This window comes from Rosa rugosa, chromosome 7 (assembly GCF_958449725.1).
Source record: "Rosa rugosa chromosome 7, drRosRugo1.1, whole genome shotgun sequence".
NCBI lineage: Eukaryota > Viridiplantae > Streptophyta > Magnoliopsida > Rosales > Rosaceae > Rosa > Rosa rugosa.
The window spans coordinates 582,586-636,853 of record NC_084826.1 but is presented as its reverse complement, the minus strand read 5'-3'; the positions used below and the strand labels follow the sequence as shown (position 1 = coordinate 636,853).

Here is a 54,268-nt window from a genome sequence, read left to right as displayed (position 1 = left end):
TTTTTCTGGTGCTTGTCATGTTCAGTCTCGGCGGAGGTAAGTTTGATCTGGGCTTGGATTTGGCTCGAGCTAGTAGTGGTATACTTCCTATGTGGGCGGTATCTGTGGGTGAGAGCGGTGGCTTTGCCTTTCTCGTGGGTGAGAAATTGATGGGGCTGAGAAGTCAGGCTGATCTGCTGGTCAGGGGCGGCGGGTGTCGTCAGAGTTGTGTGGGCATAAGGCGGGGCTTTCCTTATGAATTTCTTTAAAACCACGGAGGAGGGCACTGGTTCTCGAATTGGGTACGACTGGTGGTGTAAATGGCAGCGGTTTGACTGCCGAAGTTGGAGACCACTACGCTGATCATGGTGGAGGTAGCGTCGGCATTAGTGATGGTTGTGGTGGTGGAGTTTGGCGAGGCGGCCCTGGTGCTTGGCTTGCTGGTTTGGGATTGGGTCCTAGGAGTGGTTGGGACTCGAACTGGATGAGTTGGCTACTTCATGGGATTTTGCTTTGGTCCACCCCTCTGGGGTGGGGCTGGTTGGGCGGCGTGACTTGCGGCTTTTGGTTGGACAGGTACCGATGGTCTCAATGGGCTAGGGTTTTGGCCTACCTTATTGCTTGGGCCTGTGTTGGCAGTGGCTGGGCCTCTTAGGTATTAATGGAAGGCGTTTTGTCGCATTCTCCTGATAGTTTAATTTAATTTTTGTTTGGGTGGCAAAAATCAGAGCCTTAGTTGTTTCCCTTTTATGTCTGCTTCAAGGTTTATTGGTTTTTGTTAGAATAAAGGCGCGTGGATTTTCTAAAAGGTGGGTGTACTCGGGGCTTGTTGGGTTCATATTATTCTAGAATAGGGATTTCAGGGGTTCTAAGGAATGATTGCTTTCTGTCGACCCCATAGGGGTGTTTCGTTCTTTTACTGCTTGCTGATCAACTTAATGAAAGGGCTGACCTATTTCCATAAAAAATAGAGTTGAAAGCACTTTTGCGTTGAATTTTAGTAAAATCTAACAAAATTAGCAAAAACATCTTTACGAATCTTTTAAAATCTAATTCATCACTCAGGGTGTCTAAAATCCGAGAGCTAAACCACTAAACGCATGCTCCAACAATTACTCATCTAAATTAAGAACCATCTAATAGGTGTACATCTATAATTAAAAAGTTGCATAAGATTAACAGATAAAAATGTTATATTAATGCTAACTTTGAAAAATTATAGTATGCACTCGGGACAACAGCCACGTGGTAGTTCCAATGACTGTTTTTGATCCAGTTAGCTCCATTTATAGTCAACATTGTACGCTTTGTCGCTGTGTAACACAATAATCTTTTTATGCCTTTTCTGTCCATAAATATTGATTCAATATAGAATCAAATTTGTTATATGGTAAGTTGAAATCCTAGCATTGATTGAAAAGAACCCGGACTTGGAAAAACTTTCTATTTCGGGCCAACGTCAAAATCTTAACGACTCCGTAGAGACAGACCTTATCTCCAAAGCTTTAGGAGAAATTTGATTGGTCCGCACAATAGACTGAGACTATCTTCGAATACAGATTGTCAAAAGAGAAGCGTTCTCCGATCATATGATATTTAAGTAGATCAATATAAATTTTAATTACAAACCAGTGCAAAATCCACAATTACATAATTACACAATTTTGTCGAGAGAGATAGAGAAGAAACTGACTCCCTTGTACACCAGCCTAGTCTCTATGTCAAAATAGAATTAAGGTAATCTTTCCGCTGGCTGCAAACAAAACTCAGTGGAACCTATGCTCGGCGGGGTTCCTTCTCTGTCCTCCCCGTGCATCGTTATCAGCTCATTCAATTTGTACGGTTCCATCGTCTTGAACTTATGCACAACATCGGAAAGGTCAAATGTACAGCTAAGATTTACAGCTCCCACTCACAAATCAAGGCTGTACATCTTTAACAGCATCTGGCAACGAAGGCGTGGATCCACCAGTCATTCTGCTAGGCACCGGGGTGTTCCGCCGGGATTGGCGTTTTGTGGCCACAGTCGTCACGCTTTCATTTTCGTACTTTTCAAACGAGTAATGGTCATCATCATCATCATCTTCATCGCACTCTTTAAAAACTGGATGGACATATCACATATGCGCTTTGGAGGTAGCCTATCAAGTTCAAGTTTGGTTCTCTTACTTGTTCCAGATTATCTTTCATCCTTGCTTCCTGATCCCAGCAAAGAAAAGATCAAAAGAAAAATAAAGTATAATCTTAGAGAGATAGGGAGAGAGAGAGAGAGAGAGATCTTGCACAAAGTACTAAAAAAAATGAACTAAAAGAGGTAATAAGTTGCTGCCCTTGCTCGAAGAAGAAACGAGTGGAAAACTGACATACCTGTAATGGATATCTAACAAATGCAGGTTCAAAACGACCTTGGCAATACTTAGAACGCTATGGTCAATACTGGAAGTGCAAGAAGAAATGGTGTAGACAGAGCAGCTTTTTTGGTACTCAACAATCCCAATAGAACCAGCTGAGAGATAAGCAATGCAGACAGAATGCGACCATGGACATCAGGCCAGTATGCTGCAGCACTTTCATATTGCTGGTTGTAAACATTTATGATCTGCATTCGGAGAAAATAATCTATACATATTAAAAGGAAGTGATGTATCCAACAAAAAAGATACAATTGATATCTAAGTTAAACACTTGGTGCAAATGGCATTAGCGACACCTAGTATGTTCATATGGATGGATACACAGATATACATGATCCTAATCAAGATACCAAATTTTTACCTGATGACGGAACACAACATAAGCCAGGCCAAAGAAAACAATTATGAATGGAAGTAAAACTGGCGTTACTGTAGCATATACAAGGCCCAGTAAGATCTAAAGGCGCTGTATACGAGGCTCCCCAGTGTTGCAACCAATGCTTACTGGATCCATTGCCTCCTCCCTGTCCTTATCAGTCTTCACCTGGAAGGTATTCTTCAAGTGATATATAATAAGTGGCTTCAAGTTGCTTTTAATGGGACTGCAACGCGAAGTGTCACTGGAATGATGCCGAAAAGAAAGAAAGAAAGAAAGAAAGGGGGGAAAAAAAAAACTTAATTCAAAATTTAAATAGTACTAAAAGAAAGATTATATGCTTGCAGAAAAGAACTGACAATACACAAGTTTGATAACTATGTATTCACATAGTTAGTCACATCATGAAAATGAAAGGTCTGACAATTAATTTCATGTAAGTTTGGGTCTGAATGAAAATGTCAAGCATCTTTCATGATACATGTAAGATTTCACTTCAGTACACAAATTACTCGAAAGAGAGCAAACTTTGTCGTGAAGGGATGAGAAAGTTCAGGCAGAGCTTTGCCGGATGAACTCACCAACAAATACCATAACCCGTCGTCATTACTCTATTAAAAGAGAGGTTTAGCCGCCATTACCAAGACACGTGGTTCAGAAAATGTTTAGGGAAAAAGAAAGGAGTGTGCTTGCCACAATCCTATTAATTACTCCATATTCTTCTGTTTTGTCTTGTAGCCTTTTCTTACGTCATTGCTCCACAAGTCACTCAAGATTGGGCAAATCGCAAATTGTTAATCAATGTTAGTAGACACGTGTGATAAACAGTCGCCACTTTTCCTAATGGGCTAATAGTTAATTACTTAATTACCCCTTTTCTCATATGAAAAATGTTTGATTGTTACCTTGCCATTAATGCTAGTAGAGACATGTGATAAACATATACCTCTTTTCCTGATAGGCTAATAGTTAATTACTTAATTACCCCTTTTCTCATTTGAAAAATGTTGGCTTACCTGTTTGTAAAAATTTTGATAACAGGAAGAAAAAAAATAATGTATATATTTTGACACATGACAATAGAAACGTCTCGACTTGATAAAAATCGTCTGTAATCGTATTAGCTGCAAAGATTTTTATTGGAACAGAGTGAGCGATAGTTGAATCAATAGTAGGTTATTACAAGTCTAGTTGAGATAAAGAGATTTGAGAGGTTTAGATTTAGATATCCTACAATAGCGTTGTATATTGGTGCATTTTATCGAACTTGACGTTTGTGTAGTAGTTTTGAAAAAAAAAAAAAAAAAAAAAACTCTAGAGGGGCATCTCATGTTGTCTTGTATATGGTCAAGTTATAGTGGCTTAAGCTCTCTGTTAACTAGTATCGTGAGTTCGTACAAGATCATTGAAAAGCAAAACTTCTTTGCTTGTCAGCTCACAATTAAGAGTTTGGTTTAAGTCTGAATTTTGAATTGGAAAATTAGTGTGAAAAAAATATGAGTTAATCTACTTTCTCACTCCATATTTTTATTTGCCTTTAATACTAGATGCTACTGGAAAATGACTGCATTATCTATTTCTAAACTTCAAACTCGTGAAACAAAGCGTCGGATTTGACCGATTTAGGTGTCTACTTGATTAATGGTGTGTTTAATTGTAAAAACTTTGGTTTTTTGGTGATTTGGTGAACTTAATTGCAAAACTGTTTTTTTTTTTTTTTTAATCATTCTTATTTTTATGGAATGAAGAAATTTATTTTGTAATTATACGCACGTGGCAAATGATTTTTCCCGCCAAATTGCAGTCATCCCATTGGTCCAAAGTTCAAACAAAATGCAACTACCTGCTTTTTTGGTAAGAGATTCCACTACCTATCCTGACACGTGTGAGAAAGGAGATAATCCTCTACGGTACTTCCCACTTGAAATCCATAGGGTCTTTTGCACCCACGGTGAGATCGGAAAGATTTGTTTTGACAACATCTAGATCCAAGGGTGAACTCTGCAGCTAGTGTTTCTATACAAAATGCGGTTTAGCCTTGTTTTAGATAATTACTAAAACTAATTACTAATTTGAATAGGGAAGGAACTAACAAGTTTTCTAAAACACAGAATACCAAAGTTCCAGTTTCATTCTCCTAATTAACAAAATCAATATCCGTTCCTTTGAGGATGCATATGTTTTAGCGCACACAATGACACAATAGAACTCTCGACCTTTGTCTCCAGTATCAAGTAGAGCCCCCAGCCTGCGTTCCAACCTCTGCCTCTCCTCCTCAGGTAGTAACTCACCCCCAACTTCATAGAACCTGACCAACAGAGTACGGCTTTCCACAATTTCAAGCTTCAGTTTCTCAAAACGGTCTCTTCTCCAGTCCATCAGTCTTCTTGTGTGCGTCATCTTAATTAGTTTGTACAAACATTAGAGAGTGAAGTTGGACTTTTTACTACTGTCGTCCACCTCTCTGCCACCACCAACTCACAATCAGCTTTTTTAAGCCAAATCTCTTCAAACCGGAACTTCTTCTTCCTAGCCCGGCTTCTTCTTCGAGTGCCCCGTATCTCAAGATATAAGAATGGGTAAATGGCACGGTCTAACCGTAACACAAACTTCATTCACAACTCTTTTTGAAAACTACTTTCGCGTTCGTTTATATGGATTTTGGAATGAAAGGAATTGCACATTTAAGTTTTGAAATGCAGATGGTCACCTAAACTAACTAAAGTGGCTGATTCCTCCAACAGTACACTTTTTCTCCTTCAACTATAAACGTGCTCGTCTGGCTTGCTCAATGCTTAGTTTGAGCTGCCACAACCTTGTGCCTTGCGTACTTGCGTAGGGTGAAAAAAAAAAACACTAGTGTTTCTTCTCCAGCTAAATTATTCAGGAAAATTCTAATTCACAAATTCTTCTCCAGCAATCCTAAAGTAACATCTGAAACACATTTCCTAACAAAACCAATTGTGCGCAAGGGACATGAATAGCCTTGGTCCTAAGTTCTGCTAAAGAATAACACCCTAAAGAATCGCTCCCCATTTTTGCATCACAAACTCCAACTTAATCAAAGGCTCGATCAGAAAACAAAACTCAATTGTATCTTGAATTCTTGATTACAAGTTCAAATTTGATAGAGGGCTCCATCAACTTCTAACAGCCACTTGGACTCCGAAACTCATTTCGAAATGGGAATTTGGGGAACCTAGTTGAATCTACAAATTGTGTCAAATTATAACACATCCAACCAAAACATGCACATACCATTTTTAAGCTGGGAATCAAAAGCTCATCAATTCACTGAGGGGTTTCTTCATGCACTCGGTCTGCTGAGAAGAGCTCCTCTCCACCACAGACCCACCATAACAGGAAACACACTTTTTTGAGCAAAAGCATCAAACTTTGGATCAAACCATTAATGGGGTACCAGAAAGGTTGAAACTTGGCATCAAAGTGAAGACGAAAACTGGTTTTGGGGTAGAAAGAGAAACAGAGATTTTGGTTGATAGATGAGTTAGGGAAGTTTTGTTTGTGTGTTTTTTGTGTGTGGGAAGTGAATGTGGATCGAATGGCTTGTGGGAGTGACATTCTTCACAAGGCCCTGTGTTCTCGGTTGTCTTCCCTCTCGTTTCGCTCCAATTAGTGGCTACTAACCAAGTCGTCTCTGTCTTTTCTTAACGGTATGTCTGTGATGTCTTGGTGTTATGGTTCTAGAGGGATGTCCTGATCTTGTGTGGATGAGTCTATTGTAAAAGTGTGCAACTCGTTGTTTTCACCGTAGGATTGTTGTGATCATGGTCCACATATTATTTTTCTTCTGCTAGAGAAACTTTTTTTTTTTTGGCAAAGCCAGACTAATCCACTGCACCGCAGACGCACGAACCCAAAGAGTCCCTCAAATCTGCTGGCCACGGGATGGAGCTGGGATTCGAACGCTAGACTTGGGGGTTCCAGACTAGGCCATTCGACCAACACACCACACCACGTGGTTTCTGCTAGAGAAACTTGGTCATTTTGATGTTTCGATACATTTTTGGTTTATTTTCGATTTGTTAGAGGCCAGGGTAAAGGTTTGTAACGATGAAGCGTTAATAAATTTCGGGGTTCTAGAAGGAGTGCAGGATGATTATTTGGGAATGCGAATAACAACTGCCTTATTTTTTGGTGGTGCAGTTTCTGAGTTGAAAAACAGAGGAGGCTAACTGAAGAAACAAGAACTAGGTACAACATTGGCGTAAAGATTAACAAGCATTTTATACGTCCATGGTTAAAATGATGGCAAGAGACCAAATATAAGTGTGCAGTTTACTGAATATCTGTTGAAAGACTGAAACCCCAGTGACCTAGAAAATACGACAAAACTTTACGGACAGATCAGAGCTGAAAGAGAATTCCATCTCAGCATACTAGCAACATTCATGTTCTCATGACACAAAACTCAACGAAACGTAGATCACATGGCATCACATGACTAGAGAAGTTTACAAATTCTCCACAGATTCATGGTTTCATGAAACAAGCTAAACTAAAGCCAGGTCACAGTTAGGGATCACATGAGTTAGCTAAGATGTTTACATATTCACCAGGAAGGCCAAGCAGGTGCCGCAGTTTCATGGCCTGAAGAAGGCCAAGAAGAAGTTGCCGCCTTTTCATGGCATAAAGAAGATCGTGGCCAAGAAGCTAGGTCGAAAGTAAGGCACCACTTTGCTGAAATCCCATTGGATAAGAGAGCTAGGACCGTGATATCGAATCACCTTCAACAGTTGGCTTTCAATGTGCAAGAGAAGTATGTTTTGTCCAGATCTTATGAAGACATATTCAGAATTATGAGGAAGGAATGACAATATTTGCGCTTCTTTAGTCTGCCTGCAAAAGCTTGGATTTTTCTTCCACATTGATTTGAAACTTAGTCTGTATCTAAAATTCCACTTGCGATTTGATTGCGCATTGCTTGTGGTAATAGATGAGATACTATCTTGTTCCTTCTCAAGAACCCATATCTCCATGCCTGACTTGCTGCTCTGACCATACTGCAATAGCCCATCTGAGGACTCCCCAAGAACAAACTCATCATAATCCTGTGAAATCTTCCCATCAGGTAATTTAAGCAAAACTATACGCATGTTTCCAACACGTGGGTCATAAATGGCTAAACTTTCCTTAATGGCTATCTTTCCCTGTGTCGCATACCAGTATACTACACCATTGATCACAGTAGCCACTGTCCAGGGGCGCAAGGAAAAATTTGAAGAGCAAGTGAGCGTGAAATGCTTCCATGTACCAGTCACTGAAGAGAAAGTCTCGATGGAGACAGTGTTAACCTCACGTTTGCATTCACAATTCCCACGAATAACCTTGTAGTGAAGAATGTCATTGAAATAGTCCTCAGTGATGAATGCCATACACAAGCGTTTGTAGAAACGCTGAGGTTGAGGAAGTTGGAATAGCACTTTGCTGACTGGGTTCCAGACAGCATAAGTCAATGGGTGGCGGCCACAAAGAAGAAGCCCATTGGCAGAATCGATGAAATAACCAAGCTGTTTGCAGTTCCCAGAAGACATCAAATCATTGCATACATCATCACCTTCCTCACAAGCTGTCAATAACTGAAGTGCAGGCTCAGATTTGGGTCGGCGCATCCCATCTTTAGGTCTGCAAAGGTACAGCTGCTTGCAGACAAAGAAACCCAGTAGATGAAAGTTCACTCTACATCTAGCATGATAATCAGATGGAAAAGAAGAACTACATATCACACGAAGCCACCTCTTTGACACAAGTATCAATCTGAATACAAATTTCTCTGGCAGCCGAAGAAGTATCTCATTTAGGATGTCATCGCAGGTCAATGCAGCATGAACATCACTTTCCAACACCTTTTCCTTCTTTTTCTCTTGTCGACTCATATCACCCTGCTGAGGGCATACTCCACTGTATAAGTACAGTTCTACTTATGATATGTAGAAAATCAACTAGTTTAGTAAATCTCCTCAATTGACATAAAAGACACAAATCCACCAGTTGTCCATGGTTCAAAAAGGTTCAAAATAACTCATGTCCACTTCATACTGGTAAGCAAAGTGTTTAAATATCACTATACCAGCATAAATTATACACGCTGCAATTGTCTTGCTCAAGCAATCTTTTTTCATAGTCTGGTAAGTAATGTATGACAAAAAGCATTCTCAACTCTATATTTAGAAGTACATTTTGTATTTTTGAAGTTTGCACTCTATGGAAATAAAAATTGCAGTCTCAAAATACAATAAGGATTCTCAAGAAATCAACACCATGAATCAATTTGATAAATTGCCAAAATACCCTTCACAATCTCTAAAGAAACAAATCCAAGTTCCAAACTTTTTCTAAACTGAACAGCTTATTAACATGAAACCCATTAATTGTTCATAATCTGGCCAACCATTGACATTGTACAAAGTCCTTAATAAGAAAAGACCAAAACTTTCCTCAGCAAAACCCAACCTAGAAACCTTTGACACCTTAAATTTTGCATCCTTAACAAGTTGCCCTGATCCCAGCACAACAGATAACATAAGACCCACAATGTAATTTTATTGTCTGATTCAACACATGCAAAGGAAAAACTGTAATTGCAAATCCATCTGCCATCTTTCACCATTTCATCAGATTAAGCCAAAGAAAACGAGGGTACAGTACAGAAGACTAAAGCATTTACAGATACAAAGAAGAGAGCATAAGAGAGAGAACCTGTCAGCCTGAGCGAATGTGGAGGCTAGAAGAAAGTGAACCAGTGTTGACTGATGAGCTTGGGCATAGTGAGGTTTTGCAGTAGGAGCCTTTTAAGGTTTGGGAAAGTGGAGGAGTTCACATCGTTGATGTCGAACCATGTGCCTCCATCGCTATTATAAGCGTGTCGAGTGATGTTGTTTTGGGCCTTTTTTTTTATTTTTTTATTATTTTTTATTCTTTTCAATATTCACACTAATCTCATAAAATGTGTTGGATGAAAATGAAATTAATGAAAATAAGTTGATTTATCAAGCCCCATGCAGAATAGTTAATTTAATATCACAAAAAACCCTAAGCGGCGCCCCTACCTTCGTTGCCGCCACCAAACTGCCGGCGTGGTTTTTACACTGGCCCTAAGCATGTTGCATGACAACATTCTCTTATGGAATTGTCGAGGTATTGTTAACTTCGAATCGCAGCGGGCTCTCATTGATATTGCACAGGCTCGCAAACCTAGTCTCATCTTCCTATCCGAGACCTTAGCCCAAAAAGAGCATATCAACGCCCTCACACGCAGGCTACGGTTTGTGGATAACATTTGCTTCCCACATGAGAGGGATTCACAGGGGGTTGCACTGTTGTGGAATACTGATACTCATGCAGCCTTTCGATCTTGTTCCCCAAACCATATTGATGTGATCATAGGTAAACTAGAAGAAGCCCATAAGTGGCGTTTTACCTTTATCTATGCATGGCATCGCAGCAAGAGAAGGTCGACATCGGACCTGGACTCTCATCAGGCAACTGGCAGCGGAGAATTGCCCTCTACCGTGGCTAATGGCCGGTGATTTCAATGAGATCATGTCCAACAATGACAAGTCTGGAGGTCCTAGACGTGCGGCTGCACTTATGGCTGTTTTCCGGCGAACTATGGCAGATTGTGATCTTATAGATATGGGGTTTGTTGGCAGTCGGTTTACGTGGAGCAACAAGTTCACAAAGGAGAGACTGGATAGGGGTTTTCAAACACCATCATGGAGAGCTAGATTTCCGTATAGTAGGGTTCTTACTCTAAACCCTAGTGAATCTGATCATTGCCCATTGCTAATTGTGGTTAGTTCAGAAAGGTTAAGAAACAGGAAGTTTACAAAGCACTTTCGCTTTGAGGAATGCTGGCATGGCCATGCTAATTGTGAGAAAATTATAAAACATTAATCGTGGACTACACCCTCCACGGGTAATGCTCTCCTCCAGTTAGCATCGAAGATTGATGTTACGGGGCATAATCTCTTGCAGTGGAACTCAAAAGAATTTAACAGTCAAAAGCAGGAGCTGCGTATTATCCAGGAAAAATTTATTGATATTATGAAACTTCCCTTCTCTCTGGAACAGTATGAAGAACAAAGACTCTTGCATGTGAGGCATAGTCAGATTCTTGCTCAACAAGAGAAATATTGGAAGCAGAGGTCTAGGGCAATTTGGCTCAAAGATGGAGATAGAAACTCAGCATTCTTCCACCGGAAAGCCAGTAATAGAAGAAGCAAAAATATGATAAAAGGCCTCAATGATGAGAGAGGCCAATGGCAAAGTGACCCAGCAGAGATTCAAAGGCTTCTATTAACCTATTTCGAGAGTGTTTTCTCGACTGGAGGCACTGACCATGAGGCGCTTGCCACAATCCTTGCAGCAACACCGACCAAAGTTACTCCTACAATGAATGAGGACTTATTGCGGCCATACTCTGATGATGAGATTAAAAAGGCACTCTTCCAAATGCACCCTTCCAAAAGTCCGGGTCCGGATGGTATGTCACCCTTCTTCTTTCAAAAGTATTGGAATATTGTCAATTTTGATCTTTGCATGGCAGTTAGGAGTTTCTTACAAACTGGAGAAATGGAGGCGTGTATCAATTACACTTATTTATGTCTTGTACCAAAGATCAAGGATCCTAAAGAAGCTGCACATTTCAGACCAATTGCCTTGAGCAATGTGATATGTAGAATTTGTTCCAAAGTTGTCTCAAATCGACTTAAGCAATGGCTACCAGATATTGTTTCACCACTACAGAGTGCGTATGTGCCTGGGAGAATTATTTCTGACAATACTTTAGTGGCCAATGAAGTGGCACACTTTATGCACAAGCTACGGCATCAAGATACTGGTTTCTTCTCTTTAAAGTTGGACATTAGTAAGGCATATGATCGTCTTGAGTGGCATTATCTCCAGGCAATTCTCACCAAGCTAGGGTTTCACCCTACTTGGACTTCTATGGTCATGAATATGGTCACTACTGTAAGCTACTCAATTTTCCTTCAAGGTGAGCCTACTCCTCGTATTTCGCCTACTAGAGGAATCCGTCAAGGAGACCCATTGTCCCCAGATCTTTTTATCTTATGTGCTGAGGGTTTGTCAGCACTCATCACTCACGCAGTACAAAACAATTTCATCTCTGGCCTCCAAATGTGTCCTCAAGCGCCAGTACTTCATCATCTCTTCTTTGAAGATGATAGTTTGCTATTTGGAACTGCTACACCTGAGGAGTGTACTGCCTACAAACAAATCCTGGATTTGTATGAAAAGGCCTCGGGGCAGAAAGTAAATTTTCAGAAAAGCAGTGTTGTTTTTAGCAGGAATGTGGACTTGGATCTTCAAAATAGTTTGGCTTCCATTCTAGCAGTACAATGTGTGGATGAACATGATAAGTATCTTGGTTTACCAATGAGAATTGGTAAATCCAAAACTGCCAAGTTTGCTTATATTAAAGAAAAGTTATCCAAGAAGTTGATTAGCTGGAAGTCAAAAATTCTCAGTTGCGCTGGAAAAGAAATACTCATAAAGGCAGTAGCTCAGACCAAACCCTTGTATGCTATGAACTGTTACTTGCTTCCTAAGAGTTTGTGTGACGATATTCATCAACTATGTGCTTCTTTTTTTTGGGGTGACACAGATGAAAAAAAGAAGATCCATTGGCGAAGTTGGGAGAAATTGTGTCTCACAAAGCATGAAGGAGGTATGGGGTTTAAAAACATCTATGCTTATAATATTGCCATGCTTGCTAAACAAGGGTGGAGAATTATCTCCAACCTTCATTCTCTTATTGCAAGGCTATACAAGGCAAAATACTTTCCTCAATGTTCCTTCTGGGAGGCCAATCTTGGGGACTCTCCCTCCTTCTCATGGCGAAACATTCTACAAGGTAGGCAGGTTCTTAAGGCAGGTGTCCAGTGGAAAATTGGTGATGGCCAACAAGTGGATCTGTGGCATGATCGATGGCTTCCTGTTCCAGTCCATGTACCACTTATGCAGCCTCCTAACACCTTCTACTCCAAGGTCGCAGACCTAATTGACATAACTACCCGACAGTGGATCCCAGAAGCAGTCTGTAGTCTCTTTCCCACTCCTATCGTAAAGAAGATTCTATGTATACCACTCAGTAGAGTAGCTGCTCCGGACAAGTTGATATGGGCTCCAGAAAAAAAGGGCCACTACTCTGTAAAATCTGCATACTGGATTGCTCGAATGGATGTTATGCAACATGTGTTGGTATCTACCTCTAGGGGAGATCCTTATAAGGAACTATGGAAACACGTTTGGAAAGCCAAAGTCCCAGGCAAAGTTAGTATTTGTGCATGGCGGGCTTGTAACAATCTTCTTCCAACAAGAGATCGACTTCTAACAAAGGGGTATGATGGCCCTCGACATTGCCTTTTGTGCAATTACCACATTGAGGATGCAAGTCACCTTTTCTGTAAGTGTCCCATAGCATCTACAATTCTACATGCTGCACCATTCAACTTGCAGAATACTATACTTCCCTCTTTGAACTTCAAGGAATGGATGTTGGAACGAGCTCTTACTTTATCACCTGACATTTTTGCGAAATTGTTAATGATCATCTGGGCCAGATGGAAAAATCGTAACAATTTTTTATGGAATGGCACTGAGCAATCTGCTCAGGATATTCTATTAAGCAGCTTCACATGGTTGGATGAATTCCAGAAAGCCAGAAACATCAGTCAGCCATCTCCTGTTAAGCAACAAAGACAGCGATGGAAACCGACTGAAAATGGAGCCTTCAAGCTAAATGTAGATGCTGCATTCCTATCCGACCAAACCAGGGGTGGCCTTGGAGGAGTTTTAAGCAATGCTTCTGGACAATTTGTCGCAGCTTTTGCTACTCCTATTGCTCACACAGCGTCCCCAAAACAATGTGAGTTATATGCTATCCGTGCTGGACTTGATTTACTTGCCTCACTTCATATTCAAAATGCTGTTGTTGAATCCGATTGCACTGAGGCAATAGCGGAAGCCTTGTGCCCAGATCATTCCTTGCTTGCCAACGGAGGTCTTGTTGATGACATTAAGAGAGCTGTAAGAAATATACCTTCAGTCCAAATCCAGTATGCACCACGTTCTTGTAATATGGTGGCCCATAGGCTTGCAGGTATAGGTTTTGAGGCACAATTTAGCACAGTTTGGCTTGAGCACATGCCTAGCTGCATCATAGATGTTCTAAATGCATATTGTAATCACCTCAATTGAGGGCATTCTTAATGAAAGTTTCACTTATTCAAAAAAATCAAGCCCCATGACGCCTAGATATTTCAAAATCACAGAGGTAAATGTAGCCATGATCCTAAATTACAAGGATTATTTATAATCTTACCCTTTTTCTTTAACTACAGTTGAAAGGGGAATTTTATTGTATACCTAAATTGTTATTCACTTATTAGATTAAATTCACCCCTAAAATTTATATTTTTGTTAAAAATTACTGAAGACAAGCCCCAAATTTGTCGCCCAGGGACATCGGCCAGAACATAACCATACACTTGATTAAAGCAATCGAAATCAATACCTAGACAGGAGGCTATGTGATCTCTACATTCAATATTGCTCTGTAATATCTACATTTAAAAGCATCATCAATATCGCTGAAATTATGCGATTTTATTGTATTTGATTTCAAATTCAAATTGGGATATAACTGGATCACTCAATAAGAGGTTGGTGGGTTGCCTTTGTTCGGCTGCACATCCCTTTAATTAGAGAAGTACAGTTGATGAGTGTTTTGTTTCCTTCATGTTCAGTAGGTATGTATCGTTTGGTTAATTCCTTCTCAAGAGATATTTGTGTTTAGATTCTTGTTCAATAGGTATGTGTAGTATGCGTTCGGTTAATTCCTCCTCAAGAGGTATTTGTGTTATGGTTCCTGTTCAATAGGTATGTATAGTGTGCGTTTGGTTAACTCTTCCTCAAGAAGTATAATTGTGTTTCGTTTTTAGGATAACATAAGATATGTGTCGTTTGGTCAATTTCTCCTCAAGAGGTATTTGTGTTTTGCTTTTTTAAGATTTATGCTAAATTCAAAAACAAAATCAAATTCAAATATCTGACTAAAAATTCAAAATAAAAAATGCTACATTTAAAAAAAGAAGAAGAAAAAAAAAGGGAAGATTTTCTTCAATTAACATTCTAGGACGTCCTTTGGAACTAATAATTCAATAACTGACTACATTCTTTGGAACCCTAGAGTAACTTGGAAGCAAAAAAAGTTGTCAACCATAACAAGAAATCAAGGCTGGAAGTCCCTTATATATAGCTATGCTATTGACGTCTCAAAACCATCTCTCAACCTTGAATCAAATTCATAAATCCTCTCCTTTTTCTCTCTAAAAGTTTCACCCTCTATCTTTGATATCTTCAAGTCAAGAAGCAATAATCATCATCTCCACCACATTCTCACCATAGCTCTCCACCTTGGGAACATCACCTTGAAACTCCTCTTGCGTCCTTGAGATATTCAAAAGTGTACCATGTCCATCTACTCTTTGTTTTCGGTTTTATATGTTTGTAAAACAATTCATATTCTTGCTTTGTTTAAATAGAAATTTTGATATCTTATGAGAATAAAGTTTATGTATTCATGTTTAGTTTTCAATTACCATAAAGCATCAAAACATTTTAAGTTTCTTTTAATCTAAATTACTATTTTAATATATGATGAATTTTGATTATTGATTTTGTGCTTCAGTCCCACATTTTATGTGTATATGTTTTTTGGTTGCAAACTTAGAATATTAAGCACGTAATTGTTTATAAATTAAGATATGCTAGCGTTCTAGGTCTTAATTGCTAAGTAAAAAACCTATAGTTCCTTAAGCCAGATATTGTGAATACTCCTGTAAATCACGTCAAATATTAGGATCACAAAAAAATGTCAAAATTTATGTATGAACATATTACTTGCAAAAATAATTAGATAAGCGGATTTAAAGATTTTGTACTATATTTCAACCTAATGATCAATCCAACCAAGAATCAAGATAGAGATAGATGAATGGAAGTAGTAGAGATATAATTAACTATCACTAACACGTTAAGCAGATTATCAATAACAAATCACGAATCAAAATATGTCATAAAAAAAATATTAAAAAAAACCAATTAAGAACAGAGATGAACGCATACAAAGTCCTTATTATTTCCTGGAAGTTATTTAACCTATTAAGCGCACATAAGGTAAAATCATTCTAATGCATGCGATACCAAAACATTTAGTGAACGCACATAAGCAAGTTTATTCAATGGATGCACACTTTGGTTCCATCACAACATCCCCCTTTGAAGTCATGACAATCTGAAGTTTGTATTTAAGACTCCTGATAACCTCTTGCCAAGCTGTATGATTTGCTGCTTTATTTCCCCCAACTCAATAGCGTTGCCATCCTATTTGAGAACCTTGAATAAGCTATACATTTTTCCAAAGCGAATACCCTTCAGTAGATGTGCTAGTTCGTTCAACTCTGAGTCATCATAAAACTGGTATACTTTCTCTTCTAATGTCAGTATGCAACCAGACTTGTTTCTTTCAACCAAAGCCTTTTTGTAAGACTTCGAATAGGTTTGCTTCGCAATGCACACCTTGGCAAAACCTATTGCTACAGGTACATTATCCGTAACCATCTCAGGTATACTTTTAGCCTGAACATTTTGAGACCTAGAGTTTCTTAGGGCCCTCTCAACTATTTTTTAAAAGCCCCTGCAAACGGTTTGCGGCTCTCTTCCATGTGTGTCCTTGCCTTCAAAACAGAAGTATCGTGCTCATCCTGTTGTTCCATTTGTTAAACTTCTGCACTCGTTTTTCAAAATCAGTAACCCAAACTTGATCTGAAAGGTCAGCCGTTGTCTCTCTAACCAAAGGCACATCCTTGTTTGTGTCATCGGCTGATATCATCCTCGGTTGTTCCCCCGAATAGCTTGAGCTCTCTGATCCACCACATGTGGCCATGTAGTCTTTGTTTAAAAAAAGAAAATAGAAAAAAGTGAGATAACATAATAGTAAATGACAAGCTATTGAGGTCTAAGAAGAGGGTAAAATGCTACTGCAGGATAAATTTATATAGTTATAAGCTCTGCAATTGGTAATGTCATTTATAAGTCTTACTTTTCTAAAGTAGATAATCATAGACGTACATTGTAGATCATGTTACTATCGGACACTTCCAAGCATTCGATACTATATTTTTATCAAGTGCATATACATTTATACATAACTAATAGTTTTATTATTGGATAATCTGAAGATTATTAACTCTCTTTTGAAGTTTTCGAGTGCCTCTATTTCCAACAACAAACAAACAAGCACCGAATCATGGATTGTAAAGCAACTCACTTGTGCCAAAAAGAGATATAGAACAGATGTGGAAGTAGCACATGAAGGCAAGAAATAAACAGAATGGTAAAAGATTTCAAAGAAAAAGAAAATGAATTTGACAATTAGTTGCACCAGTTGATCTCCACTTGTTAGTGATCTAGCATGTGTTAAATTACCAAAAATGAAAACTTCAATATCAATGAAAAAAAAAATCATTCTTTGAATTTAGACTCCCAAAAAAAGTAGGAATTGTGAACTTTACTAGCATTCTTCGATTTCGGTGTCATAACTCCGGGCTTGGACCCATAATCCAGCTCCGATCTTCGGCGACAGTCATATCTCTCACAAAACTCCGGTCCACAATTAACAACTCTCGGCTGAAAGAAATTGAAGAAGCAACGCTCCTTCTAGAAGAACTAGTATTTTAGCAGAGTCGATTTTTTATGTAGGAAAAACAAGAAGAAGAACGGGTGAGGATACAGTGCATGCTTTGTTTGCGGTTCCTCGGTGCTATTAGCCTGCTCTGGTTTTTATGGATGAAATTGAAGCACTACTGCCATATCTTCATGTTGGGGATGATTTGCTCGCTGAGCACATTCTAGTGATTGGTTCTTCAAGTCGACCACAACAGCTGGATGATGCAGCCTTGATGCAGTTTAGGCAGAAGATATACATTCCAGTGCCTACCAAGGAGAAGAGAGTGTTGGTACTGGAAAAGTTTCTTCAAAAGGACATTTCTTCTCTTACTGACGAGAACATTGACGAGATATCCTGCTTTACAGAAGGATGTAGTGTGGCAGATATGATCTCTTTGATTCGTGTTGCTACATTTTGTGCCAACCACCGTTCGAGCAAATTTGTTCATATTTCATATATGGATTGTGTCAACGCTTTAGTTAAATCAAAACCTTATTTCTCACAGCAAGATATCTCTGGATTAGAAGACTGGATGTTCAGCTTTAGTGAAAAGGGGGAAGAGATAGATCAAGAGAACAAATACAAGACTTGAGAATTGAAAGGGCACTAAATCTCATAATTTGATTGAATGGTTCTGGGGCGCTTGAAGGGTGATTGACTAATTGTAAACATAATAGACCTTGAGATCAAGCCTTTGGATTATTGATAACTTATACTGTAGACCTTAGGACATGAGTTAGCTTAGTGTCGTATCTCTAAATCTTTTGGCCTTGCTATCTTAGTCTAAAGTTTTCTGAACCTTGAATTTATCATCAATGTTTTTGTTGAATTATTGCGATTTAACGTATTGTCCCTATTTATTAAATGTTCGTTATAAAAAAAATAAAAAAATAAAAAAATAAAAAATAAAAAATAAAAAACGGCATTATGCTTCTGTACCAGAAGGGCATTAAGGTCATTTTCTAGGCAAAGGGTTCAGCTCCAGTGCTCCACACAACTACAACAATGCCGTATCGTACTCTCGACCACAATGTTAAATGTTTGGTACGTACATATTCATTAAAACAAAGTTGTATGTAATTCAAATTCACTAATAGTGCGTTTGGATGAGAAAATTATGAAATCCTTAGGAATTTATAAATGATGGAATCTTTAACTCCATCAATCTAAAATTCCAGTGATTGCAATTTCTATTGTTTTGTTGTATCTATTTAGAATTTGAAATGTGCATGTAATAAATTAAGAAAGTTTAAAACGAATAAAAAAATAAATTAGAAAAAAGCCTTGTTTTGGAAATGAAAATTAAATACTGCAAAAGAATTCGTAAATGCCACATATTTTGGTGAAAATTGAAGTAGGGAATTTAAATAATGAATTCCTTCGTTTTTTTCCACAGAGAAATTTAAAATTTCCAATTTAAAAATGTCAAAAGAGAGAATTGGCTTTTAGGAATTATGAAATTATTACTTTCAATTAAATTCCATCATTTTTTCCTTCATCAAAACACACTCTAATTTAATTCTTAACTTGTAGCATGAAATCGCATAGGGTTGGTCAATGAAGACAAGACGTTTGTTAAAAGGCTCAATTTGACGAATAAGCGTTAAGGTGATGAAAGAAAACGATGGAACTCTGAATATGAATCAAGGTCAAAGTCAAGACAGCTTGACATGGAAAATTCTAGACCACAAAATGGGCTACACGTGTTGTTTAAACCCAAAAAGTATTTTTGGGCCGACCCTTAGAATAGCGGCCCGAACAAGGAACAAGAAACAGACCCAGCGAGGAAACCTTGGCGGAATCCCCGCGAGGCCCTGCAAAAACCCAGTAGAGACCACTACCGGTGGCCCAGAAGGAATAATCATTTCTTTATTTCGCTAGCGTGGGGGACAGAGAGTGCGGTACAGTTTGGCTCGCGGTAGAATAAAGAAAGCAAGCGTGCGGTGGGGTCTGTACACAATTACAGAAAGACAGGAATATAGCATTATGGCTATATTAATGCGCCATTAATGCGATGTGCTCGCGGGAATTGGATTAAGTATATTATCCCAGCTGACCACGTTCAAAAAGGGGTTTAGCTTTACCTATATTCTAGCAATATTGGTGCGCCATTATTACGGGAGGACTGGCCAACAGACAGTAAAGAAGCATATCCCGCGATCACATTTGTTGGGCACTCAGCTTGGCCCATATTCTAGCATTATTAGCCCACTACAGCGACCAAGACCATTAAGGATTTTTGGATTTGTTTAAGGCCAACGACTGTGGCCTGATGAATCTGCAGAGTAGCCTATATATAGAGGCTACAACGAAATCATAAAGACGGCCAATTCAACAATTAATCTCTACGATTATCCAAGCCTCTCCGGAGCAAATACCCATTCTCCTCTTACAGGTGACCACACTCCAGTCCTAGTCTCCTCGGGAGCCGACTGTCAGTGCCACCAAACCCTCTGTCAACATACATCTGTCCTAGTCTCCTTGGGAGCCGACGGAAGTGCCGCGACCACAATGGTTACAGAACCAGCCAAGTAAGGGTAACGCCCTCGCAAACCAGCCAAGCTAGAGTCACGCTTTAGCAACATCTCAATATTTTCCAATGGTGTACGCTCTGCTCAATCTACGACATTGAGTATCGACTTGTGAACAAGAAGAAACCTCAACGAAGTCCTCACCACGAGGCACAAAGAATCCCGCGACGAGGTTGGTGCTCTCCTCGGCTACAATCGTTCCAAAGAAGTCAGGTCAAGGGTCACCCCCGACGACCGCACCCGAACGGTGCTGGCACGCCCAAGCAAGAAAAGAGACTATTGACCAGCTACAGCAGCAAAGTAAAACTGGAGCCGAACATTTTGGCACGCCAAGTGGGACAATTGAAACAAAGTGTTTTAGAACACGAGTGTTATCATTGGGAAGTCAGACGATAACCCTTATCAGAGGGTATACGTCAACTGCTCAAAACATAAGGCCTCTAGTTACAAACCACACCATCCGTGGATTGTCGTGGCCTTTCGGAAGAGCAAGCAACGCAAAGGTTTGCCCTCGACTCACCATCATTTGTGATGGCAACAGGAAATTTACCACCCATCCCCGACAGCGGACACTCTGCGGCGGAAGCAGCCGAGGGGGCTACCAGCCATTCCAGTATAGCTGGAGCAGGTGAGGGGGCTGGGGAGTACATTCCCATCCCTATACCAGAGGATGCAGACATCTTGCAAAAGATGGCTATCATGAAGCTTAACACTGAAAATTTCATGGAAGCATCAAGGCGAAGGTACGTGGAAGAGAGTCGTAAGGCTGTTCAATGGTTCCAACAAACGGACCAAGTAATTGAGCACCGGCTTCGAGACGTCACGAACCGAATCCACACAAACCACGAACAACTTGTGGGATTGATCTCTGCCTAAGCGGCCCAAGCCGCAAAGGTCGCTACTGAGGTTGCAGCCATTAGAGCCGACAGAGCGGCACTAAACACACAGGTAGCCATGCAGAAAGCTGAGCTAGACCAGACCAGAGAAGTTATGAATAGGGCATTAGGAGACCATAATGCTATTCTCGGCAGTTTGGGTCAATCCCCCGCGGTTGACAAATATATACTGCCAAATGGTCGAGAAAAGGCTAGCGGTAGCAACGCGGCAACTTTGACTTCAGCTACATTCGGCGCGTCTGCCAAAAATAAGTCAAGCGCTAAGATCACTTCGTCAGCCCCACCAAAGAGCGGGAACTTGAAGATCAGTGGGGGAACAGTCCAAGAGCCTAGTGCAACTGTCCAATACGACAGCGACGGATATGAATGCATATTCGATGAACCTATAGGGGCTCAAGAGAGGACTGATATGGTAGGGAATCTACCAAAAGTCAATCCGACCGCGGGAGTAGGGGGATCCACATCCCAGACTCCAGCTCAAACTAAAACGGCCCATATAGGCGGTACGTCTCTGGTAGGCCAGACTTCTCACGCGGTGCCCTTGAATCAGCTAGCGGGAGAAACGACGGTTTACGCTCAGCCTCCTCCCGACCCAGGATATATAAGGAGAGAAGAAGTGGAAGCTATGATCGCGGCTGCAAATCAGAGGCCTAACTTGGAAGAGGCTTATCAAGGGCCTTTCCCACCACATATCATGCACTCACCCTATCCTAGGGGATATAAGAACATCACGTTCTCTACTTTCTCGGGAGAGCAAGTCGAAAATGCCGCAGCCCATTTGGTCAGGTTCCGAGTACAGTGTGGCCAATACCAGAATGATGATCTGAAGTGTCAGATCTTCGCCACTTCTTTGTCAGGAGCTGCCTTTACCTGGTTCACCAAGCTGCAACCAGGATCAGTTGCGAGTTGGCCCGCAATGGAAAGACTGTTCAAGGAAACTTTCGGGACTATTGAGCCTGAAGTAGATTTGGCTTCACTTACCCAGATGGCCCAGTAGCCAACTGAATCTGCCGTCGCGTACCTTCAGCGTTTCCAAATACAGAAGGGGAAGTTGAACGTGATTTTGCCGGAGAAAGAGCTGGTGAAGTTGGCAATTAAAGGCTTAGAACCTCGCCAACGCAAGAAGCAGCACTGAAGCATGTTCAGCTCCATGGGTGAGCTAATCACAAAAGTAGGAAGTTTCGAACACCTGCTCAGAGAAATGGACGCCATGAAGAACGCCTCGAAAGGGACGTACATCCCCGGGAAACGCCGAACGGTGGCTGCGCTTAGTCACCAATCAAGCTCCTATGATCCTTACTATAGGAGCGAGGAGACCGGCGTAGCAGAGGCAGAGGAATTCTAAGAGGATGAAGTAGCGGCACTGGAGCTTACTGGAAAGAAGGCAACAGTGATAAAGCAGCTGAGATTGTGCAAAGAGCCGGTGAAGCTCAAATCAGTGGTTTTCACCAAACTAGAGTTCGCAAGCTATACTTACGACGCGAACAAAGCACATGAGATCTTGGATGAAATGATCGCCGCAAAGATGGTGAAAACTGACTACGGTCCATTTCCTAAACCAGAGCAGCTGAGAGGCAAGAAATACTGCAAAATGCATAACATGTGGAATCATAATACAGCTGATTGTATTAAGCTGAAAGATCAGATCCAAATCTGGTTAAATAATGGCAGTTTGCAAGTAGAAGCGCCGACAACAGCAGCGGCGCTGGTAGACCTAGATCCCTTCCCAGACACCGGCGTCAACATGATGGACGTAGTGTGGGGCGAGAAAGATCAGCAGAATCAGGAAGCCACAACTAGTCTTCCCACCATCCTATGCTCACGATGCAAGGAAGAATGTGATGCTCAGTCATTGCAAGAGGAAGGGTCCCAAACAGTCCGCTTTGGATCTTTGCCGCCAATAAGGTTAGTATCACCTTCTAGAAACTTCCAACCATACAGCCCAAGGGGACGAAGTGTCTCGGAAACTTCTTCTCCAACGGACTCAAACTTATTCAAAAAGTTGAAAACCACAAGGGAAGAAGGACAGGCAGATAAGCTGCAGGAGGTTTTAACCAAACCTTACATCCCGCCGGCATCAAAATCCACCATTAAAGAAGGAAGGTGGTATACACAGGAGAAGGGCAAAGCTGTGGAAATGAGCTCTTCAAGGAAGAGAAAACTCCAGCGGAGATTTAGAGAAGCCAAAAGAACCTTGGCGGCACTGGACCAAGGTTTGATTAAACCATCGCAGCTGGTGAGGTCGCCAAGGGAATATCAGAAACAGGTAGAGGCATTAGCTTTGGACAGGTTTATTCCCCCGCAAGGCTCCAAACGGCGTTTTAAATTGTCTCGGCAAGCGACAAAGCCCAGCATGTGTCAGAAAGAGAGAGGGAAAAATCTCCTAGTTCCCGCGAGGGGAGAATCACCGCCAATTCGTAAAGCAAGTGTTTGGCGAAGAATATCACGTGAGGAAGAAGAGACACGTGTCCCAAAGAGCGGCACACAGGAGAAATCTTTAGTTCCCGGGAGGCAAGAATCGCCGCCAGCAGATAAAATCAATAGTGGGCGGGGAATACTTCGCAAAGGAGGAGCCGGCAAACCTTCAATCTTTGACAGACTTGGGGGCAAAGACAATCGGTTCTCAATTAAGCAATGGAAGCCTAAGCTAATCCAAAGCGTAATAGAGGCAAAATCCGAAGTGGCTTCCTCATCGAAACAAAGGCCACCAAAGGGGAGGTTCCCCTTGGCAGCAGATCAGCGAGAGAAAGCTATAATCCTCGAAGAATCGCCGGACGTTTGCATCCCAAACAAACCCACGGCAGAAGCTGACCTGAGCTCTCACACGACGGGACCAAGAGAAGCAGACATGTTGGACATTACATGTAATATGGTATATGTCCTATCATCAAAATATGCCTTGCCAGTGGCAGCTCAGGAATGCCAAGCGGAGGATGATAAGTCATTGGATAAACAAACTTTCCAGATCACCTCAGCAGCGTCATCTCTCCCGAAGATACCCACGCCGAAGGAGGTAGAAGCAGCAGAAGTTACAGACACCAAAGAAAGGATTCAGGACATGGTTTTCAGCAAGCCAACGCTAACAATGGCCCAACACATGAGGCCATTATACATCACCGCCGATATAAACGGCGTCAAAGTTAGCAAAATTATGGTAGATACAGGCGCCGCAGTCAACGTCTTGACTACCAGAACCATGCAGCTGTTAGGAATCAAGAAGGAAAAGATCCAATCCACGTCCTTGACTCTGAAGAACTTCGCGGGAACTGTAACCAAAACATTGGGTTTGGTTTTCTTGCAAGTCAAGATAGGTCCAGCAGAAGGGGTTTATGCTTTTTTCGTTACCGACTGCTATGCGGCGTATAGTGCAATTCTAGGCCGCGATTGGATCCACAGGAGCTATTGTGTCCCATCTACTCTTCATCAGGAGCTGATCATGTGGGACAGAGTCGCGGACAAAGCAGACCCGCGACCCTTTTCAGTAGCCGCCAGCTACATTGACGCGAAATACTACTTGGAACCAATCTCTCCCTTGCAGGTTGCGGGTATTGATAACAAGGGCCGCCCCACTGGGGTCACGGCTTCTGAATTGGCACAATGGGGGCTCGCGGTCGCAAAAAACGACCTCGAAAGGCCTGGCCATGCAGTTCCATCCTCAGACGTCAATTAATGGAGTGCGACCTTCCACAAGAAGAGGTACAGGCCTTGCTCTCCTTATATGATAGATTATCTTCATATTTGATTGAAAAAGAGGCCTATGAGAGAGTGGCAACATTAGAATACATAGATGAAGAGTTTTCTGATCACGAGGAGGAAGAAGAACCTATCCGACTAGCTCCAGCAGCGTTGGATGATACTCCCCCGAAAGTCAGAGATCCTACAGAAAAGGTAAACTTGGGAACAGAAGCTGAGCCAATTGAAGTAGCAATCAGCGAGAACTTGGAGCCGGATGAAAAACAGAGGCTTATCAACTTATTACAGGAATTCAAAGATTGCTTTGCGGAGAAATACGAAGATATGCCAGGTCTAGCTCCTGAGTTGGTCTGTCATAAGCTGCCAACAATCCCGGATCACAATCTCGTGAGGCAAGAGTCCAGGCGGATGAACTCTGAGACCCAGGTTCTGGTCAAGGAGGAAGTCGAGAAAATGCATAAATCTGGAATCATCAGGGTAGCCAAGTATAATCAGTGGCTATCCAATGTTGTCCCAGTTCGAAAGAAGAATGGCAAGATAAGGGTGTGCATCGACTACCGCGACCTCAACAATGCCACTCCCAAAGATGTCTACCCCATGCCGGTCGCGGATATGTTGGTAGACGCAGTAGCTGGTCACGAGCAATTATCTTTTATGGACGGGACCGCCAATTATCACCAGATTCCAGTGGCAGAGGAAGATAGACACAAAACTGCATTCAGATGCCTAGGTTTCGCGGGAGTTTTTGAGTACGTGGTTATGCCCTTCGGTTTGAAAAACGCGGGAGCCACATACCAGCGAGCAATGAACCTAATCTTCCATGAAATCCTTGGAAAGATCTTAGAGGTCTATATCGATGACGTGGTTGTCAAATCAAAGCAGCGAGGAAACCACATTTCGGATTTGCGGAAGGTATTCGAACGCATGAGAATCCACAAATTAAAGATGAATCCAGCAAAGTGCGTATTCGGAGTTTAGGGGGGGCGATTTCCTAGGGTTTATTGTACATCAAAGGGGCATTGAAGTGTCCGAGGATAAGGCTAAAGCGGTGATCAACGCCTCGCCCCCAAGAACAAAGAAGGAGCTGCAGAGGTTGTTAGGAAAAATCAATTTCTTACGACGGTTCATCTCCAATTCAGCAGGCAAGATTCACCCTTTTTCTGCTCTACTAAAACTGCAAGGGCAAACAGAGTTTGTATGGGAGGCGAAGCATCAAGAGGCCTTTGATCGCATAAAGGCCTATCTGGCGAATCCACCAGTTCTTGTCCCGCCGAAACCAGATCAGCCACTCAAACTCTACGTCTCAGCGGCAGAAACATCAATAGGCAGCTTGCTGGCACAAAATGACGAAGAAGGAATAGAGCATGCAATTTTTTACCTTAGCAGAACGTTAACGGATTGCGAAACAAGGTACACACCAATGGAGAAACTGTGTTTAACGTTATACTTCTCTGCATGCAAGCTTCGCCACTACATGTTGTCTTTTACTACATGCATAATTGCTCAGACCGACTTGGTCAAATATATGTTGTCACGGCCCATTCTCAGGGGCCGGATTGGCAAATGGGTTTTGGCTCTTTCAGAGTTCTCCTTACAATATGTGCCACAAAAGGCAGTGAAAGGCCAAGCCATCGCTGATTTTCTAGCACATCATCCCATCTTAGAGGTCACCGAGATTTGCGAACTAGAAGTCGCAGCGATCACGTCTGAAAGGCCATACCCCGAACCCGCGTCAGGTCACCAGGCAACTATAATGTTACAGCCTTGGGTACTATACTTCGATGGTTCCAGAACTGAAACCATGGCCGGAGCCGGAATCGCCCTGGAGAATCCGGCTGGGGAGCACTTTTCTTATTCATTCCAGATGGAGTATCAATGTACCAACAACCAGGCTGAGTATGAGGCATTGATCATAGGCATGGAGATACTATTGGAAATGGGAGTCAGAGACGTGCAAATATTGGGGGACTCTCTCCTGGTTATTAATCAGGTTTGCGGGAAATACAGATGCGGCAGTTTCGCGCTGATTCATTATTTGAACAGAGTGTTGGAACTGGCAGACCAATTTGATGACGTGGGATTTGAACATATTCCTCGCGAGTATAATGTCACCGCGAACGAGTTAGCCCAACTAGCAACAGGGATAACTCTGAGATTCGGCGTGCGCGAGAGGATTCTAAAAGTTCAGCGTCGAACGCTTCCTTCATGGATGGCAAGAGAGGATCCTCCATACGACATCTCAATAGCAACTTTGGAATCCATAGATTTGGATTGGCGCATCCCTTTGATCGCTTACCTCAAGGATCCTGATCAAACCACAGACAGAAGGATCCGTTTCCTAGCTCTCAACTACTTCCTCAGAAATGATGAACTTCGGAGGAGAGGTGAAGATGGTCTAGATTTCAGATGTGTGTATGGCAGTGAAGCAAAGCGACTCATACGGGAAACACATTCTGGTATCTGCGGCGCACATCAAGCAGGCCCAAAAATGCGATGGTTGCTCAGAAGACATGGATATTTCTGGCCCAGCATTCTGAAGGATTGCATCGCTTTCACGAAAGGTTGTCCGGATTGTCAGGCCCATGGACCAGTCCAGCATGTTCCAAATATCCCAATGCAGCCCATTATAAAGCCTTGGCCCGCGAGAGGATGGGCACTAGACTTAATTGGAATGATTCATCCTCATTTGTCGCTGCAACACAAATTCATCATCGTCGCGACCGATTACTTCACCAAGTGGGTGGAAGCAGAACCACTGAAGGAGGCATCCGGTGGCACGCTACGACAATTCCTGTTCCGGAACATCATCTGCAGATTTGGGATTCCAGAAGTATTTGTTTCAGACAGGGGGGTAGCCTTCGTAGGTGGAGAAGTTGCTAAACTAGCAGAGGAGTGGGGCATACAATTCATTCATTCTAGTCCCTATTATGCACAATCCAACGGCCAGGCAGAAGCTAGCAATAAGATTGTCATCACTCTTCTAAAGAAAATGCTGGAGGCCAATCCACGACAGTGGCACGAAACGCTCTATGAAACTCTCTGGGCCTACCGCACATCTAAGCGGAGTCCTACCGCAGCAACACCATACGCTTTGATGTTTGGCCATGATGCGATCCTACCTTTGGAAGTCAACGTCCAGTCATTACGAGTTCAAGAACAACATCATCTCATCGGAGAAGATTACGTTCAGGCTATGTGGCAGGAACATGAGGACCTTAGCACAAAGCACTTGGAGGCTTTAGATAGCCTGATTATGGAGAAGCAGCGAGTTGCTCTTGCCTACGATAAACGGACACGAGGAAGGAGTTTCAGCGAGGGAGAGTTGGTTTGGAAAGCAATTCTCCCACTAGGTGAAAAGTTACATGGTCGTGGCAAGTGGACTCCCAGGTGGGAAGGCCCATACGTTATTTACAAGATCCTACAGAAGGGGGCATTTCATCTCAAAGATCTGGATGGTGATATCCACCACAACCCCATCAACGACAGATATTTGAAGAAATACTTTCCTAGCGTTTGGGATTCAGAGAAATCATAGGCGGTTGCGACGCATTAAGCCCAGAGGGGGCAATAGAATAACTGTTCTCCCGAAGCCCATTTGACAAGGGCCTGTTTTGAGGCCCATATTTATCATTGTCACTAAGGGCCCACCTTTTTGGCTTAACTTCGCTTGGTTGGACTTGGGGGGCAAAAGTTTGCACGGGCCGGATAAACGACCGCGAGGAATTGGAGGAGTACGCGAGGTGATCAGTTTCGTCGCGCGTATTTTCCTGGCCGCGGTGAAAGGCTGGGCAAACTTGTAAATTCCCAAAAGTCTTTTCCTATCAGCCGTTTGGCGATGGCGGGAAGTTTAGCCCGCTGAAAAAGGTAATTAAGATTATCGATTGTGGGGCCTGTGTTGAGGCCCCGCAAGTGTTTGAACAACAAGTTTTACAAACAATAAAGCAGATTCATGTATTCATAAAGTGGCTTTGCGGCCAGAGCAATACAATTATAGCTTTCCCTAGATTACAAAGCCAAAAGTGGCTAAAATTACAAGAATGTCAACTTTTCTTGGAATCTTCCTTTTTCTCCAACACATGGAAGCGACTACGGAGGCCAGCGCTGGATTGAGCCGTGTCATTATCTCCGGAAAAAGGGAGAGAGTGAAACTCAGAAGAACGGAGCTCCCATTTTTCACCTTGGCAGTCACCCTTTTCTGGGAAATGGGTATTGAGAATATCCCACACCCATTCCTTCCTTGAGTCCATCCACTCCCTGCATGAATCTCAGATGAGAAGGCTCGAAGAAGAGGCGACCGCCAAAACCCTTTCCATCAGGAGGACACATGTCAAGTCACATCCAAATGGAAAGGGGCCAAGAAGAAGAAGCAGATGACCAGGAAGATCAATGTGGCTTTTCCCCCTTCTTGGCTTGCTCCAAGCATGAGGGATCCATCAAAAGAAGGTCTGCCATGTCCAGATCCCCCATGCTAACGAAGCCCCTCGTGCTTTTCCACTCTTGACAGCCTGGTGAAGAGGTAGGCTGGGAGGAGATGGTAGGCACGAGGTTGCCTGAGATTAGGCCATGAGACCTAATCCAAGCTTGAGATTAAGCCATGAAACCTAAGATTTGAAGGCTAGGATCGGTTTCATGAGGCGAAGATTTATGAAGAAGAAGAAAGAGAAGAAGGGATTGAAAGGCCATGTTTCTCTGGGTTCGAAGTAAGTTTTCGGAAGATCTGCACAACCCTCGTGCAAATTACTCCTATTTATAGGGGAAATCGGAGCCGTCCTGACCCTTGGATGAGCTGTTGGGAAGTCAAATCAGCGTCTTTAATCCGGCTTAATTACCCAAATCTCGAAAACGAAGAGTGGGGAACCGAGCGGTCTTCGAGGAGGTGACTGTTCATTTTTCAAGATTATCCCGTCGTAACCATTTTCAACGGATACTTAAATGCACAATTAAAACCAATTATGATCACGAGACAAGAAATTCGCGGTTAGGGCCAGCGACGGGGCCTAAATACAAAGTCGGTCCAGAGAACGCAATTAGCTATACTATCAAGGCCCATTTCAACAGCTGGGGGCATTTTTGAGCTTCCTAGTGATTTTCGCTCTCACAAAGCCCAGTCATAAAGACCTGTTCACGTGGCCCATCATCGTTTCCTCGCCACAACTACCAACACAGAAGGAAGCAATAAGGCCTAAGCGGCAGCGGCAAAATTCTTGCGAGATTTCCGGCGCTCGCGGCATTTATACTTTAAAACCTCGCGGGGTTTTCAGGAGTGAAGATTGTCTCTCGAAAGCCTTCGCGCGGCAAACAATAAGTCAACAGTTTGACTCGCCTCGCGGCGAAACTATAAGTCAACAGTTCGACTGTCCTCGCGGGGAAAACAGGTTTGCCGCTGGGAATAATCAAGGTTTGTTCTTTGCATAAATAATTGCGGGGCCTATATCAGAGGCTCCGCGAGGGTTCGAGTACTTTATACAAGAATAAACATGAAAAGAAAAATGGGATATATTCATAAAGTGGCTTTGCGGCCAAAAGCAATACACTCCAAACTCTCGCAATTCTCACAAAAAGCCACAGGTGGCTAAAATTACATAATTAAAATCGTCTAAGATTTTCCGAATCTTTCTTCAATTGGAAGCCAGCTAAGGAGCCCAACATCGGCTTGAGCCGCGTCATCATCTTCGAGCAGAGTGCAGAGGAATTGAAGATAGGCTTGAGAGGCAACCAAAGCCCTTCCATCTGAAGGACACCTCAAGCGCAGCGTCCAGAAGAAAGGAATCAGAAAAGGAAGGAAGGACAAACCTCAAAGAGGCCTTCCTCCCTCCTCTGTTTGGCTCTGAGTGTGGGATTCTAACAAAAATGAGTTAGCACGATCGGGAAACCCACACTGGATGCCCCCTTCAGTTTCTAACCAATCCGAAGCCTAGTACATTCCATCCAAACTTTCGGAGGAAAGAAACAAGGGGTTGCCTGAGGTTAAGTCATGAGACCTAACCCAGGCTTGAGGTTAGGTCATGAGGCCTAAGATTTAGAGGCTAAAGTGGATGGCATGGGGAGAAGCCTTATGAAGCAGGAGAAAGAGGAGCAAAGATTGGAATGTCATTTCTGAGTTATTTCAGAAGGGGGGTTGGATTGAGTGTTCCCTTTCCAGAACATACACATTTATAAGAACGGGGCATCCAGGTCACAAGACGGTTGAGGGGTCAACTAAATTAATGGCCCCGAAATCTCTGCAATTAGATTCGAGGCGCGTGAAGGAACAGACCGGTCTCCGAGGAGGTAACTGTTCAATTTTCAAGCTTATCTTTCCATCAACCGTTTTCAACAATCCATTATTACTTTCGTGGAAAGTTCATTAAGACGACATGACCAAGAATCTTGAGTTGGGCCAATAATTGGATCCAAAAATAGATATTGGTTTGAATCTTAAAAATGTGGTCTGCATTACAAAAAGAGTTAAATCTATACATATCACTACTACTATTGGGCCTGAAAGAATTACTAGCCTACTTCATTCTAGAGGCCCAAGAAACAAAAAGCCTACTCTATACAGACCTAAAGGGGGCGGCCCGCGAAATCAAGCTTCACATAAAGCGTTTCAACTTGAAGGCTCGCGGCATAAACTCCATTTTCAGCCTCCGAAACCCGTTCTGCGGATTGGGCCAAGCGATTGGCCAAATCTTCAGAAAAAGCCAAAGGAGCATGGAGCTGGGCTTCCTCCATTCTGAGCTCGTCGTTCATACGGGTCCAGCTGGCTAAGAGTTGTTGGACTTGGGCTTCTACGTCTGACATCCGGAGCTTTATTTCCCGTATGCGAGCGGCCCGATCATCCAAATGGTCGCGAACATTCGCCGCTTGATTGGTAAGATCGTTATGAGCCATGTTAAGCGCGCGAGCTCGAGCTTCCGCGACAGATTGACGAGCACGAGCTATATCAAGATCCTTCAGCAGCTTCTCTATCACATCAAGTTGAACAGGTTGGACTGCACGCTTTTCACGAAGGAACGCAATAGCCTCCCGGACCCTGGCATATTCTGAAGGTCCCAACCGCCGTAGTCCCAAAAGACTTCGAAGCTCTGCCTTAGCCAAATCGGCAGCGGTAGGAGGATTTTCCGCAAGAGCCCGAGCAAGTCTCTCAAGCCTAGTAGGAGGAGGTGGCGGGGGATTTGCAGCAGGATCATAAGTCACTACTGCAAGAGGGCCGACAGGTTCTTCCATGCCTACATCTTTGCCCACAGCCCTGGCAACAGCGTCCTGAGCTTGGATTGGCATTCCCACCGCTGGAGACTCTTGATTTCCACCGGGAACAGAGCCGCTGGCGTCATTGGTCGCCGCGGCAGCTTCCGGGATCGGAGGGCCGACATCACTAATCACTTCGTCCAAATCTGGGATGTTCGTCTCACCAGCAAGATCTGCAGGATCAATGACCACCTCCTCGGTATGAACTAACTCCTGATCAAGAACATCTCTTCAGAAAACTGAAATGGGACTGGAATTATTGGAAATTACAAGATGGTAAACTGACCTCTCGGGTTGCCGCTTCAGTATCTGGAATAGGGACATCGAAAGGAACAGTTTCCTGGGCCTCCACGGTCGTAGGAACCTCTTGGGCCTCCATGGTCGCGGAGACTTCTTGGGCCTCCACGGTCGCAGGAACCTCTTGGGCCTCAGTCTCTTGGGCCTCCATGGTCGCGGGGACTTCTTGGGCCTCCACGGTCACCGGAATCTTCATTGTTTGATCAAGCCTCGCCTCAATACTCTCCTGGGCCTCAGCAGTCGCAGGAGTCGCTGTCGTTGAATCAGTTCTCGCTGTAGGAATCTCCTGAGCCGCGTTGGTCGATGGAGTCGCGGAATAGACCCTGCTTCAGTATTTCCTTGTGTTGCTAGAACAACAAGAATATCTTTTTCCACCAACTCCCTATATTCAGCAGAAGCCTCAGAGAGGCTTTCCCCGCTGTTTTGATCGGAAGAATCATCATCAGAGATGATTATTGGAGGAGAAGAACCTCGCGGCGGTTCTCCGGTTGGAGGAGCAGGAAGTGGCTCTACAACCCTGATTGGCGTCGGAACAACCACTAGCGCTGAGCTTGGTGCAGCGGCCTAAGACCCAGCTTCGTTCACTTGAGAGGAATCAGCAACCCTTTGACGAACCTATTAAGGAAACAGTGCTTAGTCAAAATGGTGCTCGAACCCTAACAGAGTCAATGAAATTAAACAAAAGCCATGGCTTACCATCCGCGTTGACAAAGGCTCGTCATCCCCAGAGCCCGCTTCAGCAGTTTGGGCGCGGCCGCGTTTGCGAGAATGAGCAGCCATTACCTACACGAAAGGACGATCATAACTCAGAAAATAGGAAGGGCCTGGAAAGCCAAATGCGCAAGGTTAGAATCAGTCTGAGGATAGTTTACCTCAGCAAGGCTTACATTGTCATCAGAGGATTCCTCCTCAGAAGACTCCTCGGCTACTGCCTTCTGTTTCCCGGCCTGAGTAGAGGCTGCCCTGCTCCGGGCGATACTCTAAAAATAGAACAAATACACTTAGCAATAAGGATTAATACCCAAGCAGAGGAAAAGAAGTAGTAAAGGAAATCAGAAACTTACTGATTCCCCTTGCTCACGAATTTGTATTCCCGGTAGTACTCGCCGCGGCGGTGGATCAAGTTGCGGCTGCGGGGGCGGAACAGGTAGCGGGGGTTGTTTCGGTTGCGCCGTAGGATCAGGGAAGCGCTCGATGATTTCGCGGTCCCCGGTACTGAGACAACTTAAGCCGCGGAAGATCAGAGCAAAGAGTTTGTCATGCGCGAAGTCCCAACAATTCACCGACACTTCTTTCTACCAGTTTTCATAATTGTCGTCGACGTCGTTGACGGGATACAGCCTCCTAGCGCTGTCGGGAACCGCTATCAAGGTAAACGGACTCCGGAAAGGGGGGGATCCAGGCATGCCTGATCTTCGCCAGGAAGTATAGCAGTTGGCAGATTCAAGCGGGGGCCAAGGCACCAGTTGGGCCAGCCCGAGTTGACGAGCAAAATGGTTTGGGGCATAGAGTTCGTAACATACGCTTTCGTCAACAAGACGAATGTCCCAACACGAGATGGCTCGACGAAAAGCTTCAAGTGCTCGCTCACTGTGATCATTTCCACTGGGCAGGAAACCATCTTCAAGAGGAGAGGGGTAGCGCCTAGAAAGGACTATAGTCAGGTCCGGCATCTCCAACATCAGATATAAATGAGTAAAGCACTCGAAGTAGGAAGGAGCGCGATACTTGGCATTGCGGCAGAACCAATTCCCCAGAAGGGAGTCAATTGGTGGATCCTCAGGGATATCGTCGCGGCGGAAGCGAGGAAAGTAGGTCTGTAGCCAGAAAGCGAGGATCCAGAAAGGGCCGCTGGTTTCGGTGTCGAAAGGGCGCATCGCAACAGTATAAAGGGAGCGATACAGCGCACCCAACACCATTTGCCCAAGGCCAACGCAAACACCGTTATAAAGGGCAGTGGCCAGGGGGCTCCAAGCACCTGTAGTTTTGCCAGCAGAAATACAAAAGACATACTTACATAGCCAAAACTCAAGGAAAGCAATCCCTCCGGTCTCGTCGTGCTCTTGGGAGTAGTGATTGCGCCACGACAGGTAGGATTTGCTGTAGTGCGTCCGGTTGGCTTGGTTCATTTTCAGTGAGAAGTCAATCCCATCAAATTGACCATGCTCATAAGGGGGCCAGTCAATGGGCAATCCCGTGATAGTAAGGATGTCCAGCAAAGTTATGCTCATCTGCCCAAGTCGGAAGTCAAAGGTGTTGCTCGAAGTATTCCAGAAGCAAAGAGCGGCGGCTATCGGTGCGGAGCTGTTATTCTTGGGAAGACGGAAGCACAGATCGATGGCTTCGGTAATTCCCACCGCGTCCCAACGAGCCAGATCTCTCGCTCGGACCCCTTCGTACCAGGCTCTATCCTCGACCGCAACAGTTGGCCAGTAACCCACTTTTTCCCTCGGCCCCCAATTGCTAAAATCACCGGGCATCCGTCGTAGAACAGCGATGGGGCGGCGGATTGGAAGCGAATAGTGGACCAAGGCATCATCCGGCAACGGATCTTTCGGAGTAGGACCCAGGCCCCGTTCAGTACCATGGTCATTAAAACTCATCAGGCGGAGTCTATCCATACCAGTCTCGCGCTGGCATAGTAGGCTCATATTGGTCCGCCAGGTGGAGGCGGCGTTCGCATTGATCTCATTTGGTTCATCGATAGGCTTTTTTTTCTTGGGTGCCATTTCTGGAATTTTCGGAGATGGGAGGTAAAGCTCAGAGATGGAGAGAGACTGAAAGGTTTTGGTCATTTCTGAGTTCTTCTTCGAAAGAGAGAGAGACAGAAAAAGATGGGTCAAAAAAGGCTGATGGTTTTTGCTATTTGATTGGTTGGAATCGGAGGCGTCCGAATTTAAATAAAGGATTTGTGAGGGAAACGATGCGGCCAAAAGACGTTTCGCAGCCAAAAGGACGCCTCATTTCATCATTACACCACTCTTCATTAATGACCTTGTTTCCACCAAAGAGACGTGGCGCTTCAACCCCCTTCGATCAGATACAACTGGCCGCGGGCTTGATCTCGAGGCCTGGGGGGCAATGTTTAAACCCAAAAAGTATTTTTGGGCCGACCCTTAGAATAGCGGCCCGAACAAGGAACAAGAAACAGACCCAGCGAGGAAACCTTGGCGGAATCCCCGCGAGGCCCTGCAAAAGTCCAGTAGAGACCACTACCGGTGGTGTTAACGTTAGGGACCGAGGGGTCTCTAGTTAACTTTAGAGAGAGAGAGAGAGCGACACAAGCAAAGTATAGTGGTTCGTCTCCCGCCTTAGCGGGAGACTACGTCCACTTGAATGTTGTACTAGTGTGTTGAGCCTTGCGGCCCAAGCGGATTACATGTGTAATGGAGTGGATGTTTAAGTGGGAGGAGGCATTCCTTTTATAGGTGAAGGAAGCCATCTCCTTTACATGGTTTTCGATGTGGGACAAGCAAAGATAACTATTCTAGTGTAGAAAGCCTAGTTTGTGAGGGCATGTTGGCAAGGCCGGGAAGGTGGCTTCCCGGCGACGGATTTGCCACTTCCGGATACCGTGGCGTAGCTTGAACATAGGGCTACAAGATGCAAGTAGCGGTTGGGCCTCACCATGGCTTGTGGGTGTTCCAAAGAGAGTGTTACTTATGCTTGGTGATGTAGCAAATAGCATTGCTAGTAGATGTATCTACAAGTCCCCGAAGTCCCCAAGTAAGAGGAGCTTCTTGGTTGGGGAGTTATAACCACGAAGTCATCAAGCATAAGTAACCGGGCGGCACGGAGCCCCTACAAGTCCCCGAACTCCGTAAGCAAGAAGGGACTCGTTAACCTGCACAACAAAGACAAAAAATAGTTATATGTAGAATGCTTGTTGCATTGGGCAACAAATGTGAGTTGCATTGATATGCGTTGGCATATACGAATGTATGAGGTGCGTGATACATGGTCGTGTGAGCATATGGATTGCATATGATAAATGTGTGACGCGCGCAAGGAGACGAACGAGGTCGAGTTTGACGGGGTTACGCTCGTGAGATGTAAGTTGCATGAGTGCCGCGAAGGTATGCATTTGTAACTCATGAACGATGACCGCGCGTACGGTTGTGTCTGTTTGGTTTTCGCTCGTATTAATGGAACGCGAAAAGAATTTGATTTGTCGCGGTCGGTAAACGACAAATGGTAGAAAAATTCAATGTTCCATTAACGTGTGGTGTGTCGAGTAGACATGAGCGTAAAGCTCGAGGATTGCCGGGAAGGCATGAGCGGAAAGCTCGTGAGCGGGAAACTCGGGGTTGCCGGGAAGGCATGAGCGGAAGCTCAAGGGTTGCCGGGAAGGCATGAGCGGAAGCTCGGGGTGCCGGGAAGGCATGAGCGGGAAGCTCGGGGTGCCGGGAAGGCATGAGCGGGAAGCTCGTGGGTTGCCGGGAAGGCATGAGCGAAAGCTCGGGGTGCCGGGAAGGCATGAGCGGGAAGCTCGTGGGTTGCCGGGGAGGCATGAGCGGAAGCTCCAGGGTTGTCGGGGAGGCATGAGCGGAAGCTCGTGGGTTGCCGGGGAGGCATGAGCGGAAGCTCGTGGGTTGCCGGGGAGGCATGAGCGGAAGCTCAAGGGTTGCCGGGAAGGCATGAGCGAAAGCTCGGGATGCCGGGGAGGCATGAGCTGAAGCTCGTGGGTTGCCGGGAAGGCATGAGCGGGAAGCTCGTGAGCGGAAGCTCAAGGGTGCCGCGAAGGCATGAGCGGAAGCTCGTGGGTTGCCGGGAAGGCATGAGCGGTAAGCTCGTGAGCGGAAGCTCGGGGGTGCCGTGAAGGCATGAGCGGTAAGCTCGTGAACGGAAGCTCGGGGGTGCCGCGAAGGCATGAACGGTAAGCTCGTGAGCGGAAGCTCAATGGTGCCGCGAAGGCATGAGCGGTAAGCTCGGGGGTACCGCGAAGGCATGAGCGGTAAGCTCGGGGGTACCGCGGAGGCATGAGCGGAAGCTCGGGGGTACCGCGAAGGCATGAGCGGTATGCTCGTGAGCGGAAGCTCGTGGGTACCGCGAAGGCGTGAGCGCGAAAGCTCTGCGGTGCTACTGAGGCACAAGTGCGAAAGCTCGGCGGTGCCGCTGAGGCACTAGCGCGAAAAGCTCGGCGGTGCCACTGAGGCACAAGCGCGAAAAGCTCGGCGGTGCCACTGAGGCAAGAGCGCGAAAAAGGCACAAGCGCGAAAATTTCGGCGGTGTCGCTGAGGCACGAGCGCGAAAAGCTCGGCGGTGCCGCTGAGGCACGAGCGCGAAAGCTCGGCGGTGCCGCTGAGGCATTAACGGGTAGCTCGAGGTGATGCCCTAAGGCATGAGCGTGACCGTTGCTAATTATGTTGGGCTGTATGTACAAGTCCCCGAAGTCCCCAGTCAAGGAGGGTGTTCTTGCGGGTTGATACTAAAGCGTAGCTTTGTGCCGTATATCAAGCATAATTAGTGCGAGTGCGTCGTCCATCTAGAATTGGTTGGAGCGAACGCTTTTGCCCTTTCGGGTGGGCCCCTGCTAGGCCCGCCAGGGAGTCCCCCACTCCCCAGCCACGACGGACCTCCGGATGGTCGGTAAATTGTTTGTTGAGGGGGAGCTGCACGGGGCAGAGGGTGTTGGGTAGCGAGCCCAATCTTTGGTACCTAAGCGTCGGGGTTAACTGCTGGATCAATGGCTGCCGTAGGCTGTGTTAACTAGTCCCTTTACTATTTCTCGGAGGAGAAACTTGACTGCAATGCCGCGTAGCGGTCATTGTTATTATGAGGCGTTGCCTTACCGCTTGGCGGTTGGTTGCCGATGAAAAATGATAAACACATAGAGCAAGTAATAATATTTTGTTCGAGTGTCCCATGTTTATTTAATTGGGTTGCAATTAAATAGAAGCATGGCACGTGTGTATAGCATGTACTTGTAATGTATATCATTTTTGCATTTTTGTAGATATGCTAAAGGATCATTGAGATCGGTATGTGAAGTATGACATATCTAGCATGTGAGACCTAGAAAATGTTGCCAAATCTACGAAATGTTGTAGGCATGCTTAAAAGTTATGGAAGCATGTAAAGATATATCAAGTGTGATATTCTATAAGCATGCTTAGAAGTAGTAAAAGCATGTGATTGGCATGGCATTAGCTCAATTTGAAAGAGTGTAAAAGATAAGATATAGTTACTTATCTTATGCTGATTTGGAGGCTAGCGGAGTTGAAGTTGAAGTTTGTCCCAGCATGACGCTGTATTGCATTGGCGGAGCACCTTGGTCGAAGGTGATGAAGTTGCCAATTTGGAGAGGTGCGCGGTTATTATATCTCCACTAGTTTGATAGGGGGCAGCAGCATATGGAGATAGCCATAGCGGTGTAGTGGCAGCAAAATAGGTAGCCTAACCCATGCAGCCAATGGAGGCATAAATTATGCTGCCAAAAGGGAGACTAGGTGAGAGTATCATATGCAGGACATATGGGCATGTGCTCAAACAGTGTAACTTGATAATTAATCTCAATATTGCATGGCTATGAGTCCATAAGTTAACAAGAATGGTGCACGAACCCGATGCATATATAAACATATATATATATATATATATATATATATATATATATATATATATATATATATATATATATATATATATGCGTGCACTTATCTCTACATGCATTGAATACAATATATAGCCCTGTTCAATAAAGCAGCATATATAGATATTCAAGTAGTAGGGACGTGTCGTGTATATCAAAATAGCAAACTTATCTTGTTATTTTGTTGGTCTCTTTGGCTCTCTGCTGCAAGTGGAAGTGGTGAAGAACCCAGGCGTTCGAAGCGAGAGCTGTAGTTGCTGCGTTCCCGAGCCCTTGCAGTTGTAAGCAAAGTGGGTGTAAGAGTGGGGGTGCAGGGAAGAGCTTGAGGTTGTGGTCAGCGGAAAAGCGCGGCTGCAAAGCTCTGCATAGATGCCGGAGGTGTTTCCGAGCTCAGCGGAGCGGCGGTTGGCGGTGCTGAGGTGATGGCCTCGTTGAACTGTAGCTGAGCGGATGTGGGTTTCTGCTGAAGGAAAGTTGAGCTGGCAGCGGTGCCTAGCTGTTGTGGAACTTTGCTGGCGGAGGTGATGACCAGCGGAGGTCGACTTGCGAGTGTAGTCCGGCTAGCGGAGGTCATGAGGTCAGCGAAACTCTTCTTGGGCAGATGGTGCCTGGCGCTTAGTATTGACGGAGGAATTTACCGCGCTGCCGCCGACATAGCTCGGCGGTGGAGTTGTTCAGCGGAACTTGCCGGCGGAGCCCTAGGACACCAGCGGAGTTTACTGATGCTCCGTTAAGGCTGTGAGCATCTGGAGCTAGCGGTGGTGTTTGGAGGGGATCTCTTGGCGTTGCGGTGGTGCTCGGAGGAGCGGAGCATTTGGGACAGCCGTGGAGCATGGGCAGCGGCACAGTCGCGCTGAAGAGCTGGCGGAAGGGCTCGCTGGCGTCAGAGCCTTGCTGGCGGAGGATGCTCTTGCCAGCGGAGGAGGCTGTGCCGGCGGCAGTGGCTAGCGGAAGATACTTGGTGGATGATTGCTAGCGGTGATAACTCAGCGGTGAAGCAGTTCAGCGGATGAGAAGTTCGGCGGAACTTAGAGCTCAGCGGAGACGACTAATGGGTTGTCCGGCGGAGTCGCTGTTGCTGGCGGTATTCTGCTAGCGGAGGCTGCAGTGGATTGACGCTAGCGTGCCGCTGGTTCTGATGATGATCGAAGAATGATCATGGGTGGCCAAAGGAGATCTCTGGGTGTCCAGAGAGAATTGGCACCAGATTTTTTTTTTTTTTTGTTTGCCAGCGTTGACTTTTTTGAGTTGGGCGTTGACCAGCCTTGACTGGCGGTGACCGATTGTTGATCGGCCCAGATGTGTCAAAGTTCGTGGTAGGTGACGAAGCCTTTGTGTTGGCTTCCCACAGACGGCGCCAATGTTAACGTTAGGGACCGAGGGGTCTCTAGTTAGCTTTAGAGAGAGAGAGAGAGAGCGACACAAGCAAAGTATAGTGGTTCGTCTCCCGCCTTAGCGGGAGACTACGTCCACTTGAATGTTGTACTAGTGTGTTGAGCCTTGCGGCCCAAGCGGATTACATGTGTAATGGAGTGGATGTTTAAGTGGGAGGAGGCATTCCTTTTATAGGTGAAGGAAGCCATCTCCTTTACATGGTTTTCGATGTGGGACAAGCAAAGATAACTATTCTAGTGTAGAAAGCCTAGTTTGTGAGGGCATGTTGGCAAGGCCGGGAAGGTGGCTTCCTGGCGACTGATTTGCCACTTCCTGATACCGTGGCGTAGCTTGAACATAGGGCTACAAGATGCAAGTAGCGGTTGGGCCTCACCATGGCTTGTGGGTGTCCCAAAGAGAGTGTTACTTATGTTTGGTGATGTAGTAAATAGTCTTGCTAGTAGAGGTATCTACAGGTGGCCCAGAAGGAATAATCATTTCTTTATTTCGCTAGCGTGGGGGACAGAGAGTGCGGTACAGTTTGGCTCGCGGTAGAATAAAGAAAGCAAGCGTGCGGTGGGGTCTGTACACAATTACAGAAAGACAGGAATATAGCATTATGGCTATATTAATGCGCCATTAATGCGATGTGCTTGCGGGAATTGGATTAAGTATATTATCCCAGCTGACCACGTTCAAAAAGGGGTTTAGCTTTACCCAATGTTCTAAAAATCGGCCTAGGCGGCCGACTAGGCGGCGCCTAGGCGCTAGGCGTGAAGGTGCCTTTCGGATTTTCCCCTAATCGTTTGCCTTAGGCGCCGGACGGCTAGGCGTTCGCCTAGGCGGGCTGGACGGAACCTAGGCGGGCTGGACGGATCCCGACTGGGGCTGGGCGCTAGGATCTGAACTATATTCAACCTCACATCTTTCTTCCACCTATATTATCCCAGCTGACCACGTTCAAAAAGGGGTTTAGCTTTACGCCTTTACCTATATTCTAGCAATATTGGTGCGCCATTATTACGGGAGGACTGGCCAACAGACAGTAAAGAAGCATAACTCGCGATCACATTTGTTGGGCACTCAGCTTGGCCCATATTCTAGCATTATTAGCCCACTACAGCTACCAAGACCATTAAGGATTTTTGGATTTGTTTAAGGCCAACGACTGTGGGCTGATGAATCTGCAGAGTAGCCTATATATAGAGGCTACAACGAAATCATAAAGACGGCCAATTCAATAATTAATCTCTACGATTATCCAAGCCTCTCCGGAGCAAATACCCATTCTCCTCTTACAGGTGACCACACTCCAGTCCTAGTCTCCTCGGGAGCCGACTGTCAGTGCCACCGAACCCTCTGTCAACGTACATCTGTCCTAGTCTCCTTGGGAGCCGACGGAAGTGCCGCGACCACAACGGTTACAGAACCAGCCAAGTAAGGGTAACGTCCTCGCAAACCAGCCAAGCTAGAGTCACGCTTTAGCAACATCTCAGTATTTTCCAATGGTGTACGCTCTGCTCAATCTACGACATTGAGTATCGACTTGTGAACAAGAAGAAACCTCAACGAAGTCCTCACCACGAGGCACAAAGGATCCCGCGACGAGGTTGGTGCTCTCCTCGTCTACAATCGTTCCAAAGAAGTCAGGTCAAGGGACACCCCTGACGACCGCACCCGAACGGTGCTGGCACGCCCAAGTAAGAAAAGAGACTGTTGACCAGCTACAGCAGCAAAGTAAAACTGGAGCCGAACACGTGTTGAAACCTGGATGAAAGAGTAGAATAAGTAGTTACAACACCAAATTAGTATAAATAGAGTTGATCAAGCTTTGTGCAGTTAGTTGGCACCATTAATCATTTTGTACATTTTTACCGAAAATCTAATACCAGTTGCTTTTCATTTTCTCCCTACTTTTCTTCGTCTTCTACCCCTTAGGGTTTCAATTTCGCCATTGTTGCTTTGTCTTCAAGCTTTCATCACTATGACCTTGAGTTTTAGCACTAAGTTTGTGTTTTCCTGATTCAATGAGGACTACTGGCTTGGTACTCACTCAATCCTAGCTGTGGCTGGCCATCTACTACCAATCCTATACTACTGTTGTAATTTTATCATTTTTATCAGCTTATGTATCCGATGTGTTAATTCTTGGATTATTACATGTCCCGTTTGGTGTATGCATGTGTAACTTTGATATTTGTGTTTTCAAGTTGGCTAATTGACATTATTGGCTCATAAATTGTATTTGGCACGATCATCACGTAACCTAAAGTATTGATGCATGTATTGCTCTTTCTCCAACCAAATACAAACAGTCTAATAGAGCAGTACTCTAAAATCATGAAGGCAGCTCGCAAAAATATTTTTCACTCTTTCCTTCATTTAGTCTTACGGTTTGGTTCATGCTTGCTCCTTAAATGAATCAAATCCAAAACTTTAGTACTTCAACACTCAGTTTTGTTTAGCACCGGAATCCTTGTGACTCGCTATTAATGGCATCATATAGCACTAATCTTTGTTGCCGCCTAATTGTGTACCCACACATTCGGATACTTCTTACCCACAAATTGGTGCCGATTTTGGTAAATCCCAAACAAGTAAAAAAAAAAAAAAATTGACAGTCTCGTAAAATTCACACTTAACAACATGGTAAATGCATGCATGTGAAAAATTGCATATGAATGGTAGTGCTTCCCTTCCAACATTTCGAGCGCGCAGCATTAGCTTTCTTGCAGAAGCAGCCAACTCCAGCTGTGTCCATGTCGACCCAAATGGACCAAACCCCAAACCCCAACTCCATCCCAACCAAGAAACGAAGCACCAGGAAGAGGCTCCGAGCTTGCACCAACCACAGCTATGAGCTCACCACGTTTTGCGAACCGGATCGCCCTATTAGTCCAACCGGCCCATTCCGAGACAACATTGCCGTGTTTCTTCAACAATGTGCGGAGCTCACGGACTTCACAGTTCAAGGCATGAGTGTTTGGTTCACTCTTCTACGCAGCCGTGAGTGTTTGGTTCCTCTTTTTACTATTGAAGAGAACGTGAACACCTCCAAAACCGAGTTCTGTGATCACTGCTTGTCAACTGGTTAGACACTCCAAACTTTTCTCTTTATTTGTGTTCCGAAAAGTTTTGTTTCGCTGTTTCGGTACTCTGGTGGATTCTGGTTTTGGGTTTCGAGGATTTCGATACTGGTTGGGGATTTGGGGTTTGTGTGCCTTTGATTTGTATTGTTTCTGCTATATTCTAGCGTGTGCAATTTGTCTATTTCTTACTTCTTGTTGTGGAATGTGCTTCGATCGAAGTTAAGGTATTCGAATTGGGGTACTTGAATACTAGGTTGCTTGCTAGACATAGTAGTTTTGGTTCTGAAGTTTGCACTTTTCTGTCTAGGAATTAAGGAAAGTTTGTAATCCAAAACCTTAGGAACATTTTTAATTCTTTCATTCCATCTATGTTTAACTAAAGACAACCACTATGGAGTACATTATTCGTAGCGAATTAGTCCGGAAATTTGAGGTTTTGATAGCACTAATCTTCTTAGTGTCTTTCTATAGTTATCAAACAGCTTTACCTTGGTCTATTATATAGGAAAAGCAACTGACTGAACTTGCAGAGGCTAATCACAAGTTATTCACAACTAATATAACTATAATTGAGTATACTGACTATACTAGCAACTTGCTGCTTGATTCTTTGTACTATGCCACTGTCATTCAAGCTTATATATGTTCTGCAATCTTTGGCTTTGTTTCTTAGCTTTTTCTGTGGTTGCTGCATGACATGTTGTTATTGTTGTTTAGATTGGAGTAACCATTTTGTGTCGAAGAGAAAGTACCACATGATAATTCCCAAGGATGATTGTTGGACTAAGCCTCTAGATGCTAGTGTCTTGGAAGGCACAACGCATCTGTTACATGGTATGATTCACTGTGATGGGATTGGGCATTTGCAATGCATTAATGGACGTAAAGGTGGTTCTAAGCATCTTTGTGGCAGAGAGATCATGGATCTTTGGGATCGGATTTGCACAAATCTTAGAACCAGGTGATGGAAACACTTTTTTTCTTCTCTTGGGACTACATTACATAATTGAAAAACAATGTACTAGTTCTGATGTTTTCTTCTCTTTTGCAGGAAAATCACAGTTGAAGATTTCTCAAAGAAGCGGTCCATGGAACTTCGACTGCTTCATGGGATTGCTTATGGACATCCTTGGTTCGGTAGATGGGGATACAGGTTTTGCCATGGAAGCTTTGGGGTTGCAGAAGAAACATATGAAAGAGCACTTGATATTCTCAGCTCAATAGAGCTTGAAAAGATCATCCAAGATTTTAGTGACATGGAAGAGTGTGAAGAGCTGAAGAGAGTCATTCATTGCTACAAACATTGGAGCGAATCAAGCTTGGTTACAATCAAAGATCTTCTCAAATTTATATATGCTCACTGTCAAGGCTGGCTGTCCTGTGAAAAGAAAAGTCAGAAAACCGAAACTGCCTTCTACTACTACTCTTTCATCCCTCCGGATCAAGTCCAAGCTGTTTGCTGATGTTATTTCTCACGACCCCGGCAGACATCCTGCAAGAAGACTAAAGATGGCCGCAGATGCGATTGTGCATGTATTGAGAGAAAATGAAAAGAAAGGCTTTGTGAATGGTGAGATGGCCAGGCAAGATGTAAGAGATGCAGCTCTGTTGCATGGTAGAAGAAGAGGGTTGCCTATCAGAGATATAGGTTTGTTGGATAATGTGCTGAGCAAGCTGGACAATGTGATTATTGGGAATCACATTGTCTGCCGCAAGCTGCATGCGATGCCTGGAATTAAGACTGGAATTAGGAAATATACCGTTCATGATCTTCTCGATGGAATCAAGTCCTTGGAACCTGAGAAAGAGTTACTTCTTCCATCACAAGCTCTAGTTCCTGATGTTTACAGTGATGTTCTTTACTTGTACAAGAATGAACTGTTGGGATATCCAGAATCCAAGTTGGTACAATTGGCTACTCAAGTGGTGTTGAACACCAAGTACTTTGTAAAGGAATATCGATTCGGGGATAAGAGCAGTGCCTTGACATTCCTTTGCCAAGTATGACTGATAGTGCTAATCCTGCTGAATCAGGAATCTAAGAGTGCACAAGGTATCGCAACATAAACACTGCAGTGGAATGGAGGATGCTGATGAACTTCGCATAAAACTGAAACTGCTCTTAGATATTCGACTGTTCTACTTTACTGCATTTTGATCTGCATTGTTGGAGTACTATTGCAAATTGTTGCAAACTGACTGATATGTTATGTGCTGGTATAAACATGAGTCTACATTAAGATTTTGTTTTCACTAGTATAGATACATGTTATGTTAAAGCTGATTCTGTCTCTTTTTCTTTGAAGTAAAAAGCTTATATATTCTCTTGAACACAGACATTCACTGTTCTTCTTATGCGTCCTTTCATTTGTTAAGAGTTTCATTTGAACACCTCATGTCAAATGACTATCGCTAAACTGTCTTTGGAGAGGAGAAGGATGTAGCAACATGGTTGATTGCTTATCATTTATCATCCTAGTTTCATCGTCTTAAAAGTTAAAACAACACATATTTTAAGTCGGAAAAATTACCAAAAATGCATTATTTGGTCAACAAAAACGGCATTTTCTTATTGAAATTTTAGTACTTTTGTAACGTTTCGTTATGAAAGTATCCGTTGCAAAAATATTCATGTACTTATATTAGTCTTCAACGTTATAAAAGTATTCGTTACAAATAATATTCCTCTATATCGGTCTTCAATCTTAGGAATCGGTTATTTATTTACATGACTACTCGATTGGTCCGACCAAAAACCTCGATTCTAAGTTTCTAATTCGATTCCTAACCCCTTTTCTCACTATTCAAATTTAAAAGAGAAACAACTGTACATGCGCTTTCCCTTAAACAAAAGACTCTACGGTGTCGTTTTGGTGCTTCATATATAAATTCCCAGAAAAAGAAACACAATAGCAACAGTCATAAATAACCAGTCTTCAGATTCAATCAATGACCAATTGGATTGGCTCATTGAGCCATTAACACTTCTGGGTTCCCTAATTCCATATCAACTTAACCCAAAGCTTCTTGCTTTTCTCACTTCTCTATCAAATTGGGCACCCAAGATTCTTAACGATGCGGTTCAAGATGTGCAATTTGTTCAATTGGGTAGTGATTATGGCTGCGTTTCTGGTTCTGGGTTCGATCAATGTCTACGCATTTGGTTCTCCTTCTTCTTCTTCTTCGGAGACCACTATGCACACTAACAATTGGGCCGTTCTGGTCTGCACCTCTCGCTTCTGGTAATTCCAAGCTTCGTTTTAGTTTGATCAATCTGTATTTACTGTTTTTTGTGTGAAAATATTAATACCCATGTTGTAAATTTTGGTTATGAATGTTACCCTTGTGAAAAGTTGCTTGCTTTAATTGTTGATCTTCTCTGAGAAGATGTAAATTTTGGTTCATATGAAACTTATAAGGTCTTAATTTTGAGTTCTTGGACGTACTTGTTTGTATTCAAATTCATGTTTAGTTGTTTAAGTTGTGCACTATCAACAATGCAAAAGAAGAGAAGTTTGGAAGATATGCTTCACGTGAACCATAACCATTTTCTGGTTTTGGAAGCAAAGTAGTACCAGTATTGTAAGTTAAAACTTCGGCTTAGGAATCCGTTTAAACTTGTGTAATAGCCAGCTACTTCACGGCTAGGCGGCGCTGAATATAGCTTCTGTATCCACATAATATGGTGTTGTTGGAAGTAAGAAACCACAGACGTTTCATCTTTTGTTTTGCATTTAGCTTAAACATTACTCTAGCAATCAAAAGGGTACTAAGACAACTAGTTACATCTTAAGGGTTCATTGCATGCCACTACTATATTCTTTAAGAATCATACTGAGGTGGTGCAAAAATCTTGAGTTCTAATATATTTCAAGGTTTGATAGTTCTATCGAATGACAATTTGACTTTCGATTCTAATTTTTTTTTTCTTTCTCAGGTTTAATTATCGACACATGGCCAATACTTTATCCCTATACAGGTAAGCACACAGGTCTTCTTCTCATAGATGATGATCTTTATATTCTCACGTAGATAGTTAAGTATGTTTTCTTTTGATTTAAAGGACGGTTAAGCGACTTGGAATACCTGATGAGAGGATAATACTTATGCTGGCAGATGACATGGCCTGTAATGCTAGAAACAAGTACCCTGCCCAAGTTTTTAATAATGAAAACCACAGACTCAACTTGTATGGAGATAATGTTGAGGTGAGCTTTCTTGTCTCTGGTTAGGTCGTTACTTTTACTCCTGATCAGTTTTCCAATTACATTTTTGAATTCCAAACTTGACCGATTAATGAAACTGCATCTACCAGGTAGATTATCGAGGTTATGAAGTGACGGTTGAAAATTTTTTACGTGTATTAACTGGGCGCCATGAGACTGCTGTTCCAAGATCTAAGCGTCTTTTAAGTGATGAAGGAAGCCACATTCTTTTGTATATGACTGGACATGGAGGAGATGAGTTTTTTTAAAATTTCAAGACTCAGAAGAGCTCCAGAGTCATGATTTAGCTGATGCTGTAAAACAAATGAAAGAAAAGCGTAGGTTAGAAAATTTTACCTCTTGTAACTGTTGCTAGACATAGATACAATAGTTTGCATTTCTTATCATATTATCTATATCAAAATCTAGTTTGCTACATTATCATTTCTATTTTACATATAATTGTTATGATGTCTAGCTCTGATGAGTGTCATATTGATCATCACTACTGGATAATGAACTCATCTAACTTTGATAATATGGTTGAAATTTCAGGTTCAAGGAGCTGCTGATAATGGTGGACACGTGCCAGGCTGCCACCCTCTTCTCTCAGGTTTGTGATCTGCTCCTACCAAAGCATGAATCCTAGATACTTTTTACTGTAAGAGGCTGAGAGTTATATTTTCTTGGGAGATCTGTTAGGGGTATCTGTGTTTATATACAATCTCTGTTCTTTTGCATTTGGAAGATCCCTTCTCAATATCATCTATTCATTGCTAACCAATTGGCAAAGTCATTGTTGCACGTTGAAATTGTGTTTTCATATGACCAATTTTTGTATTATGCTTTAATCTGGCCTACATGAGAATGACTTCGTTACTAAATTAAAGTTCCCTTTCTGATTGCAGCTTCAATCACCGGGTGTTTTGGCCATTGGAAGTAGCATGAAAGGAGAAAATTCATACTCGCATCACTTGGACTCTGATGTATAGCATTTTACTATCTTACAACCTTTAAACTCATTTGGCTGAGAATGCTAAACCATGTTTTTAGTTAAACTCAAATCCAGGTATTAGATACAATTTAGTGCGTATCATCTAATTCTTGTTGTACTGTTTGATTGATACAGGTTGGTGTCTCTGTTGTGGATCGTTTTACATTTTACACTCTTGCATTCTTTGAGAGGCTAAATATGTATGACAATGCTTCCGTGAGCAGGTATATTGGAGTTAGCCTTTGTCTACTGATACGATAGACTGATTTCATGTTTCACTCTACTTATATGGGATGTTTTTATCTTCTTTCCACATCTTGATACATTCCCTTTCTCCTCTTGCACCTATATGCACTACATCTGCTTTAGTATAGAGGTCTTGATTTATGGATCCCATCTTATTTGCAGTTCGAAATCATTCCCCCAAAATATTCTAGCTGAATGTGTCTCTATTATATAAAATGTTTTGCCTATGCCTGCTTGATATAATTGTGACTCAGATCAGACCATATAGAATTATAACAGGGAAAAATAGCCTATTTGAAACTTGCACATGTATTTTTGGCTGTTCTTCCACTTTAGTTGTTCATCTCGTTGAACAAATTCATACCTTAATATCATTATGGAAATAGTATATATCAACTGCGGCCTTTTGTTTTTTCTTTGCAGTCTATTTAATTCGTATCACCCAAGCTTGTTGATGTCAACTGCATATTACCGAACAGATCTATACCAGCGTCGCCTTGAAGAGGTATTGAAATATAGACTTAACTTCTCAATCTGAGCTATAGAAGGTGCTTGTGTGCTGGGAAATATGTCGTGTATGGTAATTGTATACTGTTTTGACTTGGAGCACTTATTACCTGTAAGAAGATACTAGCTTCTCATGAATCTAGTTGCAACATTAAATGGTTGGCATGTTATATCCTAAGATAAATATCATATTATTTGGTTTTATTTTATGTTGCTTCTTGAAGTTCCATGGCTTTTTCATGGTAACGAAATTGGTTTCTCAAAATCTTTGTTTCCATGGCTATTGACTGAGCTATAATTCAGGCTTAATGTTCAGCAGCAGCTATTTCCTTCATGAATTTTATTGAGATAACTTCTACTTGCTCTTGCATATGTGAATTTCCACTTGAAACACATTGGGACAGTATAGCAATCTAGGCGGTTGAGGTACTTTTATTGACATTGATACTTGCTTTTAGGTACCTGTGACAAACTTCTTTGGATCAGTCATGGAAACAATACATACTGATTCAGCTTATAAAGCCCTTTCAAGGAAAAGTAACAGCAGAGCTGAAATCAATACGCCCTTTGATCAGTCAGCCAATGCCGATAAAAGAACTTTGGCAGATTCAAATGGTCAGGATCAATTCAGTGACCTGAAAAAAGAGGTAACATTTCTATAACCCTTCATGTTAATGTATGAACCTTCGTTTCTTTGCAGCACTTCTGCTTATGGGAATGAATGAATGCTGCAGGATCAACAAGGTGCTTTCAGACATTTGTGGAACACGTTGAATGACAAGGTCGGAAAAATTGAAGATGTGGATTCATTTGTGCAGTACGGTTTGCTAGCCATGGTTCCACTATTGCTACTTCCCACATTGTTATCGCGGTGAAAGTTTGGGTGTATTTGCAATTACTGTTCCCACTTTGAGAAGCGAGAGAGAGAGAGAGAGAGTATTTGTTGATAAGTTAAATGGGGATGTATTTTTTGCTTATCTTTACTGTTAATTCTTTGGATTCAAGCCATCCAGCGCAAGGTGACTGGATAATGGCAAAAGGAGGTTAAATTAGGATAGGTCCACGAGTTCGATCCCTTTCAATGTAACATTGTGTTCTTATTAAAAACAGTGATAATGTGATATGATATCTTAGTTGTGAAGCACCATGGGATTCATAGACACCTCAATATGTCTTCTCAATGCACTGGACACTGGAAACTTGTTAGATTTGTACTAAAATCACTTGGCGTTTTCACATTTTGCAGACTGAACTTGGAAACAATGTATAGACCATGTTTCTCTTTTTTGGACATGTCCAAAATTTGGGTACAAAGTAAAAACACAAAAATCCCATAAAATATAATTTTTAGAAAACCCTCATCTGAATTGAACAAAAATCCCATATGGTCAATAATGGTTTGACCTACTGATCCTCTCTGGACTTATTGCAGCAGCCAGCACTCCCAGCAGGTGTAGTACTGTAGTCTCATTATTCCTCACTATTACCAATAAAAAATAAGGTAGGCCCAGACTAATAAAACAAACAAAACTCCCCAACCGAAGCAAAGCAGATTAGCAGCAACACAGAGAAAACAACAAGAAGAAGAAGAAGGAGGAGGAGGAGAAGGAGATCACCATGATGCACTACAAGGAGGTTGTTTCCTTTTACCATTTTCATTTTCCTTTCTTGGGTTTTTCATGAAAAATCTTCAATCACTGTATATCAAATCTTGTAATTCAAAATGACCATCTGGTGATGAATGTATTGGCAGGAAAAAGAGGCAAAGAAAGAAGCTTTCAGGAAGTACTTGGAATCCAGTGGAGTTCTTGATGCCCTCACCAAAGGTTTGTTCCTCTCTTTTGTCTCTTTATCGATGTGAAGCTTAATCAAGTACTTTCCTTTTGTTTTGTTTTGTTTTTTTTTTTGTGTGAAAAGATTGGATTTTTGTGATTAATCGATATGCATTCTCATTCAATCTGTCTTTTCCTGTAAAAAAAAATTTCTGGGACAGTTTTGGTTGCATTGTACGAGCAGAATGGCAAGCCTTCCTCTGCGCTCGATGTTAGGGTAAGGCCCCAACGAAGAGAAGAAAAGAAATGCAGAAGGAAGAAAAGAATGCAAAAGAGAAATTCTGATATATTGATCGATGGTCACTACATCATGGATGATGGGTTTTATACTTGAACCAGCTAACAGATGAGGACACATGGCACTCATGTGGACGTTGCATTAGACAACCCCTAATTACTAAATTAACTCTAACTTAACTCTAACTAGCTTAATTAAGAAATGCTCGTGCTTAATTAAGAAATGCTCGTGCTAATCACATGCAATACAACTCATGTTTCCGAAATGAATAAAATCATAACAACTCCATCCCACCTAAAGTAACAGCTTGTCCTCAAGCTTGGAACTCTGGAAACCTCCGCATGATCTCATCTGCCTCTTCCCAAGTGGCTTCTTCCACCTCTGTGCCCAACCACTGGATTAACCATTGAGTCACAGCTGCATTGTTCTTTTTAGAAATCCTTCTTTCCAAAATCCTAGCTGGGTACCATCTTGGATTGTGAGGATCCACATCAGGTGGTAAGTGTGCTGCAGTCACCACGGCTTCACCAATCTTTTTCTTGAGCAAACATACATGGAACACAGGGTGAACTTTGGCTGTACTAGGAAGCTTTAGTTTGTAAGCCACTGAGCCAATCTTCTGTTCCACTTGAAATGGCCCATAATATCTTGGTGAGAGCTTGTGAAACAGCCTTTTTTGAACAGAGTGCTGCCTGTATGGTTGCAACTTCAGATACACCCAATCCCCCACAACAAACGATCTCTCAGTGTGATGTTTGTCATAGAAATGTTTCATCCGAGCTTGTGCTACTTGCAGATTTCGTTTCAGCAATGCAAGCAACTCATCTCTCTTTTTCAACTGAGTGTCTACTGCTTCCACAGCAGTTGAACCTGGAATGTAAGGTCTAATAGTAGGTGGTTCATAGCCATAAAGTGCTTGAAAGGGAGTCATACCTATTGCAGAATGGTGAGCAGTGTTATACCACCACTCCGCCCATGGTAAAGCATCCACCCAGGTATGGGGCCTTTCACCTACCACACACCTTAAGTATTGCTCCAAGGTTCTGTTCAGGTTCTCAGTTTGGCCATCACTTTGGGGATGGTAAGCTGAACTTTTGTTGAGAGTGGTTCCCTGCAGTTTAAAGAAAGCTTCCCAAAAATTGCTCAAAAACACAGGATCTCTGTCAGAGATAATAGCTTCAGGTAGTCCATGCAATTTAAAGATGTAGTTGACGAAGTGTTGAGCAACCATTGAAGCTGAATAAGGATGAGCTAAGGCAATGAAGTGCCCATATTTAGTCATTCGATCAATAATCACCATAATAACAGATTTCCCATTGGAGTTAGGTAAACCTTCAATGAAATCCATTGAAATCTTAGTCCAAGCCTTCTCTGGAATTTCATTTGGCTGAAGTAGTCCTGGAGGATTAATAGTTTCGTAATGGTTTTGCTGGCAAATGTGGCAGGAGGCAACAAAAGCCTTTATATCCTTCCTCATTCCAGGCCAAGCAAATGATCTGAGTACTCGTTTAAGAGTTCGTGAAGTTCCAGCATGTCCTCCATTCTTTCCCCCATGAAACTCATTTAGTATTTTCATTCTCCAGTCATCACAGGCAGGTACAAATATCCTACCCTTATAAAGCAATTGAGCATTGGTCACAGAATAGTGGGAAGGAGGAGAATGACCTTGTGCTATCTGCTGCAGGATGGTGCTAGTTTCAGTATCCTGCAAACAAGCTTGTTGAATTTCTGCCAGGTAAGAGTGGAGTGGTGAGGAGACCCCAGTGAGTGGATTCAGAGATCCATACTTAGTGATGGTCTCATCGGAGATGGTCAACTCTTGCTTCCGAGACAATGCATCAGGAGCAACATTGTTCTTGCCTGGTTTGTAGTGAATTGAGTAGTTGTACCCCATGAGCTTAAGTAACCACTTTTGTTGTGCCGGAGTGGTGATCTTCTGCTCTAAAAAATACTGAATTGTTCTATGATCAGTGTAGATCTTGAAATGGTTGCCAAGTAAGTAAGGTCTCCAATGTTGGACAGCAAAGACCACTGCCAACATTTCCTTATCATAAACTGGTAATGCAACATGTCTGGGGGCAAGAGCCTTGCTCAAAAACGCAATTGGATGTCCATCTTGTGACAGAATAGCGCCTATACCAAATCCGGAAGCATCACACTCAATAGTGAATTCTTTGGAAAAGTCGGGCAAGGCTAAAACTGGTGTGTGCATGAGAGCATACTTCAAGTCCTCAAAAGCAGCTTCAGACTCTTGTGTCCAGTGAAACTGACCAACCTTCAACATGTTAGTGAGTGGCTTGGCAATGAGGCCAAAATTCCTCACATATTTCCTGTAATACCCAGCTAGCCCTAAGAACCCTCTGAGCCCTTTGACAGTTAGAGGTTTCTGCCAATTCTTTATGCATTCTATTTTTGATGGATCAACTGCCACTCCTTCCTTGCTTATGACATGACCTAAGTATTCAACCGAAGCCACTTGGGAAGAGGCAGATGAGATCATGCGGAGGTTTCCAGAGTTCCAAGCTTGAGGACAAGCTGTTACTTTAGGTGGGATGGAGTTGTTATGATTTTATTCATTTCGGAAACATGAGTTGTATTGCATGTGATTAGCACGAGCATTTCTTAATTAAGCACGAGCATTTCTTAATTAAGCTAGTTAGAGTTAATTTGGTAATTAGGGGTTGTCTAATGCAACGTCCACATGAGTGACATGTGTTCTCATCTGTTAGCTGGTTCAAGTATAAAACCCATCATCCATGATGTAGTGACCATCGATCAATATATCAGAATTTCTCTTTTGCATTCTTTTCTTCCTTCTGCATTTCTTTTCTTCTCTTCGTTGGGGCCTTACCCTAACAACTGGTATCAAGAGCCAGGCGTCCATGGTTAAGCTTAAGGGAGTGGGGAAACCCGCAGATCCGCCTCGCAACCCCGATGCCCCTCTTGTATCGGATGAGCTTTCTCACCTCGACTACGAGCTCCAGATCCACAGAGATGAG

The 54,268-nt window shown here is 43.2% G+C and overlaps 3 protein-coding genes, 2 long non-coding RNA genes and 2 pseudogenes across 5 annotated transcripts in view; 5 read left to right on the top strand and 2 right to left on the bottom strand.

Annotated features, from left to right (window-relative positions):
- Nucleotides 1-2,098: 2,098 nt before the first annotated feature.
- On the bottom strand, nt 2,099-2,884 carry LOC133719953 (uncharacterized). Its single transcript, XR_009851576.1, has 3 exons — nt 2,755-2,884; nt 2,347-2,578; nt 2,099-2,178 (listed from the first exon to the last, which is right to left on the bottom strand). It is a non-coding gene; the product is annotated as an uncharacterized LOC133719953 (long non-coding RNA).
- A 4,230-nt stretch (nt 2,885-7,114) lies between these two features.
- Nucleotides 7,115-9,610, bottom strand: LOC133722310 (F-box protein At5g03970-like; annotated as a pseudogene).
- Nucleotides 9,611-10,308: 698 nt separating this feature from the next.
- Nucleotides 10,309-14,013, top strand: LOC133720802 (uncharacterized). The gene is made up of 2 exons (XM_062147278.1): nt 10,309-10,584; nt 10,768-14,013. The coding sequence occupies exons 1-2, from the start codon at nt 10,309-10,311 to the stop codon at nt 14,011-14,013; spliced, it is 3,522 nt and encodes a 1,173-aa protein (XP_062003262.1).
- A 10,628-nt stretch (nt 14,014-24,641) lies between these two features.
- Nucleotides 24,642-28,200, top strand: LOC133720801 (uncharacterized). Its single transcript, XM_062147277.1, has 2 exons — nt 24,642-25,577; nt 25,621-28,200. The coding sequence occupies exons 1-2, from the start codon at nt 24,642-24,644 to the stop codon at nt 28,198-28,200; spliced, it is 3,516 nt and encodes a 1,171-aa protein (XP_062003261.1).
- A 14,695-nt stretch (nt 28,201-42,895) lies between these two features.
- Nucleotides 42,896-45,254, top strand: LOC133720799 (PHD finger protein MALE MEIOCYTE DEATH 1-like; annotated as a pseudogene).
- Nucleotides 45,255-46,141: 887 nt separating this feature from the next.
- Nucleotides 46,142-50,367, top strand: LOC133721530 (uncharacterized). Its single transcript, XM_062148173.1, is given in 11 exon segments — nt 46,142-46,489; nt 47,185-47,226; nt 47,311-47,455; nt 47,563-47,712; nt 47,715-47,794; nt 48,008-48,065; nt 48,361-48,438; nt 48,582-48,670; nt 49,116-49,197; nt 49,658-49,846; nt 49,934-50,367. Coding segments are annotated over 11 exon segments (1,221 nt in total). The 5' UTR covers nt 46,142-46,322; the 3' UTR covers nt 50,075-50,367.
- Nucleotides 50,368-50,722: 355 nt separating this feature from the next.
- The window catches only part of LOC133719931 (uncharacterized), a 10,847-nt gene continuing 7,301 nt past the window's right edge, over nt 50,723-54,268 (top strand). Inside the window, exons 1-2 of the long non-coding RNA XR_009851564.1 lie at nt 50,723-50,834; nt 50,953-51,025. This is a non-coding gene — a long non-coding RNA (uncharacterized LOC133719931). The remainder of the gene's footprint in view (nt 50,835-50,952; nt 51,026-54,268) is intronic.

Bases quoted from the DNA above. Each gene is read 5' to 3' on its own strand.
- LOC133720801 (XM_062147277.1), top strand. From the start codon at position 24,642: ATGGAGTGCGACCTTCCACAAGAAGAGGTACAGGCCTTGCTCTCCTTA. The intron at 25,578-25,620 runs GTATTCGAACGC...AGATGAATCCAG, and splicing joins ACATTTCGGATTTGCGGAAG to CAAAGTGCGTATTCGGAGTT.
- LOC133720802 (XM_062147278.1), top strand. From the start codon at position 10,309: ATGGCCGGTGATTTCAATGAGATCATGTCCAACAATGACAAGTCTGGA. The intron at 10,585-10,767 runs GTTAGTTCAGAA...AATCTCTTGCAG, and splicing joins ATTGCCCATTGCTAATTGTG to TGGAACTCAAAAGAATTTAA.